Here is a 72,089-nt window from a genome sequence, read left to right on the forward strand (position 1 = left end):
CGCAAAGCAGTCCACAACTTTGGTAATAAACCTCACCTTTCAATAACACGAGGTGGAGGATCGAGGGAATAATGGACTACTCGCAGCCCTTATCAGTTTACACGCGTTTACACCAGCTGTGAACTAAAATATTGTGCGCAGATTGTACTACAAGGGAAAAGTTGCTAGCTTGAATGTTTCTACATCAGAGATCGTTTATCGCAATTATATTTTTTTCTGTTAGCTTTGTGCGCAAAATTGACATTTGAACGTAAGCGAATATACTCAGGATATAGTATGACAACGATCACGTATTTTTGTGCGTCGAGTTCACCAAAATTACACATAACTAAATCATTGACACAAAATATGTGCCCCTCATATATTCCACTTTACACGCCCTTTAGAGTTTCCTTGAGACTAGTCATCACATAAATAATTCCATTAGAACATGACTTTTCTGTACTACCACTTTTTCAGATTAAAAAGCAATTTCAAGGGGAAAGATACTGGATTTTCAGAAATTATACTTCTTTCAATTGCCCAGGTATAACGATTTATTTTGGAGGCTGATCAAATATACACCGAACTCATTAGGTACCTGATGTCATGTAATGCGCTAGTGGTCGGCAGATTGATTGTACTAGTTGACCTGTATGCAGTGGTGGCCTGTCTAATATTTCTCTGTGAATCCAGCTCTTTTTAGGTGCACTTTGGTAAGAATGAAAGGGGACATCTCGAGGGATTCACTCTTTTCTGTAATCTTGCGTGGCCGTAGGAATGTACACATCCGGGGACACTCGATCGTGTTTGGTTGGTCGGATGTTTAGAAACAATGCGTCTGTCGTAACTGAAGCTTACTTAAGTGCAGTATCGCTAAGGAACATTGCTGTTGACGAGCGTTTACACTTGCAGAGTAACTGAACAGATGGGGAAGTGTTAAATTGCTGGCTTATGGGGTTCATTGCATCTTGGAGAAAAAATCCCTTCAATTCGTTTCACAGTAAAATCGAGCACATCTTAATCCCTGAATCAAATCATGAAGTAACATGGTGGATAAGGGTTTTCAGATTGCCATGTTAAAAGTGAAATTACTTTCCAAAACTTGCTGCGATACCCTTTGTCCTAAACATATGAAACCATAGTCATTGAATGAGGAAATAGGTCTCAGTTCCTCGGGGACCTTTGTCTTCGGAAACCATAATATTCCTGCATTTAAAAATTGCAAGTACACGTTTATTATCATGCATTGGTATATCAGTAATGCGAACCGAGTTCAGATGAACGGTTTCGAAATCCGTTAGCAACAAAAACAACGCAACGAAAACAAACAGATTGACTGCACTGCGAAACATAATTACCTCAAGAGCTAATGCAAAATTAACGAATAGTAGTTTTCTAGAAAACATCTGGTTCTACAGGATGTCCACTCTCTTCTATTTTAATGCAGTCAGACCGGTTTCTTTTAGTTCTTCGTGATGGTAAATTGTTTCCATTTGCATGAACATAGGTTTCCCGATGTCGGACAATAAAATGGGGGTCTACGAGTACCCATTGGCAATAACCTTATCAGCATTTGGTTATTACATTCTGGTAGGATGTGGTGGTCTATTACAGATGCACGTGCACTGTCCAGTGTTCGGTACAGTTATAGCACCTCCCCAGCAAATAACGAAGGTGAATAAGTAAAAATGTAGAGTACTAAAGAGTTGTAGGTGAGTAGTTCCTGGATTATTTGGATGGCCAACATGGCATTCGCCACACTTCAAAAATGTAGGTGAGTAGTTCCTGGATTATTTGGATGGGCAACTTGGCATTCGCCACACTTCAAAAAAGGGTTCAACTCCCCTGGATCAGAATGCATGTACGTTAAATCGTTGCTACTTTGCAGTGGATCGCAACTTCAAGGGTTATATGTATGTAGGCGTCATGCAGCTCACAGTAGTCGTTGATGGGGTTGATTTGATAGTAAGGAGTAGTCAACAACTTTGTCCAAGAAAACAGACATGGATTTCTCAGTTTCTCACAGTCTTGAATTTAAAATGGAAAAACGCGGTGTAAAACAGACACCTACTGGATTAAGTTAAGCCAAGGGGAGTTCTCCTGAATAAGTGCTTTTGGTTCATTCAAAGTGAAGTAAAATTACAAAATGTCAGTGGCTTCGTCAGTGGCCAAATCCTACTTAATATTACCCAGCAGAGAACGATTTAGCTTAACACCGTGCGCATGAATCGCATTACGCTTATATTTAATTAACACTGCTTTTCCATTCTGAGATAGGCAGGAATGACATTCACGGAGGAAGTTTTAATTCATACTGAGGAGCACATTAAGCCGCAAAAGCGAGCGATGCTAATATGTGAACCCTGAGCTTTAAGAGATGCCTCTGTATTTGCCTCATAGTGAAGTCAACAAAAACCCACTGAACAAGTCGAGCAACTGAGCAAGTCCATATACGAGTCTTTATAGTTACGGGAGGATTTTCCACTCGCCGACTGAAATAACTTCAATGTAATTTCCTAAACGTAATCTGTCATGCAAAAAATGAGAACGAAGATCTGAAGCCATGCGGCTCATGTATAAAACATTGTCGTGAAAAGTGCATTTAGTTACAACTTTGGTAAGAAAATGTTAAGCCTTAAATGGATGTAGAAGGCATTTTTCACGAACTTCCCTAATCCTTGAGGTTCAAAGATGCAAACTATTATCTTGACAGTAGATTGTCATCAACGGGTCAACTCACACAGCTCAGCCGCCTCTGATATCCAGAACTATTTTAAAATATTATGGTCTTAGTCAGAGTATGTGAAGCGTATCGAACAGGTCTATATAGATACAACACTGATGATGACAGAGGTTTGGAAACCACCAGAGTCGAATCTAATAGTTGTATGAGGCTAACCACATTTTTACACGGCAGGTGAATGGTATGAGAGAATTATAGATTTCTTGAGCTTCAGTGGCAACGTATTTACGCTTATTATTGTTCTTCCTTAAAAACGCGTGACTCAGGAGCCTTCAGTGAAGGCCAAATTTGTAGGCGTGTATCTTTCTACCAATACTTACTCAAACAACTGAAGGACACTGGAAAGCACCGTGAAACGGACTACAGTGCGAATGATGGGAGTAGCGACCTACACTATAACAACAACCAGTCTTCTACGTGCGTCACAATCACGGAGTTAGATTACTTCAACTAACGGAGAGGACAGTCTTAAACCTGTATGCGTTCGTCTGTTAAAAACCGCTTGCAGGGCTCCTAACCAGGACCTTCTGTAAAATCCTCGCGTACTGATGAGCGTGAGGACGACGTAAAGACAGATCATCAAATTTCTCCCAAAACTCCACTTCCATGATTGATTTAAGGGATTGCGACATAGCCCAGTCGAATTGCGTTTAGCAAATATATCGCTTGTGTGAATGCCGCGTTACATTTGTGCCATGAATTATCAACATTTGCTGGTCAAACGCAGCAACCACGACAGTCACAAATGCGGATAATTTCTTGTACAATAATTCACCACCGGGAAACGCAAGACGATATTTCTCCACCGGTCGGTAATCACTTTCACGATTTACAGTTGAAAAACGATGTTACTGCTGTTCTCTTAGAAACAAACTCAAAATCAGTGGCTACAGATTTTGAGTATGCCTTTGGTTGTTGTATCCAGTTCGCTTACGTGTTATATATTCGAGGAAGTATTTGAGGCTCATTCACTTAAATTTTTCCACCGTGTTTTAAAAATGTTGAACAGCTCGTTGAATGCTATCGAAGCGTGCCTACCATTATTGCTGAAACGGTGAAGGACTTCCAAGAATTATGCGGTTGTGTAGACGTAAACAAGTTTGTTTCACATATGTTGAACAGCTCGTTGAATGCTATCGAAACGTGCCTACCATTAGTGCTGAAACGGTGAAGGACTTCCTAGAATTATGCGATTGTGTGGACGTAAACAAGTTTGTTTCACAGGGGACACAAATCTCGATCTCGAGTCTTTATCACGACTTGCTCACACGGCTGACCGTGGAAGCACTCAGCGCACGCTAAGGTATTGTTGTACCCGTTTCAGGTAAAACGCTATAAGTGCTTTATTTCTCTATCTCTCGGGACGCGGGTGAAGCTCACCAAACATCAACGGCTTCCAATCTCATGGAGCGTTTTTGCAACCTGTTTAAACCGGCGTCCTCCATCTTCTATATTTATAGGACAAAAGAAAAATGATACTATTCATCATGGTTATCCTGAACTGCTTGCTTTGAAATTAACATCGGTAGTTAGTATTGTCCTTATGCAAACTTGATTTGTGAGAGATTTTGGCGTTTGATTTCGCCGTGTGGATGCAGGCTGCTTGGCATGAACACCAGCGTCAATCGAGTCAACTCAGCGTTCAAATAGTAAGGAATGGCGTATGTCGAATCCGTGAGATAACCGAGGCTATTCTTTGCTTAGTAATTCACCAAATCCAAGCTGCAAAATATCTTATAGTGTACTCATGCAGCTCGGTTAGCCACTCTTCTTTGTTCTACTTTATTGATTGTGCGTCCGCTTCCGCTATCGTTCAATATTATACCTAGTGAGAACCTGTAATGGAACGCGGAAACAACTCACATGCTATCTTTTAAGGTTGACTACTCCCTTTTTCAACAGTAGGGAGAAACTATATATTACGCCCCGCTGACTGCAAGTGGCATTTCTCAGTTGTAAATAAGCTAAGAGTACCGGCCAACATTTCCCAAGTTTGCGCATCACTGGTGCGCATACAGTTCACTCGCGATCTTCACATGAGCCATCACAATGTTATATAGTTTATCCGCCAGAGTTCTGCATGAGGCATGTTCTTTCTTGCGTGGTATAGGAGTAGAGTACAGTTACTTTCATTTCGTGTGTTACCTGGAGTTTCATGGACAGTAGAAAAGATCGACCGTCGACTGCGGTTCCATAATAATATTAAAGACGCCTGATAGATAAAACTGAATACCTATTCAGAATCTTTTGCGTATTTTGTTGACCAGTCGACTGCTTGGATGCTCTCTCAATCGAACTCGTCGGTGATGGTCAAAACAAGGGTTAGTGCAGATATCCTCTAACCTCCACGACAGTGCCTTCATCACAAAGCGGTTGAACTTGGTCCTAATAACGAACACTTAGTGGTTGTCGTTACTGAATCCCAATTAAGGTATCGAGAGTAAGTACGCAAATCCCCGCATGCGTCTGTGAGTAAGTATTTCAAAAAGAGCAAACTCCTTACTTTTTGTTGGCCGGTTCTGAACAGGTTATGAACTCGTCTAAAAATTTGTAGCCAATCATTTCGTTTCAGTGCACTGTTGATCCTCTGACACCTCAATCCCATGTTACTACTGTAGTAAAGTGTCTGCATATCGCACTTATGCTCCAACACGAAGGTTTTCAAATTCTCTCGTGCAATTTGCAACATTTGTGGTGATTTCCCCGCAAACGTTGATAAAACGGGGGAAGAGACATCATTAATTTTTACTTTACGCAATGCATTTTACTTAAATGTTTGCCCTTATTTTCGTTGCAACGTAGTTTAAGCTTGCGAAATGTATTTTATGACGATTATCTTGAAAATATTTTATGACGTATGTGGCTAGAGATATTGCACACCTGCAACCTATTCGTTTTTCGCTGGATGTTTTTTGGTTGCAAAGGATACTGCTTAGTTTCGGACCCGCAGACTCAAAATATCCGATGCAACTACGCTGGAGATTTCTCGGTCACTTTAAACTGCTAATAAACATCAAACAGGAAGTGTCAGGCACTTAGCCAGTTCTAGCGGATGCCAAAAAAACTGCAAGCAAAATGCAGTCCGCTTGAGACATTATGCTCTAAAAATATATTTGTAAGATAACGTCTTGCACTCTTTTTTAGAATAAATCAACACTTATGAACATGCTTCAACATCAGAATTGAAACATTCTCACTCTGACTTCAAAGAAGAACGATGAACTCCGGCCGGGTCACATGGTCCTTCTACAAATGGCGCACCCTGGCTTACTTGCTTGACGCGAGTTAGATTATACGTGGCTTCCACTGCAACGCTGAAAAATACTTTTGATATATTATTACGGTCAAACCACACGATTCAAATCGGACTGTGGGTTGTATGAGTGGCAATATATCAATCGCAACACGGATTGATGATGAGGACGAGTTTGTTAATTTAAATGGATATCGGCGCATGGGTGCGACTGACAAAACTCCCATTGCGAACAAATTCTGCTCAAATATCACGTGAGAACAAAACTCTCGTCTTTCATTTGTCTTTCATCTCACAGACCAGTGCGCCACATTGTTCGGCACGCAATGCTTATGTTGTTCCAATGCGATAACGCATCGTGATAAACATGTTTCCGCAAGTCCGCTAATTTCTCTCTCATTTAAGATTATCTTGGGTATCACACTGATCATAAAAGTTGTTTGATGTTCCTTACCTCAGGTGAGGTTTCATGTTTTCTCAGACAAATGCACGAAGAACTATAACCCTCAAAGTCTCCAACTACACGCGTGGAATTGTGACAAAGTCGCCCTGCATCTGCTTCTGCTGAGCGCTCCCACCAAGTAGAAAACACCCTGCCTTGTGGACCAAACTTTCTCTGCAAAAAAACAAGCTTGTGAGAAGAGAACTGAAAAGGGGCATGCTTTCTAGAACCCAAGAATGAATAAACAAAGTTTAGTTCAGAACTTACATGTGCGCCGATCAAGTTAGCGGCTATGCATAGTCGCATAGCATCTTGCGTTTTCAGTCATTGTTCAGTTTCTGTATTTTGCGCTGTATCCTTTTGTTTATTGTTTTCATCGTCCCATTACTTGTGTGAGCGCAAATCTTGATATGTCGTGATCAATTATTGACTAGGCAGCTCGTTTACATACATTTCAGCAGAAAATACCCGGAATCTCTACCGTATTATACCAAATGATGGAGGCAAAGCAACGAGAATATCGTCGCAAAGGATATGCGTCCCCCTACTAGCTGCGGCTTTGCGTGGTAAATGACTATTCCAACATTTCAGAGAATGCTGTGGAATCCAGTTGCATTTTGGGGTGTTCTCTTCAATAAAACTAAATAGCCAATGGGTCTACTGGGCCGAAAATCCAAACTTAATTGCCCGACATCATTGCGAAATTCATTGATGGACGTTTCAGTGCCAGCCGCAAGATTGGCTCATAGGCATGTTTGACCTGATTAAAATACAACTAAATCGCATGTAAAAGCATAATCAGAGCGGAAATTAAGTAATGACATCTACCTAGACACCACACCTCCAAAGCGGTTATTAATCCTGTTTAGTCCCTTTTTATGAGCATTTGAGGCTGATATTTATTTCAACATTGACTCAAGAGCAAACAAGCATGACACAGCTGTTGGACTATCGGAGCATTTGTGCACAGCATTTGCTCTTTGAGCACCGCCATACCGTTTAGTTTCCAAAGTTTTTTGACCGCTTGTTGATTATACCTGGCAACTCTTCAACCCATCCTTCGTTAGACCAAAACAGCACTATCTCTGCGGACACGCTTGGTGCCTGAAATAGGGACCTTATTGTCTTCATATGTCTGTCGACAAGAACAGTAAAATCATAAGTCGGGACCAGCTGATTGCGATATTTTAAAAAGTATATTTCACTAAATGGAGTATCCTTCAAACTTAAAAATTGTTCCATTAATTTGGCCGGCAGGAATTCTGTTTCTATTCGCCATCGGCATAATTTATAGCACCATCGTGGTCAAATGGTCGTCTGCTCCAATATGGCTCAGCATTTTCTGGCTTTAATGTATAACATTTGTTGAAGATTCGCCTGACAGCAACCAAAACTCCTCATTCAAAAAACGCTTGATGCTTTGCGCCAAGTGTACAAAAATGGTCTCTTCCGATGCTCTCAGAAATAAAGGAAATATATGCTTGAGCAACGATTTTTACGACTTGGCCTTTGGTCAATTTCTCACTCCGAGCAATAGCTTTTCAGCGAAAGCTGAAGGGATTCAAAGACAAACCGTAATCCGTTAGCACGATGTTGGAAAAGGTTAAGTTGAAAACGGCGAATGAAAATAAACCTGAGTGTAATGAAACTTTAGTCAGTGCTGGGTGTGTTGTTTAATGATTCGCATCTAGATGCTTGTCAAGATTGATTTTCAATGTGTTTCGAGGTCGGCTTGCCTGTACCATCTCGCAGATCAAAGTGCTTATTTTCAACATAGTTTGCAATCACGTCCATCAGTAAGCTGCTTGTGTAATCTTCCAGTTGAACGTCATCCGAATTGCATACGACCTATATAACTATCGAACCTGAAATCACGAGACTTCCTTAGGAATCTGCTACTTTGTCCTACATTTGCGCGGCACCTGGACGTTACAAAAGGAATAACCTGTAAGGACCAGTTTAATTCGTATTTACAGGTGTCACAACACAGATACAGAATATCGCAAACCAAGATTTCCCAAATTATTTGTCAAATTCAGGTCTTAATAACGGCAGTTTTGCTTTCCTTCAAATTCTATCTGATACAGCTATCATAATATTTCTTAAAGACAACCAGCAGCTGTTAAGTTACCTTTTCTACTGGCTAATCAGTGTCTTCCGGCTTAAGAATAAAGGTGATAGCAGTTAAGCAATCGGTTTCAGAGAAAGCACGTGTGGTAGTTTCGGGCCGACATTAGCTCCAACAATGTTGAAACGATTAGGCGCCATTTAGGCGACACTTCTGCAGATCACCCACGGCAAAGAAGACGTCGGATTAGAACAGTTTATTTCGCTACGCTGTGTTTCGACTTTATAATAAAAATTCCATATAAAACAGGTATTTTGTGTAACCCAGCGCAGGAAACTGATCCGATACTGACCAGCACATGGGCCTTCCTACGGAATGAAAAATAATCGGATTCACCTACGCTAAAAACGCATCAACATCCGGGGCGAGATGTTACATACAGCTCAGTGAAGCTGCTACGAACACTTAGCTCACGACTAACAACCTCCTTTATTTCTTTTAATGGTTTATTTAGATGCCAGCTCAGGCCTACCGTGCTCTTAACCAATGAAGTTAATCGGCGCAAGACAAAAATCAATAACCTCATTGTCTGCGACTACACGTCCTGCAGCTCAACAAACGTCAGAATAAACACATTCTCAACAAATTAAGCCTTGATATTTTTTGAGGGAATCAGCATTACAATGAGGGACGATCTTCAACGAGAAACTTTGGTCCTAAAACGGCTTTATTTGGTCCCATTATAGCAGTTCTGAGCGCCATTTGATCTGCCGAAATTTCCGAGATTGACAAAGTACGAAGATCCAAGAAGCGTACACATACTATCTATGTCATGCACCAGCAAACTTCGCGAAAGTTACTGTGGCTTGCTGAATGTCACCAGGATTTGTGACCTATTCGTCGTATTTCATTTGCTACCTACATATATTCCAGTCATGTGTTCCGGAAGAGGCGAGCAAATTAGGGAAAACTGACGAGCGAAAAACAATGGAAAAGAACTCGGAACATACTCTGAGATGATTACGCTGAAATGTGAAATGTGTTCTTGAACAAACCCTGACTTTTGGTAGCCCACATTAAAATGCACTGTATATTCACTTGGCGTAAGTGGCTTCGTGCAAAGTTCTATCACCCGATCACTGTATCAAACTTTTACTACACTTAGCTGGTACCAATTCATTAGTTCCTGATTTTGCTAACAATTGTTTGCCAGAAACTTTTTGGATAGCAATCAATCCTCTGGAAGCGTTCCGTACCGCACCAACTTTTTTGGCACATTTCTGTGGAAAAAACGTGTTTGTCCTACCGTGACAACACGTTTAGCGGCGTGAACATTTGATGCATGATTAGCAGATGTCTAAATACTTGGTGCAATACTTCACTATGGGTTCCAATAGTTTCTACCTCAAAGCATGAACATTTATCGTACACCGACGAAAAATTTTGGAGTGCACTGTAGTTTATACATCCGAACCAGTCCGATTATAGTGCACACATGATGTGGAAAGAACACTAAAATACTTTGGAATATTAGCTGAACAGAAAAATTCACAAAACGCGCAAAAGCTTTTCGTTTTTGCCATTACGGTCCATATCGATATTTCCTCAGTGAAATCTCTATCCTAAGGAAACACTGCGCGAACTGAAGATCTTCGTACGGTTGACTACAAGTTAACATCATAAAAAATCCTATATAATGTGTATACTAATAATAAGATTAGAGTAAGAGAAAACGCGTGAAATTAAATGCCGGAGGCTTCGTGACGAATTCAGTTTAAGACCAAGATTACACTCAAAAACACTCGACGTGAATTCTGTCTTTTTCTTGCAAGTACATGTTAATTGTAGGGCCTCGCAGCACAATATTCACTTGATTTGCGTTTGCTTAATTCAACTTTCTGCATCAGAGTTATTAAACGTCGTCAAAAGGCAGTGAAAGTGGCGTGAACTCTGTTTATTCTAGCATGCATATCTGACAGATTCGGTTGACGCAGAGTTCACTTTGGCACAGTTTTACCCAGGCATTATTTCTCTCGATTTGCAACCGTTGCAACAGCGAGTTGTCCCACTTTTAGTGGAACGCTGACCTACGTGCCACATTCAATATTTCCCGTTGCATGTGCAAGGAAGCAATCAAGTGATCCGAATTGTTTAGTCGCTCCCATCGGGAAAATCTCTAGGAGCTTTACCAACCACGCTTACCCTATTCAGGAAAATAATATCAATATAAAGCGTAAAATCCTTTCTCCTCATCACCTCTTGGATAAAGGCAGGCTCTTTTAACCAACCTCGCATGATGTCAGTATTCCAGCGCTACCTAAACGACGTCTTTACTTGACACATCTCCAACGCTTTGAGTTTAACTATTAATGAAGAAACTATTATATAGTTAAATACCATCTGGTTTGAAAAACCGAAGGTTCAACGTTGTCATTTTGAGCATACATTTATTGTGGAAAAGTTTGTGGAATTTCGCAGAAAATCGCAGTCCAACGTTCGAATCCAAATAATTTAGCATTTAACAGTAGAAAAGCCTATCTGACCCAGTCGATCATCAAATATTGTGTGAAAACTTCGAAGTATTGACAAGCCGATTGTCCATTCCAAACCTTGATAGTTGGCAATATAACTCAGCCCATAGATGCTGTAGGTGGGCTTCTGAAATTGACAAGATATATGCTCAGAACTCAGTCTCATTTCAAGCAGGATTAGGTAGTGTAAAAAATGTTGACTCACTGAAGCCAAAAGATCTTTTGCTGGAATAATAAAAACACGTCTACCGAGTGTTATTTTGAGATCTTTTACCAGTGGTAAATCTTCCGGCCGTACGTGGAGTAGGCCTTGGCCTCCGTCTTTGATTTCGGGATTTTGAAGAAGCAGTTGTAATTCGCCCGACGGTATTGTAGTGATAGGTGCCCCGGTGTCGACGACGGCAAAACACATTTCACAGAGTGTTTGCCCACCGTATTCCATCCTTGTACAAATCAAGAAAAAACACCGGTGTTATTTTAACCAGCAACTACCGCAGCATATAATAACGGCCAGCTAAGTTGTGATGAATTTTTGGCGCGAAAGCATAGAAACGAATTATCTTTTCGGCTGATCAATGAATTGTGTGTTTTGCTGATAGCGCATCCCTTATTGTGTCTAACCACCTATTCATTTTTCAACTCTTTGACACATACTACAGACCGTATTTTAAGCCCGTCCAAACTGATTTAAAGGCTTACATTCTGTTGATTGTTTTGACAGAGCAAAACACGTCAGCGAAAATCTTGACTAGTCAACTGAGTTAAGCAAAACGTCTGACGACCAATATCATACTGTCATTAGACTAGCATTTTTTTACTCACTGAATAAATGCGGTTTTAAAGCATACACACGATGCCTGACCCCCGACTCTATTTAAATGGAATTTGCAAATTACAGTTTTAGATTCTCAAGGCTTATTGGGTTACAAAATATAGTGTTCATGATCCATCCAAACCATCCTACCAACAAACAGTTAAATATTTATGAAAAACACTCATTTCGTCTATTGCAAGTAATCACATCATTTACTTGCGATCTGTAGTCCTCGGTGATGGTAATTTAAGTGAGGTCTAACTGAATAATTTTGTTAGGTATTCCTACTGTAGCTGTATATTGTAGCACACCGGCGCAAATCATTTTACCGCCAAAAGTGCATTGTTTTCATGAAACATGACCAGAAAAAACTCCAAACGAACCGATCTTTTTTCATAACATTGGATTTGACTATGTTTGATAGCATTTAAATCAGGCCACAACTGATGTTCATGACTTTCCTGAATTTGGGTAGATAAGCCTCGAATCGGTTGAAAAGATTTACAATAAAATTCCCGTACACGAAATGGAAGAGTTTAACAAATAATTACTTATTAATAAGAATGTTCCATTGCCTTCCTTCTAATAATGCCACATAAGTAATTGCTCCTTCGTGGTATTCTGCCGGTATTCTTCCAAGCGTTAGTTCACCTTGCCCGAACCAAGATAATCCGCGTGTGCCAGCTTGACTGTCAAATTATAAACGGAATGTCATAAAGCATAATGGCATGTTTCTTGATAAACGTCTCAAAACGATCAGACACTGTCGTCGCGCACCGAAGTCTTAGGCAAATCCAATTGAAATATCTCAGAACACGAGTTATCTTGACGCTACATGTGGTACACCACTTTGTTCCCCGAGTTGTAATGTGAGCATAAAAATACCTGACTTTTCATTTCATGTGGAAGTTGACGAGACATTTCAGACAGTTTAATTGTCCGTTGACGATCTTATTGTAGCATTCCATCTGGAATGACGTTAGATTACTGACTGACTTGTTGGGCATATGATGAAATGAAGTCCATATCGATATTTCCTCAGTGAAATCTCTATCCTAAGGAAACACTGCGCGAACTGAAGATCTTCGTACGGTTGACTACAAGTTAACATCATAAAAAATCCTATATAATGTGTATACTAATAATAAGATTAGAGTAAGAGAAAACGCGTGAAATTAAATGCCGGAGGCTTCGTGACGAAAAATCTTGCCGATATATGTTGGTTAAGAATTCAGTTTAAGACCAAGATTACACTCAAAAACACTCGACGTGAATTCTGTCTTTTTCTTGCAAGTACATGTTAATTGTAGGGCCTCGCAGCACAATATTCACTTGATTTGCGTTTGCTTAATTCAACTTTCTGCATCAGAGTTATTAAACGTCGTCAAAAGGCAGTGAAAGTGGCGTGAACTCTGTCTATTCTAGCATGCATATCTGACAGATTCGGTTGACGCAGAGTTCACTTTGGCACAGTTTTACCCAGGCATTATTTCTCTCGATTTGCAACCGTTGCAACAGCGAGTTGTCCCACTTTTAGTGGAACGCTGACCTACGTGCCACATTCAATATTTCCCGTTGCATGTGCAAGGAAGCAATCAAGTGATCCGAATTGTTTAGTCGCTCCCATCGGGAAAATCTCTAGGAGCTTTACCAACCACGCTTACCCCATTCAGGAAAATAATATCAGTATAAAGCGTAAAATCCTTTCTCCTCATCACCTCTTGGATAAAGGCAGGCTCTTTTAACCAACCTCGCATGATGTCAGTATTCCAGCGCTACCTAAACGACGTCTTTACTTGACACATCTCCAACGCTTTGAGTTTAACTATTAATGAAGAAACTATTATATAGTTAAATACCATCTGGTTTGAAAAACCGAAGGTTCAACGTTGTCATTTTGAGCATACATTTATTGTGGAAAAGTTTGTGGAATTTCGCAGAAAATCGCAGTCCAACGTTCGAATCCAAATAATTTAGCATTTAACAGTAGAAAAGCCTATCTGACCCAGTCGATCATCAAATATTGTGTGAAAACTTCGAAGTATTGACAAGCCGATTGTCCATTCCAAACCTTGATAGTTGGCAATATAACTCAGCCCATAGATGCTGTAGGTGGGCTTCTGAAATTGACAAGATATATGCTCAGAACTCAGTCTCATTTCAAGCAGGATTAGGTAGTGTAAAAAATGTTGACTCACTGAAGCCAAAAGATCTTTTGCTGGAATAATAAAAACACGTCTACCGAGTGTTATTTTGAGATCTTTTACCAGTGGTAAATCTTCCGGCCGTACGTGGAGTAGGCCTTGGCCTCCGTCTTTGATTTCGGGATTTTGAAGAAGCAGTTGTAATTCGCCCGACGGTATTGTAGTGATAGGTGCCCCGGTGTCGACGACGGCAAAACACATTTCACAGAGTGTTTGCCCACCGTATTCCATCCTTGTACAAATCAAGAAAAAACACCGGTGTTATTTTAACCAGCAACTACCGCAGCATATAATAACGGCCAGCTAAGTTGTGATGAATTTTTGGCGCGAAAGCATAGAAACGAATTATCTTTTCGGCTGATCAATGAATTGTGTGTTTTGCTGATAGCGCATCCCTTATTGTGTCTAACCACCTATTCATTTTTCAACTCTTTGACACATACTACAGACCGTATTTTAAGCCCGTCCAAACTGATTTAAAGGCTTACATTCTGTTGATTGTTTTGACAGAGCAAAACACGTCAGCGAAAATCTTGACTAGTCAAATGAGTTAAGCAAAACGTCTGACGACCAATATCATACTGTCATTAGACTAGCATTTTTTTACTCACTGAATAAATGCGGTTTTAAAGCATACACACGATGCCTGACCCCCGACTCTATTTAAATGGAATTTGCAAATTACAGTTTTAGATTCTCAAGGCTTATTGGGTTACAAAATATAGTGTTCATGATCCATCCAAACCATCCTACCAACAAACAGTTAAATATTTATGAAAAACACTCATTTCGTCTATTGCAAGTAATCACATCATTTACTTGCGATCTGTAGTCCTCGGTGATGGTAATTTAAGTGAGGTCTAACTGAATAATTTTGTTAGGTATTCCTACTGTAGCTGTATATTGTAGCACACCGGCGCAAATCATTTTACCGCCAAAAGTGCATTGTTTTCATGAAACATGACCAGAAAAAACTCCAAACGAACCGATCTTTTTTCATAACATTGGATTTGACTATGTTTGATAGCATTTAAATCAGGCCACAACTGATGTTCATGACTTTCCTGAATTTGGGTAGATAAGCCTCGAATCGGTTGAAAAGATTTACAATAAAATTCCCGTACACGAAATGGAAGAGTTTAACAAATAATTACTTATTAATAAGAATGTTCCATTGCCTTCCTTCTAATAATGCCACATAAGTAATTGCTCCTTCGTGGTATTCTGCCGGTATTCTTCCAAGCGTTAGTTCACCTTGCCCGAACCAAGATAATCCGCGTGTGCCAGCTTGACTGTCAAATTATAAACGGAATGTCGCATAGCATAATGGCATGTTTCTTGATAAACGTCTCAAAACGATCAGACACTGTCGTCGCGCACCGAAGTCTTAGGCAAATCCAAATATCTCAGAACAGAACACGAGTTATCTTGACGCTACATGTGGTACACCACTTTGTTCCCCGAGTTGTAATGTGAGCATAAAAATACCTGACTTTTCATTTCATGTGGAAGTTGACGAGACATTTCAGACAGTTTAATTGTCCGTTGACGATCTTATTGTAGCATTCCATCTGGAATGACGTTAGATTACTGACTGACTTGTTGGGCATATGATGAAATGAAAGCAACCGTATGAGTAGTGCATTACGTATATGCGTGTAGCGCGATATCTCGAGTATCGTAGCCACTGAAACATAAGGCGGCTTGGTGCAGCACATTCAGTTGCCTGAGGAAATCACAAACGAGAGATTCAGCTGGGTTCGAGATGAGCCTCCTGCAAAAGCCAAATTTGTATGTAAGTGAGTATTCCGCAATATATATGTTTATTGCATTGTGGAATTCCATACGGCCACCGAGAAACGTTTTCACGAATATATAAAGGCTAAAAAGCGAACCCATCACCTGAAAAAATCTAATAACACTTTTCAGAAGAAATCACCTTAAGATAGCTGCGAATTTTGACTCCAGGTTAACTTTGGATTCTTATCGGAAGAAATAAGTTTATATAATGTGGATTTAATTAAAGTAACAGATGGAGAAACGTTAGGGACTGCATGAATAGCAGGTGGGCATACACAACAAACCCCAACTTAAATGTTTCTCTTTCCTAAAAATCCCAGTGGTAAGTTCGGATGATCTCAAGAACATGTCAAAATGACTAGCCGAAAATGCGCCAATAAGCCTTATGGTTCCGAGAAGAGCGAACCTTACGATTTCTGAGCATTACAGGGGGTCTTTTCTGAACACCGAGGTCCAGCCCGATCAAATTCACTCCCATATCTCCAACCAATATATGTTTGGCATGGGCCCGAATTCTGATATTACTTGAAGAGTCCTGAGATTCAGACCACGTTCACCCAACCAAAGATTTTATACCCCATTTATAAACACAGCCCTTTGAATAATTTGCAGAACGTTCTCACATTGAGGAGGAAATGACTTTTTCTAACAACTACTGCATCAAAATTTATCGAGATGGCATAAGATGGGTTAGATGAGATTTGAAAACAAACGCTCCCTGACCATATGAGTACATTTACTCATGTTTCCAAGTTTGAAAAAATCNCGAATCGGAAAACTGGCACAGATGGCAGAGCATGTCTTTGTGTACGACTTTTGTGCATTCTACTTGGTGTACACGGAACAAAACCAGATTATATCCACAATCAAATTTCTTTTAGGGAGTTATACTAAAATTGCGAGAAGGCTGCAAGACGCGGAACACATACTGTCATCAATTCGAGAATTCCTTAAAAACGATCACTATAACAGACGAGAGACTAGAATCAAAACTATACAGAAATCCATTGCATGATTATCAGTAACCTGGTCTTTTTCAGTGCGTTATATAACAGCTCTAGGAACGATTGTATAGACATATGGCTGTTGATATCTATCAAACGTGTTTAGTATACCTACCCGCAAAATCGGAATGTAAACAATTTTTCTTGGGCTACCCCATATCGTGTGGCATAGTCAAGAAAGGTTTCTGGAAAAGCATCATGTTCAGCGCCTGGAAGCGATTTTCTCATTCCAAATATTCCATCAAAATATTCTCCAGGCATTACTTGACACGAGGTCTCTACTATTTCGGCAAACGGAAATCCTGGAATGAGGCAGTCTCCAAGCTTCAGAATAAAAGCTCTGTTTAGGGTAAGCACTTACGACAAGGTTATCCGTTACAATGTTTCCTCGTTGTATGCCATCAAAATAACCAGAAACATGGGTTCTTCCGAGTGGAATACGGGTTAATGAGTTTACGTCATATTTTAGCTTTCGTTTGTAACATCCCATCGGTAATACGGTAGACGCAAGCCATCTGGAAAAGCCCCCCGTATCAAACATGATCATAAATTGCTGCGTTCCAATCTGCAATGTTCCAACTGCGTAACCCTTATGAAGAATATATTTTCTGACTTCATAACTTACCGCTTCGTCACTAAGTAGAACCAGCGTGTATGCTCTGCAGTATAAACTTGGTGACGTGAAATGGTGAAATGGCCTGAAGACAATCAACCAGAGACTTACGCTGCATCGCTTAGCGACAGCAAAAGCAGTAGGGGTTTTAGCATTGTTCTTCGTGGTAATCGGAGAAAATCAACTAATCGTACTGGATTCAGTGGAAGTGGCTTGTACGCTCATTGACACTGGTATGAATACACGCTTGGTTCTCTGAGATGATTGGGTGCACGATTTCTTTTTAGAGAAGTTTAATTTTTTTGGTGATTTATCCAATCACGAGCTAGAACGTGTTTTGGTCTTTGTTTCCAAAATTGATGGAATAACTTTTTAACCCATCCATTTCTGGCGATTCCAAAAATTCCATACAGAGCAAGCACAAGTAGAATGAAGTAGCGATTCCCAGAATCCTATTTTGTTGAACAGTTTTGGTGCATTGTACGTTGAATTAAAGTCACGAATGAATAAAAATCAATAATATAATTGGTACAAATAAAAGAAAGACGACCCATGGTTGAGCAGCATTTTGTAGTAGAATAACTTGAACTGGCTCATGGTTGGATTATATACACAACATTTGATAATATAATGTATATTATGTATAGTACAATAAGAATATATATATAATAATACACAATATTATTTGGTAACTCGTTTTTCCAGCCCGCCGTAAGTTCTGCCACACCACAGTTAGTTACCAGCATGTCGCATGACGTTTGATGCTTGATGCTACTGGCACCCAGCATCTGGATATACGACCTATTTGCACGCCCAATACGCAGCGTTATCATAGTATTTCCCGACATCTTGACATTTTTCAACATAAGGCCGTCTAGGGCGCATAAAACCGCCGGATGGATGAAGCATAACTTGAATTTTTCCCGCTTGCACATTTCTGGATATTTTTTCGTTACTGGTTTCTTAGAGACTGGCTGAGTGATCGTTGGTCTCTTTGGTACATTGACACTTGGTGGGTACCATGGTGCCATGCAAATATGTGTTATTCGCAGAAATTATAGACGAAATATTTTCGTTCTCTTTTTCATCCGGGATCTTCACTCGAATCAGTTAGTTTAGATCCCACTTGGAGCCACTCCATGTATGATGAACCTAAGCTCAGCAATTTTAGGGGGCCTTTGTAAACAGATGGTTCGATTCGTCATAGAGGGGTATAGGTCCGCACAAAAGCTGACAAATTAAGGCACGACACATTTTGTGAGCCCGTTTGACTTGATACATCAAGACAGACGGAATGAGCTTTTTTCCAAAACTAATCAGTCTGCGACTGTGGCTAAGTTGCGCGCTTTCCGCACGACCACCGTCCAGCGTGGCATACAAGTCTTTTTTAAAGAATCGTGGAACTCCCATCTAAGGAATATACCTGCAATATATCCGACGCACGCTACGAGACATCTTTGACTAGGCGTCACGCTACAACGCAAAAACCAACATCGTCTTCTCAGCTTAGGCTGTTATCATCAGGTTGTATTAAACCTCGCGCATGCGAACTGTCTGTCAGATTATTCGGTTTCCTTTAACATGGGGCACGCGCCACACTCGTTTCAACAAGCCCACGTACAATCATATAGGTGTTTTACAGAGATAATCGCCTGTTCCACTTAGCGTGTCCAATTAGCTCATCGGTAATTGTGCTGCCTGCCAGGATCACTGTGAGCTTATCGGACGAGAGCCAGCTTGATTACTGAACGTTACGAAGAAGAAAGCCTTCGTAGACCATAGAGCATTCACGATTTCGGTAGTGAATAATACGGTGTACTATAGCGATTATCTGAGGATCTCCATTAAGTGAATCAGCAGAAATAGTATAATAACTGAGGGCTCCTCACCGCGCTTTGCCCCCCTCGCGGAATCAGCGCTTGGATTTGCATGGTTATTCGGTGGAGTACAAACAACAAAGATGCATTCGAACAGTTGGTTACCGTACTGGTTGTCTTCTAAGGAAACCCTCCATCTCGTCAATATATGAATGTAAAGAGGGGAATGGAACAGTGGAATGGAGCCAGTTACATTGTGAGCTTACCGTTCCCTTTATTCAAGCTTAAAGCACACCGTTTTTCGCACAGAATAGACATGCGCCTACTAGTCATCCAGGCCTAACAAAAGGCCGAATATTTTAAAATCCTAAGGAAAATTCCGAACACTATGTAGACCCGGGCCTTCAGAGCAGTGGGACAAGTATCTTGTGCAAGATTCGATGCAAAAAAACGTGAATCAGGAATGGCAACCAAATCCTCGAGTGATAACCTTTTGAGTGTTTCTTAGAAGGACACTTTTTGGCACTTACCACAAATCCTTGGAAATCAAGATCGTACTGGAAGTATTCCGTGCTCTTCAACCAGATGCTTCTTCTTTTGCAAGTAAGCAATATTTTCACAATTCTTATAGTACTTATATTGTACTCCAGTTCAAGTCTTTATATCAATAAAAATCTAACAACGAAGCATACCTGCACTGACAGATATGCTCTTCCTAACAGGAAGAGCATCTACCTGACAGAAACGAATCATTGGATCAAACATTCGAAAACTTTAAGCGTCATTCACATGAGTGAACTAGCATTTTGGCACACCATTACAAAAATTCTAGTAGTTTGGTCAACCTTGTATTTTTCAGTGTTTTCAAAATTATGCAGCGATCCTCCAACATGGAGTACATTTTGAAATTTTAATATATTGGAAAACTCCACTTCATAAGACTCGAACCTTTCATGTTTCTGAAATAAATATGTTCTCGTCGGAAATTCAAAATATTAATCCGAAATCCTTTACCATGCACAGCCTTAACTACCAGAGATCGCTTATTTTACGACGAGCAAACCCTTGCGTGCCAGTCAAGGTTAAAGCTCGTAGGTTTAGTCATCGTGACAAACACGTGATCTGTGTTGGCGTACATGATTGTTTTTGTATTCCTGTAGTAGATGGTCGTTTGTTTTTGCTTCACAGAGTGACTCAATATTATAATCTTAGAATATGGTCCGAGAATGGCATCAACCAATAAGTTTTAGCAGAATTTCACTGAAGTTGAAGCGTTTATCTAAAAACATTTAGGCTGGTAAGAGAATAAATTGCACGATTTTTATGTTGTACCGTGACGGATTGAAAGCAACAGAAAACTGACTGGAAAGCCGAAAATTTCCGGCTGCCCAATTGACCTCAGCAAATATAACGATGTGACCAGTTGGTATTTAACCAGGAAGCTTTTGATCTGTTCTCCGAGCTTGTTAATTGACTTGCAAACGCTTCGTCACTATTCAGTTCGCTGTTGGGTGGGTATGACATCATTATCGGAGTGAAGCAAACATATTCAGTCTGTCAGACCGATAATGGTCCATCGTTCAGATGTGTCTCATCATTTTTATCCCTGGAACGCATTCAAGTGTTTTATTAAACTCATGTGATGCAGAATCTCTTGCAAACCTAAAAATAAACCTGAACGTCTTCATTGTATGTATAACTGAAGTGATTTTCCAATTAAATCTAATGGGTTTATGCAGTTTGCGAGATTTCAAGTTGACTGAAATCCAGATAAATAACCCGGCAGTTAATTAGGCGGGATGGAAAATTTTTGTAAAATTTCGAAGCTTACTTTTTTGGAGATGCACATTCGTTCTCGTTTCGATGAGTACCAAGATGACAAGCAGCTATCGCGTTGCCGAAATCTTCATAAAACCGCTCTAATGCACATTGCTGTCGTCGAAACAAATGGAAAAACCATACCTCAACCATCACAACCCTCACTTATTCCGGGCATTCTAACAAAAGATTCCCTAAGATTTTCATTATCATCTACATTTTTCTCCTATCCCTCGGCGCGAATGTTGACATCCTCATCAGGGTGACCGGCATTTTTTCAAGCGTCGATGATGAACGTTTTTTTCTTATGATCGCTAAAACCGCATCACCGTTGCTTCCCCTGTTTTACCATTGACTATTTCCCTCCACCTTACCCTTGGCATAATGATCATCATGAAAAACCTATCACACTAATCTACGTTACGACACGCATCCCAATACAATAAACCAAGTACCACGCCGAGCACCTGTGTAACGGTGATACTACCGATGGGGGTGGCATACAAGTAGTATGTTTCCTTCGTGTAAACTCGCGTTGCGTTTCTTGAAAAGGGATATCTATTGCGGAATTTGTGGAGTCGCTTTGTAACATTTGCTTGTATTTGAGCAATATTCAGTGAATATCCAGGAAAGTTAAGGAAGACGCGTTCAAGGAGAAGATGGATATTCAATTTTTGTAAACAAGATGCTTCTCTGCCCAATAGTCTGTAACTGTTCAGTTGGCATTTTCTAATTAATAACTCCGCAGCGAAGACCTTCTTCCTTTCACCAGTAGTTAAAAAAAGCAGAAAACGTTCTCATCATTTCTACATTTGCTAAAAATGCCACTTTCCGACAGGATTCATGGGAGGGTATGTTTTGATAAATCTAGTCCATTTTGAAAAACCTGATGTGCACGCGAATAGCTGAAAATTCAAACAGTTGCTGCTCACTATTCACTAGAAACGATACGTTTTCGGACTAAAACGAGGTTTAGCTTCAGTGAAACTCGTGAGGGACTTTGTTAGAAAGAATGTGTCAAAAGAATCTAACAGGCTACCAGTTTATTGACCACAAGAACCAGATTTACTCAGTATTATTCGAAAAGCAACAGGTACATGCAGGCTGCGTCCTCAATGCTAAGTTTGATCTTTTCGCAAATAGATTAAATTTTATTAACAACACTCGCTAATATTGCTGAAAACTCTTCAGTATCCCATTAGTGACCTGGTATTCTGCTGAGCTTAGTCGCTGAGTCTCAGTTAACCCGATGTTCTACTTCAAAATCATATTTTGGTCTATTGTCTAATCCTCTTCAAATGATTACGACGGAGACTAAAAGCAATACTTGCCGAGAGGCTGGAAACTATTCAGAAGACGACCACCTACTTTGACACTTGCCATGGTTTTCGATTTACCCTAATCATTATTGTAATAACCCCAGAATGACAAACCGATCAAACCTATCCTGCCCCAGAGGACTCAGCGACAATCAACTTCGCATTCCAGGACCGGAAATTGTCATACTGTCGTCAGCCTAATAAGAACGCAAGCGAATCCACCTCCGTAAATCACTGTAGTTCCACCAAATTAGCTCATTTCCATGTCTCCTTAGATTTTATTTTAGCAGACTTTGGTTACAAAACCAGCTGCAAACTGGTACCTCAGTCACAGGCGTGAGCATATCACGGTGAGAATTCAGCAAATAGTTTGTTTGAACGGAGATTCCACTGGAAATCTACCTTCCAGTTTCATTCAAAGTAGTGAATGAAGACAACGTTCATCTTGTGAATTTTCAAGATAAAGCTTGACAGTTTTCAAACTGTCTTCTAGGACCAATGTGATACTCAACAACAGGTCAGGAATAGAGATACCATCTTATGCGTCTATATTAACAGTGGTCACATTTCACTAGCGTGTAAGGCGGTTGGTAACCTGCCAACTTGAATGTTGAGCTGGCAGTAACGTGGCATGACCTCCATCCATGACCTCATCAAACAAATATCCTAATAGACAAGTTTATTCCAAAAATGATAAAGCAGGACTTGACTGATCGCCACAAATACTCGCGACAATGCGCACCATTATTGAGGCTAGAAAAGAGGCTAAAGTTCTCCCGGACCGTTGATTCAACAGGACCGTAGAAACTGCCGAGCATGCGGGAATCTGATTTAAAGACCCACATTATTGCAGGTGGACACAAAATTCTAAAAAAAATTTGCAGCCCCCTAACCTTCATTCCACTGACATCCTTGAGTCCGCCTGCTCGTAGCTCGGCCTAAATTCCGCTCTGACACACAGGCATCCTTTTATTAAAAGGATACCAAGAGGGTTTAAAATTAATGCTGATCAGACAAACTAGTTCTGTATTCTCCTTCCGTTAAACCTTAGTCATGGTTCATTCATTTAATTGCTTCTCTGATCTGTTTAGACTCTTGAATATGAACCAAGGATCATCTACCTAATGAGTTGTTTAAGGTGTCTTTGGTGGTTTTTCTTACTTCATCATTCACCTGCTGACTTTGGTCTTTGAATAGACGTTGAAGTAAAATTTCAATGAAAGGATCAACGCCTATCACTGCGTTGGGCATTCGCGAATGAGAACTAAGCGGTTACAGGCCACTGGACACGAAAATCAGTAGCTCTCATCCTCATATCGAACCGCAAACATTCACTACTGTTCTCTTGAATTTTCTCAGATGTTTTCGGTTATCAAACAATAGTGGCTCCACATTTTCCGCAACAACAACCAAATTCCAGCAGATGTGGTGGGGCGGATTTTGGACACTAGTCTAGACGTTACTGGCATGTTTCAGCAGTGGTGTACGCCGTCACAACTTATAAAGCAAAACCGTTAAAGGTATGTGCACCAGGCGCATAACGCATTACACGATGTGAAATGCGACTCCCAAAATAGTGTCAGTCACGAAAATGAAATCCCGGTGTTTCACCAGGATCCGGCATTTCTTGGTCGCGATGACTGTGGAAGTTTTCAACCTGGAAAATAAAAAAGCCAGACAAACTTCACAGAATGTCATGCCACTTATAGAACCACGGAGCAGGATTGTGCAATTGGGCTTCAAATTACTATTCTTGTCCCTTTTTTATTCATTTTTACATTGTGATCTCCCGGGAAACTCATAAAGTCGTTTTTAGCATTATACAAAATAGCCGTACCTCGCTTGTGCACTGGATCATCTGTCAATCCCCGATAACTGCTCTCAAAAACCTGAAATCGTCACAGTTGTGCCGTAACATCTAAGGCTGGTATTCCAGCCTCGCATACATGCAGCTTCAAACTCAAAGTTATTCCCCTTTCCTATCCAGTTATCCACTGACCTCGTCCATCACGGTGAAGTCCTGCTCTGCAATTTCCAAAGTTTGTGGCACACTCCGCAACCACAAGTACATTCCTTTGGATTGCAGCTGGTGTGTTTACTAACTGCATGTTCACGACTGAGATCTTCTACTCTATGGTTATGAAGAACGCAGCGACGCTGGCTGGTCTATCTAAGAAGATCCTCGCCATATGTTCCAATTCGAAGACTAGGCGGGTGCCATCTGCTTACCCGGATCGAAAAGATTTTGTCAGAGCTCACGTTAACAGCAGGATTTTGGAAGGCCTACATTATGCTCAGTGTAAAGCCCTGTTACGCACATTTTTTTCACGGAAACTCCCGGACAGCCAATTGTATAATATCACAGTTACAATCCTGAGAACACAAATACCTTACGGTAATCAAAAACGTTACGACGTGTCCCATATTGGTCGTACTTGGTATTGAGAACAAACCGCGAACCGAAAATAATCTATTTTGGCTCGTGATTAGCACTTTGTTTGTGGGCACAACATGGCAAGCTAACCTTGGTTATTCTGAAACTGATTCCTCGAGAAAAACACTCTATAATTAGAACGTAGGTAAAATACCGTTTACCCTTGCTTCTACATACCGATTCAAATCCAAGTCGACAGCTAAATTGAGTCACAGATGCTCTGAGTCTCTTCGGGTGTACACTCAAGTTTCCTGCGAGCACAACGTTACCGCAGCTCGTAGCTTACGATAACAGAACACTCACGGATTTGACGAGGTGTTGACGTAAGCAAACGATGAAAGACGAAGATCGAACTCCTGCTAGTCAGACCACTTAACAGCACCGCACAAGGGAGATTACCAACTTTTTCCAGCAGCGACCTTTCTGACTGATGACTGATACCGATGCAGACCACAGTACGACTTGCCAAAACCTCTAAAACCTACCCGGTTATAAGTTGGTAGTGGAAATTTTATTAGGATTCTGGAAAATTCCTCCCAACATGCCTCACGATAGCTTCTCAGACGTCTGGAAAAGGTAGCGTTTCATCATCTTTTTTGGGGTTTTCTGTCAGATTAATCGATTAAAAATTATATGGCAGTTGCAGTGGCCCGATTATCCTCAGAGCCGCTTTTACAGGGGGCAAGATAGTATCCGTTTTCCCCCAACGTTTCTCGGAAATTTGCTGACACCTTGGCTTACGTTGATGTCTCTCTTGACTGTCTGGGAAACTTGTGATATTTCATCTAAAACATGTACATCACCTAGCTCTATGCGAAGTTAAACCTCAGATTAACACAAAAATTAGTCAGCTAAACACCAAACAGCCGAGCACAGGCTGACCTTCCAAGCACCCCGTTTGTTATTGCAACTTAAGCCATACCCAAGGTCTGGATGAATCTGGTCGAATTGTGAGTACTTCAATATTTATTGAAAGTCACGTCAACAAGCGACTACAGCAAAACCCATTTGACTGTCTTTCTCATCAAATATTGAAACAAAACTGCGAAGGACAGATACTCCAATTATACATTTGTCTTCCTGGTAATGAGGCACATGAGCCAGTCCATAAATATTGTACCTTGGTTTCTGAAGTTGGGGAAAGCGTATCGTTAGCGCCGAAAAAAGAGCCAGTACTACCCAAATTGTAAAACAAAAATTGCAAAAAAACATGCAGTTAGGGTGAAACAAAACCGCCTGCTCACTCGAATCAGCAATGCTTTTGGTGGTAGTACGAACACGTATACTCCGATTGTTATCTTCAAGTCTTTGACTCGTGGTAAGTCTTCGTGAAGAACATGGAATAGGCCTTGGCCGTTGTCTTTTATTTCAGAATTCCGAAGAATACGGTTGGCTGCTTCATGTGGCATTATTGTAGTTGGGGTTCCAGTGTCGATCAGGCAATTGCACAGTTCACAGATTATTTGGTCATCATACTCAATCCTGAGAAAAAACGGCATAGCACGCATAATGACCCCCCGAAATTCAGTGTGATCCCGGTTGCGAGTGAGGTGAAGTAAAACGTGTGACTTCATAGAATTTGATGAATTTGAATTCAACGGATATTAACTACACGAATGATTTTGGAGGGCTGTATCGAAACGCTTGTTTGTAGCTCTTCAAAAAACCAGAACTACCTAACTGCCTGTTTGACTAACGCTATATTCAAACCTGTCCCCAGCTTGCATCATTTTTGCCCGAAGATTAGTGTTCACTTATCAGGGGCCAAATTATAGTACAATGAACCGTAGTTGAACATAACACTTGGACAACAGAAGGAACATATATTTGCCAACGGCCTACGGAACCATTGATATTGGCTGAGGCAAAAGTCTGTTCTGTGAGAAAGCTAACCTACTACAGTGAAAACTTCCCTGTTTCAGACACATTCATGTCAGCGAATCTGTCTTCGGAGATGACGATGCCCGCACAAGCCTAAGCTAAACCGTGATACCTGGCCAGAACTGAACAACCCGTTGTCACCCTTTTTTCATCGCGACCGTTCATAACCCCCGTCGATGTGGAAGCTTTATTTTTATTTGTACTGATGGTTCGTAAGACGAGTTCATGTCCCACTATATGTATTTAACTGCTAAAACTCATAAAAACTGATGCTTCGTACACTCCGAATAGCGGATGGCGATGGAGAGGATTCTCCATCTTTCCTCCAGTCAGCTTTGACAATGTTGAGCTTCTAGAAGAGGATATAAATATATCATGAATGAAGATATTGGAGTGGCGGGACGTGAGATCACCAAAGACATAAAACAAGTATCTTAGGCAGTTCATAACTATTACAAACATACATCTGCCCATAAGGTTTTGAGCATTCTGGGAGCAGTTGCATCTCTTGCTTATTTAACATCCAGTTTTCCAAACCACAGTTAGGCGATTATATAAACGCTTTGCAAGCAGCGGAAGACAGAGTCCTCAAAGGATGCTGGTACTTTGTTGGCAATATAGGCGATGAGGTGACAAAACAAGTAACAAAATAACACGTCACGTTTTTTTTCATTTTTTGCAGTTCGTCATAGCGTAGTGAACACAGTATTTGCTTGAAAGAAGGCAGAAATGAGTCCACCATGTGTTTCGCACATTATACGATAGAAAACTTGGAACCAATTCGTTGAATACAACAAGGAGATTATTCACGTATGACAGGCGATAACTCACGTAACACCGCATTTCTGAGGCACATCCTAATGACTCCTAAGCTCAGTCGTCTATAGGCTGAATGCTTGTGCTTCACAAGGCAAAAGGGTAGTTGAAGAAGCCCACTTGGAGTCCGGAAAAAAGCGCGAATCTTCCTTGAGATAACTGATCAACTTTGTCGACAAACTGTATTCCAGTTCATGATCACAGTGAATGCTGCATAAGCCAAAAACTTTGCACTTGGTATTCCAAAAAGTATGTATGTTGCTTTTGTTTAAGAATTTTCTGCTGAAACGAGCATCCTTCTAGTATGGAAAGCACTTACAGGAAAAAGAGTAAGGCTCAGAGGACACTATAGTTTTAACTTTTCAGTGGAATAACTTTAGCCAAGGGTACAATGTACTCACAAAGAGTGGTCAACGAATTTTTAATTTACAAACGCCTTGTGGCATTAAGTTGGCACGTTGATTTTGCTGTTAAAAAGTGATGAAGATGGCGGCACTAAAACTAATAAAGTGAAACACGTCTGGAAGGAAAATACTTCGTAGGACTTGGGTGTAGTTTATTAGAAAAACCAACAAAAAGCAGGCAAAAGTGTCTCAACGATTTTTTTCCGTCTGTATTTATTGATACAATTTGTTTTAGCCTAATCAAGTGTATGTCTATATCGAGTGAATTCACATCAAAAATATTTGTGAAAGTGTGCACTTCCATGGAGAATGAGAAGAAGCATATTTGGTACGTTGAAATTCAATCGAGCGCAAACTAACAGGAAATAATATTATTTCTTACTTGGTAATCACGATGTCCCATTGCTTCGCATCCTGTAATTGGACGTAGACGATCGGTTCATTGAAACACTCCGCTGGGAGACTTCCCAATAACATTACACCTTGCTCAAACCATGAGTATCCATTTGTTCCTGTCGCCCTAACAAATTTCAGGTGAGAAAACACACTATTAGACCCAGATTTCAAGCCAAGCTGGATGGCGGTACACCAACATCCGTGGACCGATCCGACTCGAAGCAACCCTGACCGGCGATGAAAAACAATTAGGGATATTTTTAGAATGGGTTCATTTTGCGTACACATGTCAACATTGTCTTATCATTGCGTCTTGCGGTGAAACGTAATTTTGCAGAATATCGGGTTCACTTCTTTTTGATAAAAAAGGGCATTATAATTTGGCTTTCATTTATGGAATCGCCTGCATGACTGAACGGTTCAAAAGTAATCGTTCGTATCTGGGTTCCAAGTACGTCTCTCGCAATGAGCGGTGCTCGGAGCAGTAAGCTCGAGTTTGGCGAAATTCCAAAATAGTCTGGCTTTACACAGGCCAGTGATAATGATGTTTTTAATTGGCCAACATTTCTTAATGAAAATACATTTTAATGCCAGCGCTAATGTCAGTTGTATGTAAATGTCACGTCATTCATGTTATCCCGTTGTGTAGCAGTGGAGCAAGCCTTGAAAAAGAAAGAAACCAATTCACTTTCTAAAAAATGTCCAACTGTATATTACTGGTTTCATGCTTTTCGGAATGTGCACTTTGTGGTGAATAATTACAGGTTTAAAACCCATTATTATAAATCTGGACGGTCACCTGAAAACTGATGAATTTTCAAAGGATATTTTCTGAAAATTCTCCGTCGCCCTCAAGGAAACTGATAACTATCGGGCCCTGGAAACTGGTTCCATTATAATCACTGCTTTTGCTGGCATTGTCCTATCCCAAATAAACCTAAATGAGCCAAATGGAAGTAGGTAAAAAGACTTCGAATCCCGCTGGCAAGAAGATGTTAAATGGTACTCTTGACGCCGATGAGCAGTGAGAACAATTGCGACTTTTACGCTTACTGTACCCCTTAAAGTGACCACATTTAAGTAGTATGCCTATGTAGAATTCTGATGTCATATTCGAGTCGTTGTCTGGATGTTTATATGCCCATTTCAGCAATAATCGTCCCAAGCACAAAAACTGATCAGGTAACGTTCGAGCGGTGGAAGGCAATTTTACATAAATCGAAGAGTCTGACTATCATTTACCCAAATTTGTACGATTCATTAGTGCATCGCATCGAGTATACTGTTACTTCATTCACTAGGAAATCAGTTGCAAAGACGCGACTATTGTTCGGAAGACAACATGCAGGCAAAGATTTTGCAAAACCAATACATGCCCTAAAAATCAACCGTCCTTTGGTCAAATCTATGTAACTGTCTGTACCACACTCATTTGCACATTAATTTGACTTTATCGAGAAATTCAAACGAATCTCTTGAGTTCCCTTAGAACATGCGCTTGACGGGAACTGTGCCCAACTTATGAGCCCCTAGAAGGGCAAAACCGGCTGCCGGTAATCAAAGAATTTTAGGTGGTGTTGTGAGTATTTTTCTGTTTTAAGAAGGCTTCAAGTTTTGCGGCTCTAAAGATTTGATGAAAAAATCAGCGCAAGCAGTCACAGGGAGTTAACTGTAGAAGTTTACCCGGCAAGTTCTTTAGAAAAATAATAAACCCTGAGTGTATAATGTCAACATTTCTAGGGGGCATGATTTCAGAACTTACCCACAGAACTGAAACGTAAACACTTCTTTGTCAGCCAGTCCAGCAAGTACAGCAAGCTTTACCAACGTTGGGTCGAAAATTCTTGTTCGACTATCACCAGGCGGTTTGCGCATCCCAAATAATCCGTCATATTCTTCTCCAGGCGACGACTGACAAGTCGAATGCAGTACTTCAACAAACAGAAATTCCGGAATGAGATGTCCTCCGAGCTGCGAAGTAACATCATTGTCATGGGCACACTTACCACAAGGTTATCTGTCACGACGTTGCCAGTTTGCACACCATCAAGATAAGAAAAAGTATAGGTTAGTCCACTTGAGTGGCAAGTTTTTGATGTTACATCATATCTTTGCTTGGTTGGGTGACAAGATGTTGGCAGCATACTGGATAGAAGCCACCTTGTAAAGCCCCCCGTATCGAATAAAATCCGAAATTGCTGCTCTCCAACGTGAACCAGACCAAATGGATAGCCCTTGTAAAAAAATACATTGTAAATTCGGTGGCAGTATATTTGCAACTTACGCCTTTGTCACTAAATAGGTCCACTGTGAGTGCATTGCAACGTAAGCAGTTGGAAGACAGACTTGATAATGAAGAGTAATTAGTATTCCGAAATAAATTCTTCCAAACTTACAAAGAATTATCCAGCAATAGCACGAGCATCATGGAAGCCAACATGCTTCCTCTTACGAGCTCCCGTCTGAGGATTATAAGAGAACACCCAGTTTTCTTCACCCAAGAAGCAAACCAGCCACCCCACTGGTTAGCTGGTTAGAGAACGAAGATGTCTGGGCAGATTAATTGGGTTGGGAAGCTTTTTAATTCGCTTACTCTCAGAGCCCATCAGAAACGGAACAATTCAATCCTCGAGAAACTGGTGCACCAACCGAATTGGAAAGTGACCAGTGGTGATTTTTTCGTTCAAAACTAGTCCGACCTCCGATTGTACGGTAGTTGTGGAGACTTGTGAAAAAGCTAACTGGTTGTGAGTGGGTGATGACGAATGCCAGGATCTTCGTACTTTGGACAAGATTAGAGATTTCTCCCTACATTCTCCAAATTTCTATTTGTTTCCTACGACTGACCTTACCATACAACCAAATATAAAGCCTTAGTTTAATGGACTGCTTACTCGTCGTTGAGGTTATTTTCTGCACTTCCGTGAAATTTACCTTACGACAGATTTACACATGAAGTGATTCTTGGTGGTGTCTGATCATCATTATTAGGTGGCAAATATCTGGTGTATTCCACGAGAAATATTTACCACATACTGAAGAGCTGAAGGAGAGAATTTCCGATTACCTCTTACTCTACTAGATCTCTCTTTGCTGAAGGAAAGAATATGTGATTGGTTCTCTTCATAAGCTGCATAAACCAGAATTAGAGGACACAGAGCCGATGCTTCTGGGGTCAGGTAGGTTACGATTACGCAGATAGCTATGATTGAAATGATTTTCTTTCCTCGACGGATCTATTTTCTGTTAGTGGGATTCCATAGCAAATATATGGTCCTGCACAAATTACTGCTGATTATGAGGTAAATGCCCGACTCATCGAACGACGACCCAGTAACTGTCCTGGTTGTGACAATCGATTGACTCGCCAGTCAGGTAGCGTGGCACACGCTTAAAACCGACTGGGCAGCTTTTTGGTTGCAATTTTGGGGTTTTGCGGGATAGGTATTTTGCTCATAGTCACACAACTCTCGTTTGAACGGTTGTGTTCCTGTTCTGGCGTAATTATTCCGGTGAGTCCACACCAAAGGGAAGCACTGGACTCGAGTTTCGCTCTTATTAGAGCTCACCAGCAGTGCATATCCATTGGCCGTGTCGGGATTTGAACCCCGGACACCTGACATGCGAGGCGAGCGTGTAACCACTAATCCACCAACGCACGTTGGACGCATCTGAATGATCACGTCTGAACAGGCGAATGCGTTCACACTTGAGCGATGTGATTGGTGTGCCCGACTCATCGAACGAGAAAGGCTGCTGTATTTCTGGATTTAGACGTTCGACACGAGTAGTTTGTTTGGGCTAACGGTGCCAGCTCACCGAAACTATCCAGACTGGAAGCACTCAAAGTTACACTACAGATATTCCTTCTTTGCCATGAACATTCACTGATGGGAAAACTTTCTAAATCAGCCCATACCATTTCACCAGAGATATATCGTGCGCACACGTATGGAACCCCTACATAGTTAGATCATCCGGTTTCGACAACGAATTCATTAGAATTCCAGGTGCGACATGCATGGAACGCATCCTAGGTCGATGACACAGGAATTCGTTTGGACGAGATATTAAATTTTGGAAAACTGGTGCCCCCTGGCAAATTTATCCCAAGGACTCATGTTAATCCAACTGGGTCGAAATCGCTGTGAACACAAAAATGTCGTAAAAACTCATTTCTCTGAGTAGTAAATTTGCATGTGCAACACGTCCTCAAAAACACTTGAATTGTCATGCGGAAATGTGTACACTTTTGCAGTTGCTCATGCAAGTATTTGGGCCACATATCCCTTTCGCATGTATCAACTGGATCTGTTGCATTCGATTGTTCCTTTGGCTCTATTTATAGCTGATACAGGCTTTGGCCGCCAAGGTATCGAACTTAGATTCGGTCGATGAATCCGCTGATATGATCTGACATGCGTTGACTTCACCTGGCAACCGAGAGTCGGCAAAGCAGGCCATCGTAATTCCAAACTTTTGAGGTCGAAGTCACAACTTTTCTCATGAAATAGACATCTGTTGTGTAAGCTTACAATGCAGGGACAATCGCGATTTTGTGGCGCACCCACCAACAGTTGAATCAAGTCCACATGTGAAAATTTAAGCACTGGAGGCGAAAAATGATTTTCTCTGATTCCTTGCACAAATAGTTTGAAGGCGGCCTGTTCAGGTGAGCTGGCTGTAACTGAAGAAAGGTGAAATAAAACCGAACGAACGAAAGAGCGATGATCAGCATAAACTTTGACATTTTCCGTTTTTAACAAAATAGAACACAGAGACCATGAAAAGTAATGTTTTCCGTGCAATCCTTCACTTGATCCGGTCAAGGTAGTAAAAAGTTTAGATCCACCTACCTCTCTCACTGTATATCGTTGCAGGCGCTTGTGTACATAACCCCCCAACAACGCAATGGCGCTAAACATGAGAATGATAGCTCAAGAGGCTTGAGTTATGCAGATTTTGCGACGCAGCGCATCCACTTGGAAAATACTAATCTATGACGCTATCCACGCTGATCACACAGAAAAACATTGCAACCCTTGGCAAGCTTATTAATTCACATAATGGCGCCGGTTTTCTTTGTAATTATCGGAGCTCCGCCCGCTAAAACCCCCCGACAGATCGGCTCCGTGCAATCCACATATTTTTCTGGAACTAAAAACGGTACAAAAATATTTTGGTAACTTCGTGCAACGTATTTCTACATGTGTAAGTCGATGACGGCCGCACCTTGTCAGCAAGAAAATATGAAAAAATATCTGTGCGATACCTTACAATTCACCTTTGTGGTATTCAAATAAACTTATAAGATAACCAACTGGTTTTTAACTTCTCAGTTTATCACCTTCAGTTTATCCACGTGATCTCTGTTTCAAAAGCAGCATTCAGAGTTAACAAAAATTTGTTTTGGCAATTTGCTACGTGCAGTTTATTGGTTAGTTGGTTATTAATTTGGTCATTTTGACTTGGTAATTAAGTAAAATTTCATTTGTTTTTAACTTAGTCAGCCCTATCACCTCTCACGCCAGATAAAACTATCGATCACCTATTTACCTGTGACAATAAAGTGTTTCTGATTTCCGGAACCATTCGAAAGAACTATGACATCTCAATCATCAAATCCCCATTACTTTTGTTCTTCAAAGTACACTTTACTTCCAAATTTTGTCATGAGATATCCTATTTGAGATGATTCATATCATGCAACATTTAGTAGATACGAAGTTGTGCGTGGGCTATGAGAGTTCTCCATGAAAACGCCGACCAATGCTTACGTAGGACGTTAAGTATTCTAAAGGTTTATGACTGGGGTTATGTTTAAAACGCTACCTCCCAAAAAACATCCTTTGCACGGAAAATGGTGCAGCACGACCCGAAATCGGCAAAAAATAGAGTGACAGTCATCGAAAGCATAGCAATGTATCGTTTATGTGCTTAGGATAGTGAAAATGTTAGCTTGTTTTGTGGGAAAGGTTGAGGTTAGGTGAGACTAAAATTTTATGACTTCACAGGGGACTTTCTTTCTCCTAAGGAGCATTAGAATGTAAGTATGCTTTACGTCTCAAGATTATTGAAGAACTATGATTTTATGGACAGAACGCCCTACTCAAATAGTTGCTGGAGCTCTTCAATATCCCACTACCGGGTTTTCTATTCTCTGGGTTCATAAGTTGGAATAACTAATTTGCGTTCAACCTGAGCAATAAATCCCACATAATTTTCAAAGTCGATTCATTCTGCAAGCCAACTTCATCTTAACTAGAGGATATAATAAACCCACCGTTACTGCTACTGTTCATCTGAGTGCAGTTTCGCCTCCTATATCAGTTGGCATGGTGTTTGATATATCCAATGTTTTCCGGTTCACTTGCAACAGTTTTGCGCGGCCACCAGAAGGAAACGAGGGGACTGAGCTACTCTCAAGTTGCTCAAGTCTAAACAGAAATAGCCAACATTTTGGAAGCGGGTTCGGGCCACAGACCTTCCAGCATTAAGTCCTCATCTGAATCACGGAGTTCACCGAAGCTCCCCTACAAAGCACAAATTAGCTATTAACTAAGGTTCATCCGAAGATTACTGGAAGATTCTGTCGGAATTCTGTCTGCCATTTTGAGCAAATTTAGATTGTTCACCATTACGGTGACAAGTGAATTGAATAAGTTTAGCTACCAGATGATTTTGGTCGTACCGTTTTCGAGACCTCAGTTGCCGTGCTTCCGATTCGTGTTCAGGGCTTTAAGTGAAATCTCTGTTTACTCAAGCGCTTGATGAACTACCAGACGTAATGGCTGATGGTGTTCCCGTATAAAACAACTCAGGAGTGGCTGACTGATTGTATAAAAGCGTTATGGGACAAGACACATGCCTGAAAGAGAAGGCAGAACATTTCGCGACCACCGTTACTTATCATGAGCACTCATTCGCGGTTGATGGTGTAAAAACAGAACCCGATGAAATCGAGCCTATACCTGCTAGGGAAGATCCAAAGACCGGGATGGGATTAAGGGTGAGTCTTTCTTTAAAAAACATGGCCGACCTGATAAAGGTGATCGGGGAAGTCACACACAAAGTTCTACGGAGATGGAGAGAGACCACGAAGAGCGCCGATTTCCGAATATTGAGGCCCCTGAAACGGATTTTTTTTAGCTGAGTACTAGAATGTGAAATTAATTCCTGTCCAGAGAAAACCGATGGAATACGCAGGTCGTCATCATCATCATCATCATCATCGTCGACAGCATGATATCAGTGTTCAACACCAATGCTTCACTGCCGTACAGTTGTACGTGGGTTGGGATACTGCCAGGGCGCCCACACCTAGACAGGAGGACGATCAGGGTCCTCAACCAAAGCCTTTGGCTCAAAAGCCTAACCGCAAGGCAGCGGTTTTGGCGGGAAATGCAAATGTATTACCATTTCTACGGAACAAGTCGCCACATGTTCCAACCCCCAACCTGGAGGGCCAGGAGACTGTGTTCGTCAGACCTCTAACCATTGACCAACCCGGTATGAGAGACTCTGTGTGTCGCGGGACACTCTCCAGTATAGCTCAATGGATCGCTGAGATGCGCAAACCGTCACACCACGGTAAGGTCCAGTCTCTTCGTGACGGTACAGGTCGCAGGACGGTACGCAGGTCGTAGCCCTGAGCCAGGCCGAAATGAGCTTTCAATTAATGCTACTTGTGCTCTCCAAGTGTCAGATGGAGGGGAATTGTGGCGACCTGTCATACTTCAGAAAGAATTAACATGTAACCGATATTCAGAAAAATAGCATTCTTCCAGAAATCGCGTATTTGAACTAAAAGACCGGCATCCACGTTAAAGCGATACATTCAGTTCAAATATGGTGCTTATTGGAATACATTACCAGATTTGGTGAGAATAACGCTAGATGAGGATCATTGTAGGGTACTCAAATTTCCGACATTCCCTGCAGAGATAATCTTCTGCGCTTGATGAACATGAGTTACTTTTCAAATAATGATCATAGTTCAGCTGTAGCACTCCTTCGGTGCCTTGCTGTGATTTCACCCGAAACAAGTACGAGGGCCGATATAATGCCAGGTTTCCCGAACCTAGACACGAGCAGTGTAGATGCACATGTCAGGTTTGGAACACGGACATCCTGGTCAGTCAGTTCGCGCCTTAACCACTGAACCAAAGTCATGAACAGCATGCCATGAAACGCACCTTCTAAAACCTGTTAAAATCCTACATAAATAAAAGAAAAACCAGTAGATCCCGTTCACAGCGACTGCTCTTGGATTTCAGAAGTAATAAATGTCCCTTTAGATGACTAATTTTATTATTTCCTCCGAGAACATGTGGCGTAGGGCAAATCTCTTCACACCAATCGTCTTGTAGGCCAACACAGAGAAGAGAAACACTTGCTGACCGTCCCATAACCCATCATGATCCACATACTTTTATATAATAATATGTCTATGAATGCAACGTCCACATACAGTCCCCTGCATTGATTTCAAGATCCCAACCGTACGTCAGCAGTGATGCGCTTACTGAGAAATGCTCTTTAGCTAGGAATTCAAACAACTCACGCCACCGAATTGTCCCAAGACCCTAAAGTCTACTTGCTTGAGGTAATCAATTGGTTTATTAGAGCCATTTTTTCGCGAGACTTTCCACGGTGAGCATCTTAATGACCCGTGAACCAACTGACACCGGAATAACCCACACATTTGGATTAGGGTCGCAATTCCATTCCAATGTGGCATATTTATTCTGGGTTGCCGCCACCGGACTACCTGGAATGAGACGCCATCATAGAGTAAACAATGAGTGCGAACAACTGATAATTGTCTCACGGGCCCGCAGGCAATTTCACTTTCAGCCGAGATACATCAGGCCATCTGAGGGAAGGGAGACCAGTGATCTAGCATGTTAAAACTGACCTTTCATCCTCAGGTCTTCGAGTGCAAGACCGCCTAGCCGTTGCGGACTGAAACTGCTGACCACACGTTCCGTTGCTCACTAGCAGCCCTGGCGTTTCCACTGCTTTCGTCTAGGTCAGCGAATCCCAACAAATATCGTTCAGCTGCAGCACCCTTTCGGTGCCTGGCTGCCATGCTACACGAAGGAGGCACGAGAGCTGGGATGCTGCCAGGTCGCCCAAACCTAAAGAAAGAGGAGAGGCAGAGGTCGGGTTCGAACCACGGACCTTCCGGTCAGTAAATTCGCGCTCTAACCACTTGGTCCATCTCGCCCCGGCGAATCCCAACAGACGCTACCTGTTTCCTTCGAGCTACAAAGTGAACTTTCGTCGACAGTGTACCCCAGCTGAACGATTCCCATTTTTTTGAACACGACAGGTAGGTTGGTAAGTCCGCACGAAGCCCCCGGTCTTCCGTCGGGAATTTCTGCCGATTGTTCCGAAGGCTAGTTCTGCCAACGTGAACGCTATGTGGGCAGTCGCTAATTGTGGCTAACGTTGAAGCTCAAGCTATATACAATTCACACACTTCTGCTTGTATCCGCACACATCCCGATGCCATGAATTAATGAGGACAGCCGTACGATACCGAAATCTCTCCGCACTGTTTAGTTGACTTTTATACTGAGCCACAATTTGAGAAACCTGACCACGCCACTTTCAAGCCGTTTCAGATTTTTGTTGGCTGCCATTGCCAGTGCAGGGTGGATACGGAAGCCAACGAGTTAAGAGTTGGAGTTTCCCTGTAGACCGCATTAAGCGCGGCAGATGACAGAAGGAATACAAGGCGAGTGGAGATATCGTCTCCTGTCTTTGGGTTTTTGAAAAGATGACTCTAAATGAGGCGTGCGATGGAAAATTCGTATTTGGCAGAGGAAGTATGGATACTTTGCTGGTGTTTTTTCGTATACCCACGCTAACCTAAAACGGTCCGGTCTATGCTACCACCTGCAGACGATTTAGATTGGTGGAAGTAGACAGGGATAACAACATAACCAGGATTGGAAGGCGGTTATGCCGCCGCAGCCGAAAATACGTCATCAACAAAAGTCATGTAATTTGCACCAAACGCATGGAGACGGCCGTGTACTTATCCTGTGTACTATGTGGCCTCTAGTTCCGCCCATCCACTCTCTCCCGATGTCTGGTAGTAAGCAAAACTGCATAAGTCCAAACAGTAGGTATAGAAAAAATTTTTAAAAAGATTGTGGTAGGAAATGAAATCACAGTTTGGTCATCAGTCAGCTGACTGGATTGATTGAGCATACTGAAGGTGACCGACCGCAGTCTTATCAAGTTCGCCTTTTTGTCAAGATAAGTTCACGCAACGTGCTCATTAGAAGGCGAATGTCCGAGCTGAGAGTGAAAACGAAACCAGAAAAGTAGTAGGCATCGTCTAAACCAAGACCCGCTAATCCGATGACTGTGGGTGCAAGCGTTCGGCGAACCTGCTGGAATGGATCAGTCTTGCAACACAACTGTGGGCAGAGAAAATTGGCTAGAAAGCGCGAAGATTGTGTCTGACCGATTGGCTGGCAACCATTCAAGGCATCCTTGATTTCTTCGAATAGTTTTGGCGTGGGAGTAACAACGACAGCATCCTGTATGAAACGGAAAAAAAGTAAAACATAAGTTGTGTGCGTTCATATATGGATCAAACGAAGCATACGCGCACAGCGACACACGGCAGGTCAACTCCAGTGTCGATCGCAGCGACCTTACACGTTGAAGCTGTCTCAGGATCATTCTATGAAGTTCCAACAACAAAAACCTAAAGCCCTCAACTTGTCGTAGTGGTTGGCCTTCAGTGCTGAAGTTATCCCGCAGCTGGAAATAAGTTCGAGTTAAGAGTTGGAGTTTCCCTGTAGACCGCATTAAGCGCGGCAGATGACAGAAGGAATACAAGGCGAGTGGAGATATCGTCTCCTGTCTTTGGGTTTTTGAAAAGATGACTCTAAATGAGGCGTGCGATGGAAAATTCGTATTTGGCAGAGGAAGTATGGATACTTTGCTGGTGTTTTTTCGTATACCCACGCTAACCTAAAACGGTCCGGTCTATGCTACCACCTGCAGACGATTTAGATTGGTGGAAGTAGACAGGGATAACAACATAACCAGGATTGGAAGGCGGTTATGCCGCCGCAGCCGAAAATACGTCATCAACAAAAGTCATGTAATTTGCACCAAACGCATGGAGACGGCCGTGTACTTATCCTGTGTACTATGTGGCCTCTAGTTCCGCCCATCCACTCTCTCCCGATGTCTGGTAGTAAGCAAAACTGCATAAGTCCAAACAGTAGGTATAGAAAAAATTTTTAAAAAGATTGTGGTAGGAAATGAAATCACAGTTTGGTCATCAGTCAGCTGACTGGATTGATTGAGCATACTGAAGGTGACCGACCGCAGTCTTATCAAGTTCGCCTTTTTGTCAAGATAAGTTCACGCAACGTGCTCATTAGAAGGCGAATGTCCGAGCTGAGAGTGAAAACGAAACCAGAAAAGTAGTAGGCATCGTCTAAACCAAGACCCGCTAATCCGATGACTGTGAGTGCAAGCGTTCGGCGAACCTGCTGGAATGGATCAGTCTTGCAACACAACTGTGGGCAGAGAAAATTGGCTAGAAAGCGCGAAGATTGTGTCTGACCGATTGGCTGGCAACCATTCAAGGCATCCTTGATTTCTTCGAATAGTTTTGGCGTGGGAGTAACAACGACAGCATCCTGTATGAAACGGAAAAAAAGTAAAACATAAGTTGTGTGCGTTCATATATGGATCAAACGAAGCATACGCGCACAGCGACACACGGCAGGTCAACTCCAGTGTCGATCGCAGCGACCTTACACGTTGAAGCTGTCTCAGGATCATTCTATGAAGTTCCAACAACAAAAACCTAAAGCCCTCAACTTGTCGTAGTGGTTGGCCTTCAGTGCTGAAGTTATCCCGCAGCTGGAAATAAGTTCCCTAAGGTTCAAGCATGCCAGGAGGGCCTACGAGAAGCACTCCGATGGAGAACGGTATTGTGCAGAATCAGGATACCAATTGGTCTTAAGGTTAGATCACAATGTCCCCTGCGACAAAAGTGCGAGCTGTATAATTATGAAAGCAGCGGTGCTGCCTTCAACCAATGACGGGCGGGTCAGAAAAGTTCGGCCCTAAAAACCACACACTGAGCGCCATACACTTTTGCCGTGACCATAGGTGAATTACCTAGCCCAGCAAACTTTGTCACGAATCCGATGCGTCTTCAAACACACAAAGTGTGCGTAACAGCAACAAGAGTGAAGAATCCGTGTCATACTCTCTGAGACCTCTGGCCAAGCCAGCCCGTTCCAGGCCGTCATCGACCCCGGTACGGGTCCCCCAAGAATACCCCCAACAGAGTTACCTCGCGGTTCAGGATTTGGAGTCAGAGCATGGGGGAAGCACCCACGAACAAAAACACTATGTCCCTCTATTCGTCTCACGGGTCCAATTTCTTAGTCAAATGTTTAGGGTGGACAAGCTGGAAAAAATCTTCTTAAGCTTGGATACCCGGAAGACATCAGTCAATCCTACACTCCTTTATTAATTAACCCATCACCGCGTGTCCCTCACCCAAGCCTTTCTTTCAGCTGTCAATCCTCTAACTTGTTCTCTGTATTTAATCTTCTGCTAAGCAATGCAAATACAAACAGAATTGTTGAATTCAGGACACTTGCTCCAAAGTCCGCACTCTATGTCAAAATGGGCGACAGGTAGCGCTATTACAGAACTGTTGCCCTCGTTCAATCAATGAACGTTGTGTCTCCCAAACATGCGTACAAGACCCAAGTTTGGACACATACATCAAACCATTCGTGATGAACCCAGACTTCCCCAAAATGTACTTTTCGGGTGACCCTGGTCCAATGGTATCCACTATGTGAGAGCTGTGTGTAACCTCAAGCTAGAGTGCACTTTACTCGACTGAATCCTTTGCGCTGTTCGGTCGACTGGATCGATCAATATCAATGCATCTCGATACAGTAAAGGGTATTTATTTATTTATTTGTTTATTCATACGCCCTGATGGATGGCAGTTATGAGGCCAAGAAAGATCATTTCTATCGAGACTCGAACGCGCGACAGCCGCTTACGTGTTGCATACAGCCCAATGAGCAATCAAAAAGACCGCTGCTGTTGTTTCTCACTTTCATTCCTTTTTCACGTGTTCACCCCCTTGCTATCGTGAGCCTTTTCTTGGCAGGTCATCCCTTCGCCCGTTGGTTCATCTGCAATACTTCGTAATCAATTCGCAGATCCAAACACCCAGATCATCTGACGAGGCTCAATGGTCACATTCTGAAACAAGTGTTATGCCGGATTCGATTACTATTAATGTGTCTGATGCGGGTTCAAGACCAAACTCTGCTTGTTGAACTGACATCCACATCGGTTTCCTCTCGCATCGTGTTGAGCAACTCTTGTGATCCAGGAACCGTCGAGGTGCGCTCTGTTCACACTGGCATTATTTTAAGACATCCCACTGGGTGGTTACCCATTAAAAGTGGTTCGTTCGGCAACGTTTGATAGTATTCCGTACACACACCCATAATTGCCACCTGCTTCTTAAATTTGTTGAACCCCCCCACAGCCTGTAGGTGCGCTACTCTCAAAGACAGTCTTAACTAAGCGTGAAAGCTTCAAAGTGTGCTAGGAGTTCACACATGGCTGTGGTTTCTGAAAGGCACGAATGACGAATCGTGGGCTGAATTCCTCCGATGTCGCAATCCTGTTGATGATGCACAACGACTGACTTCACGCAGAGCGCGTGAAGTAAGGGAGTAGATTCCCATCTTTTTTGCATTTTCAGGCTTTGTAGCAAAAGACTCACAATCATCAACCGGAAGGTTTACGCGGATGGAATCGTAGGTAACAAACCAATAGGAGATACACTCAAGTAAGTCTCGTATTCATTGGAGCATAATATCAAAATATCAAACATATCACGTCTTGCTAGGAACTAACACCGTAATCGCAGAGCCCTAGGAGAATATGGCCTCTCAAATGCGTGAGTTATAAAGCAATGCAATCAGGATGTTGTCAGCCACATCGACGTGACAGTGGTTTTTGGATGCTCAGTTTCTGTAATTCATGTCAAAGCGCCAATACCACTGTGAACAAAAGGCAGTCCAGAAACCAACAAACCAACAAACCAATTTCCTGTCAGAACATACGTAATCAACAAAAAGCTTGATAAAATGCAACATTTCATCTCGCTCCAGTTGCACCGGTGGTTGCTTAACAGAATGGGTCGTACGCATCTCGCAAGTTGACTGGGCATTATGGACCCCACGTCACATGTTAGTCGCGCCATTTAGCTACGTTACCTTAAATACATAGTGTGAGTGACGTAAACCTTATCATGAAAGTTGGCTTATCATCATGGACCTCGTGCCACATGTTAATTATGAACAGGTAGGTTCGTTCAGCTGCTTGGTACGAGCGACGTAAGTTGACTGAACATCACGCATCCCGCGTCGCACGTTGGTCATGCACTTGAGCCAGGTTCGTTTGGCAGGCTAGCACCAGCGACCTCGAAAACACGCTAGTTTCCGAGGGATCATGATCGCCGTATCCCGCCACGCTATTGTTCTCTCCCTAAAAGTTATTGTGAGGTGCACCAATGCGGTGTAAAGGAAAACCGGACAGGTTAGCCCATACATACAGCAACACTGATCCTATCTGGTACTGGAAGAACCAATCAATCTGAAACCGGTAACATTGTGGAAGGCGACTAACAAAGACCTAGCAGAAGTAGCGTTATGCATGACCATTACTTAGTAAGTACACACACCGTCGATGAATTCAGCTCAACAGATAGCTGGCCTAGGCTTCCGCAAACCCTACCTCTGTTTGCGCTCCCTCTTGGACAATCAAGAATACAGTCACGTCCCTCGATAATGTTGGCAGTCTACCCAAGGAGTTTATATCGTTATGCAGTCCGAAACAGTACAACAATGTGTAAGCGAAAGAACTAATTGAAATATATGTTAAACTCGCTGGTAATTACACGCGAAGTACAAGCCCCTTAAGAGGCGATCAAGTAAGACGCTCAAGATATTGCCGCATAGTCACGAATGGAACATCAACCACGGTCCGCCTGAATACAATACAAAACAGCTGCAGATTTTTCCGAATAGCAAACACGTTATCTTCATGCAGAAAACGCCTGCAGCAGATCTTCGGTTAAAATTGGATAAGATACAAGGTGGTGATCGTAGTTCCCACGAAAAGAGACCGACCACGGAGAAGGTCCAAGGACAGGACAGTTATTTCAGAGAGAAAACCTTTGCCGACAAATGAACAAACACAGGAACGAATAAACCAGTTTGTTGGACGGCAATGAAGCACTGGAAAAGTAGGAAACTTGGCGACCCTACCCAGCGCCCCCCCTCCTTTTAGCGCTTGGAACTCCAACGATTACCTCCTGATAAAATATACACACAGTCCACGAAATTCATTACCATAGTGTTCGGTGCGCTTAAAAATCGCCGTAAACCGGGACTTTAGTCGAGGTCAGTGCTACATTCGCTCACAAATCATTTTACTCCCACAGTTTAGCAAACATCTACACGCCTTTTTCAAGTACAGAGCTTGTCATACAGCCTTAATGCAGCCAACTTCGAGCACACTGCCCAACAGAATCTATGCACGAAGCACACATTACCCGTCTGTGATTATGAGCATACTTGTAACGTTTCGAAACCGGTGTCACCGCTCCTGGATAAAAGACCCATAGGCTCATCCATATTGTCATCCTCAACGAAGGCAACATGTGGAACAAACGAACGACCATAACTTTTGTGTGTGTGTGCCTCAGTTTGTCCTAGGACTAGTGTATTCCGTAATGTGAAGACCGAAAACTGTAACATGGTTTAAACAGCCAGATATCTATTTCAAACCGGGTCTCAAAAAACAGCACAATAAGATTATCCATCTTACAGGGGGGCTTATGAGGACGACTGATGCATTTCAAACTCCACAAGAAATTTCATCAAACCACGACGTTTGTTGTTGGGTGACGTGTGTTGGTTTACTTGACCGAATCCAGATAACATAAGAAAAAGCTACTCATTCTTCGTACTTTGGGTTTCCAATAGGAAAAAGATAGATAGTGTTGAAACACTCACCACTTGTTCCAGCTGGAGAAGGACGAAATCGCACCAATAGGAAAAATGCGAGTCGGTTGGTGGCATGACAAGCTCAAAGTTGTGCGCCAAATTTTCCATCAAAATGTACCACAGAGGCATAAGTTCACCAGCATCGTCAGACTGCATGGAGTCAGGCCACAGAAATACGCGGCGGCCTGGGGAAAGGAGAAATGTATGCACACTGGAACCGCGTTTACAATAAAGCCATTTCGTTGTTTTTCGACCTTAGAACGAGCAATTAGAACGGACGATACCACAAACCCCAACCCTGCAAACAAGTCAGTGTACAGATTCACTGACACGACAGAACACACGGCTCTGAGAATGGTAAGACACAGCAATGGTTTGCTTCCACACGCGCACAAGCATAGTAAGTGGACGCACGGCAGTTAAACACGAGTGAAACAGAAAGCAATCCCCGAAAAGAACTCAAATTATACGTTTCCTTCATCCAATTCATCAAAACAGAACGCGAGATGTTGACATTTCAATTATCTTCATCAGTCCTAAATGTCAAACACTCTGCATTCGTAGGCAAAAGGAATAGTAAAACCAATTGGCGTCCGCTTCAAAATAAGCGGGTGGCCTCACTCAATCGTTTTTTCACGCAGTGTTGGGTGGAGTGCTACGATTGAAATCGAGCAGAACTTTCATGGCTTCAGAGCTATGAACAGCAACAGCTGAACCACGGTATTGTCATCGATGTTGTGTTAGTATCAGTCAGTTACATGTTTCGTAAAAACCTCCTTGGACCGATCACAAGGATTCAGCGATCCACAGTGTCCGTGAAATAATGCTTTTAATAGACCTCGCACATACGCAACAAGAGGGGATCTTTGAAAATGCGGTTACCGCCCAATCCATGTCGTCTAAAGACAGACCGTTTCTGCGTTTGATCCCATTCGGACTTGAAGTCTTGGAAACATTTAGGAAGGCCTTCATGGGACATTGGAAAAAAACGGAGTTAATAGTACTACTCACGGTACCAAAAAAAACAAAACTGGAATGATGGTCATAAGTAATCATGAAAAGAATCAACCACACATCGTTGGTAAAGGCAAGGAATTAAGATGCTATCACAGGGTTGCAACACGACTTTGGCCGGTGAAATATCAACTTAGTTTGGGTGTAATGGGCTTGTCAGATCGTTTGCAGGCGGTCCCTTCAGAATCAAAGGAAGTGTTCTGCTTGTAGAAAGGCATGATGTCACTCAGGAATTCGGGGGCGAGATGGCTCAAGGGTTAGAGCGGCTAATTTACTGACCGGAAGGTCCGTGGTTCGAACCCGACCTCTGTCTCTCGACTTCCACTGTCTAGGCTTGGACAACCTGGCAGTATCCCAGCCCTCGTCCTCACTTTGGGTAACATGGCAGCTAGGCACTGAAAGGCTAGACGATTACCTTATTACCTGGGAATTCAAATAAGTACAGATTTAAGCAAAAGGCCGAACCAGGATAGGTGTAAGACTGCTCCTTCTGATCTGAAGCTATTACCGCGGCAACAAAATATCACTGCCACCGAACACTGACCTAGTAAAACTCGATCAACCAATTAACCAATGCAGTCATTTCGTTCTGAACTGATTAGAACACCAAACAAATTCGAAAACGCCATTGAGCTCAAAACAGATCAAGAGTGAAAAATTCGATTAGATGGACACTCCTTTCAGGTTTGTAGACCAAGAGTTGTGCCGGGAAGGAGCTATCCCCTAAAAAATGAATTCACGAGCTGAACTGTCCACTGACACTTCGATCAGTAAATCTTGATTACCGAGCTATCCCTAGCTCCATTTTTTTCTATTTTCAGCTGCTGTTTCCAAAGTTTACACATGGAAAAATAGCAGAAACTACACCTCAAAACACCCGTCCTTTAAAGGAAAAATAAGATATGGATGTAGGAAAAGATAACTAGAAGTTACCGAGGAGAACAAGACCTTCGATAACATTCAGTTACTCCATAAATCTATCTATTTGGTTGACGAGATAAAAATATAAGAATTTGTTGCGGTTGCGATAACGCAGCGAGCACACAATAATATGAGCGGACTGCGACGATATTCTATCCCCAGTTATGTTGCCTGATCCCGACCCCTAGTACAGCAGGATAGTGAGAAGACGAAACGTTGGACACAACTGTAATGCACCCAACAACAAGCGATGCATATATATATATATATATATATACTTTGACCTTGAAAATGCCGGAAGTTCGTTAGCACACACAAAGATATTACCTGCCCAAACCAACATGTTATACCAGATAATGGAGTAAAATCCGAAAGATGGTTTGGGTTACTTAAACTTAGTGAGTAGCATATGGTTAAGTCAGCAAACGTCTCAAATCAAGCGGCGAAACCATGTCATTGTTTGGACCGGTAGTCCCCGGTATTTTGGCACTTTTTTCTTTTATTCCCACAACCTCTAATCACTGGCTGGCTGTATTTACAAATTATACCTTGTGTATTCGTAAGACACAAAAACGCGCCGTCTTGATAACATCACAATAAGCCGATTTGTAAAGTGTGATTTTCCCGTAGGAGAACCGGTTCGTCTCAGAGTCCCTGCATTGTTTAAGAAGGGAACGGCGAACAATGCCAAGCAAAAAAAGTTATCTGGTCCCACACGATCGAGAAAATCAAGACCAGGTCAATCAACCGACTGAATATCAACCAAACTGTCATACGACAAAAGAGAGTAAACTCACTTTCTTCGAGAGGAAAGCGCATATCCCACAAGTGCGTATCTACTTCAATGGGTGTCTCCGTTGCGTGCGCACTTTGGACCAATACTTGTTTCAGTTGTTCCTCGATGTCATGAACCACATTCCTAAGTTGCTGGAGCACCATTCCAATCGGTGCACATCTGATGGATGGTCAGATGATTTCGGTAAGACAGCTGTTAATACCGTATAGTATGGTGCTGACATTACAGCTCTTATTGCCTTACTGGTTACGGATCTAGATGACCCAGATTGGCACTAAATGGAGTTCACCTGACGCAGGATAATCGATTATGGGGATAAGCCCAATTTTGCCGCCGAAATATTCTTTTCTCCAGTTCAAGGGTCCTAAATCACAGTTACAGCAGTTGTCATCACAATTGCAGTTATTCATTAACGAGCAGCTATGGAGCCTAATTCTAATTGGACTTGAAAGAGTTCTATCCAACACATGGTTTGAAGATCTCCATTCAGAAATAAGTATACTGATATTCTAAAACGTGATTGATCGTGGGATGTAACCGGACAGACTACGCCGTGTTAGTGAATTCTTTTCAAATTTGTTTTTTACACTTGAGCGTTATCGACCTCATCCAACCATCAAATTCAGGCAGTGTCTGGAATATATTCGCAAGAAGGCAGAAGCGATCAGGTATCCGACCCAATTTATGACAGTACGGGAAACGGTATCTTTCAACGCAATCAATTTAGCCATCACGCAGAATACGACACACAGAGAAAAGGAGCAAAGGGAAACTCGACAATCACGTTAACAAGCTACGGTTAGGGAAGAGTTACTGTGGAGTTAACTTAAAACAACTAATTCACGTGGAAAACCAAAGTGATTTGGGTGAATAGCTCTCACGAAGCTGAAGGGGGAATGGAGAAACTTATGCGCAATATTTAAAGTGTGTAAGTTGTTTTTCAACTCGCCACTCCCACTGGAACCAGTAGGTAGTCGAAACAGTTGAGAAGGAACCCAGTGGCACACTCGAACATCGAACAGCTAGGTCAAAGCTGCCTATATGATGACCAACTGTCGACATGAGCATCACTGCATTAATTCTGCATTGGTAGTGCTAATTTGTTCTAACTCGCTTACTGGGCTTTAAGGTGTGTGGTTCCCCTGATATTCATTTACACAGAATGTGGTTAAACAGAATATCCTTGAGGATTTACTCGCACAGCGATTCCACTGCATCCTCAGTACACCTTGTTCACGTACCAAACGGTACCACAACTCATCAGCTCGACAGAAACAAGTATAAATCCAAAGACAAGCCAGGGGGACCAAGAAAGTCCTACGGGGAGTTCAGCCTCGTAGTTGGATCAAACACTTGATCCCACCAGCGGTTAAAATGGCTTGCCACGGAAACTGCCGAGGGTAAACACATCATCCCACCTCAGCAGTTGACCTATGGAAGAAAGTAATTTCCTTGAGTACCCAAAACTGCTGCAGTGACAGTCACAAGTACGGACCCTTAATCAGATGTATGAGCTGTCACAGAAATAACCAACAATTCAGTGAACCTCTGGAACAGATTAACATAGTTCGTTCGCAACAACCAGTCAGAAAAATGTTCACTGACCTATAGGACGGATTAGGCGAACTCATCCACAACGGCACGGAGAAGGCTTTGCTTCATTGATTTGTTCTCAGGATTGTCACCCTGTGAGAGAACGACAACCATCGCACTGCATCACTGCACATCATCTTCTGCTATAGCTTACGGCACTCACGTCGACTTAGTCCCCCATCTAAACTAAGGGATTTCTGAAGCACCAGTTACTTTTCGAACAACACTCTAGGCTATACAGATTCAGTTGTTTTGGACGTTTCTCTTACGGGACACAAGGTGGTTATACGCATCTGGTGAACATCCCTGGACCTTTTTCAAGAGTGGTCGTGCCACTTTCTAACTATACGGCAGAAAATTAAAATCTGATGAAGGCGTTTATATCGGTCATCAGGATGGTAGCCCTTTCTTTTCTACAAAAAAGTGCATGTCTTACTGCGCAAGCCACTGAACCACGCTCGAGTGAATAAGAAATATTGGTTAGTCACCATCCTCCAGTCATATAACTGCTGTGTGCCTGCAGGTCTTCGTCACCAACCTTATCTTGTACATGCAATTAGGAGTGAAGTGTGGAAATAAGTTTGCGGGTGGCACAGCCTTCTATGATAGCGGAATTTTACATCACGACACTCTTGAGATAACATCAACCAGGCACCTTTGTCTAGTCAGATATAGGAAGAACTTTCGCAGTTGCTCCTCTATTTTGCTGTCAGTTTGCACTGTTCCATCCTCAAGGTTCAGATAATTGCAACTGCAAGCACTCGTATTTTTTGCTTGACACAGCACGAGATTCTCCCAGGAATTTGTATGACTGACCTGCTAATCCGGATGGCTGTTTCGAACGTTTTTTCACTCTCTTGCAGTGAGACCCGAAGTAGCTATGTTCGCCATCCAGGCCTTGGTATTTGTGTGAGAGTTTAGTATGTGTGCCATTTACTTCGGTTAGTTGAGTTGTTCAGCCCACCGTGCACCAAAACGTAAAGGTTCCAGCTTTTCTAGCAGTCTACAGTTTCGCTCTTGCTTTATTCTCCGTGATACGTGATCATATTAGAGCCCTGTAGTACTTTCTCTATCTACACTCAATAGATTGTCTACCCATTCCACCTCCACGACAGTTTCGCTGATAGCTGACGAACCGTCACCATCATTGACAGCAATATCACTCTGCTACATACAAGTATTCGATTGGGGGGGTTGCAGAGATTAGGACACACGGTTACATGACCACTCTTTCATATCCGTTGCCGTAGTTCCGCACTGGATACACCCATCTCGAGACATACATTCAGCACATCCAACAAAGGTCTATGATTTCATCTGAACTGAGAAAGCCTCCAACAAACTGATGGGCGAGAAAATCATGTGACGTTTAGCGGTTCCCGACCGAAGGTCATTTCATGTACCACCCAGAAAGCTCACACGCTGCGCACTCACACGACAAACTATACCTTGATCATGTACTCACCCGCTCCAAACAGCGTAGGGTGCGTGGTGCGGTAGAGCACTAATGACATCTTGCCTACCGGAGGGCCCATGCGATACACAAGATAGTCCAATTGGTAGTCCTCGTTCACCCGCTTAATCCTGTGTAGACCAACCGCGCTTTCTGATTGCACTTTACGCCGTATTTTCGAATCACCCCAGAAACAATCCGTTGCACGTCCGTGGTGAATTCAACAGGAAGAGCTAAGCTAATGTGATAACAATGGGAGATACGTAGCATACTGTCTGCCTTGGACGAAAAACACACCATCCAAATGAATGATCGAGAAAATGTGGAGTTAAATTGTCGTCCGGCCCTAAGGAATTTCATACCATGAACTGTCTCAGATTTAGCGGATGGTGCGAATCTATCGCCCACTTTCAAAACGCATAAACCATGTTGTCGGCAATAGTTCCGCGTGGTAGGCGAAAGCAACCTGCTTGTCGATGATCATCAACATGACCCCTAAGGCAGTAAAAGATACCGCTGACTGCCGACACGAGAAGGTGGACCTTTTCCGATTCCGTTAGGTGCATGTGCCCGAAACTGGGTGCTCTGGAGACCTATCCCAACAGCCAGAACAAATAGATAAAATCCTTGGTTATTGATCGGACGGCTCTTTGTCTGTTCGCAGAGCTTGCCCATTAACCTATATATTTTAGCTACCACTAGGTTTAGGAAAACCAAGAGTAACAACCAATCAAAGATGGGGCCATATGGCAGGTGGTAAAATACTCCTCAATGTAGTCAGAACACACCTTTTCTTGAGAAAATGGTACTCCGGATCTGTACAGAATTTTACACAGGGACCACTTGAAGATCTTCCACGTAGAGCTTGGAAGCAAGCCCGAAGGGGTCTATCGTCGGACCATATTCCTTCTAGATCGGCCTCCTGTGGAGTTGGAACTTGGAAAATTTCCAAAACCGCCCGTCTGTGATCACGCTGGGGAACCGCCCTCTCAATGTACTCGGTGACGTGCTCCGGCAAAGAACTGAACTGGGCATGCCGAATATACTGCGGATCCATAGAAGGCACTATCGTACGCGTGCAGGCTGTCGAAAAAGAAAAAGCAATCACAAACTTGTGAGGAAGTAATACAACCCACATATAGCCGTTCGAACTCAGTTTACGGCCATGGGGTAGAAATGCTGTTCGCTCCCCGCCAATGCTCCTCTTCCGCCCAAGGCACCCGAATTTCCGAAGTCGATCCCTGTATGACATTTTTCCTCCAGCAGTTGCTGAGGCGAATTCTAGCATAAAGTGTGATATTCTTGTCCACAAACAAGTGAACATGATTCGCATAACTTTATATTTCGTCGATTACAGGTTGGTCCAATAAGAAAACAGTAATGTTTTGAAGACGAGGTGACCGAATGATCCAGTTTCTCATCCTGATGGGAATGTGGTTCACACAGAAACATTGCACGCAGAATCCTTCAGCAATAAACCGATATCTCGCCGGTATGAGGGGAAAATTCTACAAAACGGCGCTCTGACTTTGGCAACAAGGTCGGTTATTTCATCCTTGGGACAAACAGCGTTGAGGCAACGTCCCATATACATATTTCTGTATAACTTCATTTCTAACTTCTTTCATTTAAAGTGGTTTCCTTGGAAGTAATCCCACACCACTACGTTGGAGACTGTGAGAGATCCTTGATAATGCGATGGGTAACAAAAGTGAATCGAAGGTAGGACAGTGGACCTAATTGACATGAAGCATGTCTGAACGTGTGCGCAAAATAAACTTTCAAAGTGGAAACAAATGTTACCGGGGCACCGTTGTTTGTCAGACATCTACACGATATAGCACTACCAACGGCACCAGAAGCAGTTTCGATGTCAAGAAACACGGAGAGCATTGGTTCAGCTATCGATGTGAACTGAGAAGTTATTACCAAACAAGCTAGTTGAGTCGAACCCTGCTTTTTCTCTGCCCTCTTCTCTGACGAGGCAAACCAACTGGATTGATTATCGGTGAGAAACTATGGCTGCGCTAAGTGATCTGAGTCGAATACCATGATGCGGAGATGATTCCCGCGCGAAATAGAGAGTGAAATGGGTCAGTCTACGTGTGACCTGCATTTTTGTACACATCACTAACAAAAACTAACCTCAATGAGATTGGTTTGTGACCATGGTTGACTTGAGGGCGAGGGTGCCTACGGGCACTCCGATAAAAATTAGGGAAATCAGTGCTAGTCAGGAGCAATAAGTTACTCACATAGAGGGGAGATGAGGGTTCCCACCGACAGAATATCGATACCCTGGACCAAATTAGATGCTTCTATCTTCATGGATTATCATGTCAGTTTTACAGACTTTGTGAGGAACTTTACGGTTGGAAATATGAGCCACTATTCAAGGAGTCGAGGCCGAGTAAGGCTAGAGAGTAAACTAATACGGCTGATACACGCACTTGATGTGGTAAACAAGAGAAAACAACAACAACTAGCAGGCATAGGACATAAAAGGGGATAATAGAGAAAACAATCCAGAGGAAGTGGGATATCAGCGTATCAGCGAATCACTGCATGTCGTTTTCTCCAAACGAGAAAGTAGTTCGCATCGGAACAGCAGCGAATAAGACAATGTTCAAACCTATTTAGCTCAAGAGAGCGTCTGCACACTTGCGACACGTATATCAGATAAAGCCACCGTAAACCCTCACATCGGCGAGGTATCGGTTTATTGCTGAAGGAGTCTGCGTGCAATGTTTCTGTGTGAACCACATTCTATCAGGATAGAGAAACTGGATCCTTCGGTCACCTTGTCTTCAAAACATTACTGTTTTCTTATTGGACCAACCTGTAACCGACCGGAGGAACAACAACCATTAGTGCCAGGTGACTCGCCTAAATACCACACTATCATTCTAATACTCCGCCCCCCGTATGCGAACCTACACAATGCACTGTGCTAGTCAGTGATAGACTTGCGCAGTTGTTGACGCCACGAACGAGGACAAATGTGGTTTGTTGTACATTTTTTTTCACTTTTGTGTAAACAGTACCCAACAGAACCCAATTCTTCATTTTCATATACGGGATCTTCAAACCTCCGTGTTACTCAAGGTTCCGCATCGGAAACCTCAACAGTAATATGGCGAAAATTTGTGGATCATGACGTTACTATCACACACAACAATACGCACGACGATATGATGATGAGACAAGATTCTAGCTCATACATTCACAAGTACCTAAGAATGTTCTGACTTTTGATGCGAATGGTTGGAATTCCTGAACAGCATTGAGGCCAGCGTTGATGAAGCATTGCGAATAAGGTGCTAATAAATTCTTCGGGGTACCCGGGAATCTGGCTACGGTGAAGTGTGGATTATGCCTGACCCGGTAAAATTACAGGGCACGGACAAGCAAGAACAGTCCATTTTCACTCGGCTTAAATTCGTACACTGAGTGCACACCAAGAAGCCACAGGCGAAATTGATGCCACGAATGAGTGAACATGAAAAGAGTGCGAAAACAAATGTAATTTCGTCAAACTAACTAACATCTGGTGCTAAGAAACGGTGATCGAGAAACAGAAAGCATTCAGAGCTTTGTTTTACGTAAACTGAAAAACGTACGGGGCGTAGGTGAGGATTAGCAATATACGCACCAATCCGGTCTGTGTTGTCAGACGCACAAAGCCTCCACAAACCCTAAGAGATTCATACAACTCAGCAAGTTAGCCAAGATAGAACAACACATCCTTGCACAAACATCCCTGCCAGAGCAGCTGATGAATTTTCCAAAGCCGGAGGCCTGCTCCAGGCCGTCAGTATACGTCTTACAAGTTCATAAACGTGAGATAGTTCGACTGCGAGACTGCTGATTCACATGCTATGGGCAGCAAACTAGAACAAAAGCCTACCTTTTGCCATTGCCTTTCGTGTTAAACCAGCATTCTTACTCAATGACCCAAAGTACCTGAAAAAACTCTCTTTTCCGGTCTGAGTGGCTGGGAAGTAACATGCGTCCCCTAAAAGTTTGGGAGCAGTAGTTAGGCTTTACAATTAACTCCAACTCTAAATACTACCCACATGGATACTAACCCATCTGTTTGTGGCCCTAGAAATCCAGCGTCAGATCCTAGCTCCCTACTGCAGTGACACTATCGAAGACAATTGTACGGAGAGCTTCCGAGACTCCTACAGACAGCCAAGTGCAAGCACGTTACTAATCTATCGGGCGACCTGAGTGTCCATGTGAGAACAGATGAGCACGAAAGACACTTCGGCGAAAAATTCGGTGCAGATGTCCCTTGAGACGACAACGAAAATCATTTGTGCAACTGTGCACTGATTGTTATCTACTTCTCACACGCGAGCTTTCAGCACAAACCGCAGCGATACCCCGCACTGACATGGTAATTAAGCCATAGATGACAACCAGCACGATAAAGTCTGACCCCACGAGGATCTGTGTTTCTGAATGATGCGTGAAGTCCCATCTCACAAGGACGAAAACACGATCAAGTGAGACCTCCGGAACGCAGTTTCAAGGTGTAGTAACGGTATTTTTCTCGGCTTAGTTCTCGATCTGAGCCTCCCAAGCTAGCGTTCGCATCAGAAACAACCACCAAAGGTGCCCAAGGTATATTAACGCCCAAAACGAAGTCAGGAGCACTTTTACAGCGCTCCATATATAAAGCGTCAGTAGAAATGACTTTCTGGGAATCCTGACGTGCTCCGGATGCGGTATCGGCAACCGGTATTCGGCTAATACCGGGACATGATTGAGTGTTGGGTCCAGACTTTCGACCAATGAGATCTCGGTATGGTGCCGGAAAGGCAAACATCCGAATTTTTGGCCAATCTTGCGTGGAATGAGCTTTTCGGACGTAGCAGCACCTGATTGCGAGCAACAAAGCGGGATCCGTGTGGAATTCCGCCTAAAACAAGGCCTATCATAGAGGGAGTAACTAGGAAAGCCACAAAAACTGGAAAACCGGTGGCGACTGAAATTTCGTATTCATTTCCAGCATACCTTCAACACCACATCGAGGAAATCGCCGAGAAATGAAGTTGCTCAGAAATATATTCCAATTTCTGTTAACGCCGGTCTGAGGCGACCAGCATAGCGATCAGCTCTAACGGAACCCGAAAACTAGTTATACGAACGAGAAAACAGGGAGCACTAACAATGTCCGCTTGTTGAGTAAAATTATTACAATAGATATATATGCAAGAAGGGACTTATAGTTTTGCAGGTTCAGTTTGATAAATCCTGTTGTAAATCCGGATGCAGGTTTCGTGTCTTCTTCGCTGTTGTAACAGCCACACGTAGTCCTGGATATCCGTGGGTGAAACGCCGTAAAAATCCTGAGCGGCTCTGCTCCGAGCTGGGCGACGTGCGAAGCTCTCTTGAGTTGTGTCGTGTTGTTGTGCTGGCATCCCATTTGTAGGACGTTTGCGTGTGTGTGGGTGTCAGCACATGACTTTTGCTACCGTATCAGACGGTAGGCAGTCGATATCGGATGTGTTTCGTGGTTTGTTTTGGGATGAAGGACTTGACTGTGAGCTGTGTAGTCAAGTTAGTCACGATTGTAGCGTGATTTGTGAGTGCAAAAAAATAGATCTCGTGATCCAGCGACTGGCGGTGACCTGTCATGTATGTGGCGAAAGGGTAGCTACACACTGCAGGGCCTGGACGAAGAACCGGTTTTGGCTTGGTTTCTCTCTGGTTTGTTTAAGGACGTGAGAGTCGGCTCATTCATAGCCCTACAAAACATGTCCACAGCACTTGGAAGGCAAATGAAACTCCAAAGGAATTGCATCTATTCAGTTCCTGTCCCTAAGAAAGATGGGAGATCTAGGTGTGACCGTCATCGAGAAATCAGCCCATTCACATTAGGCTCTGAAATGTTCACAGGTGTCATTCTCCGCTAGTTTATCGGCAGTTCCCAGAAGCAGAGTCGTAGAAACCAGGTGGGGTTCCACACATGCCGTGGATACAATGACGAAATCTTTACTTATCTACTCGCAGAAGAGAAAAAAATTAATACCGTCATAGAAATGAAATCAGTGATTTAAAAGTGGTGAGAATCCTGACATCAGGTTAAGCCCTGAATATCTCGCTCCAGTGATGGTCAGTACCGAAAATAGAATCAACAGGCCGGCAATGAAGTAAGTTATTGCAAATTTCTCTGGCTTTAGGGACCATGAGCTTGCCAACGGCGAAGCAAGTCATCTACGTTTGGTGTATACCTGATAAACGCAATATAAAGCAGCAACATGAAGGCGCACGATCAGAATCCGCACGGAAATTCCGGCAGCAACAGAACGTGATCGACTCTTATCACCAGTAACTCATCATCACCCTCATTGTTAGGGTTAACAACCGCGTAACTGTCCCACAGTGGTTGTAACTGCCGGAGTTTTGTTCACCGATAGTTCTGGGAGATGGGGTAAGTAGCTGCGCACTGGAGGAGGAGCTGGTCCCACAGTGGTTGTAACTGCCGGAGTTTTGTTCACCGATAGTTCTGGGAGATGGGGTAAGTAGCTGCGCACTGGAGGCAGGAGCTGGTAACTTAGTGCCTAAATACAGCGATGTAGGTTGACTCTTAAGTGGCTTGTTTTAACAGGTTGAGCTTCTCGGTGGCCCGTCATAATTTTCAGCTCGGCATACCCATCTATGTACTAACCTGCTCACATCACCAGAAACAAGCGGCCTGAAAAGAATGGCGGGGGCGCGCCCAGTGCTTGCTCCCTGGACTTATGATTTTTCACAGATAGTATACATCGAATCAGAGGAACGCACTAAAGCATCAGTGTCTAGCGCTGATAGTATGATGTCGACGACGATGATGATTACGAGACAGGTGCGCCTTTTGTCCTGTTTGCTTCAGTGTGTGAATACTGAAGACAGCTATGTGGACCGGACTTTATAGCTTGAAAACTGGTTTAGAGATGCCTAGGTTCGTTACTAAAAACGGAGGTGCAGGAGCCGCGGTGAGCGCAATGCATGCCGAACACATCGGCCGACTCTATCACAGAGACCCGCGGAGGGGTCGTATCATGATTATTTAGAGGGAGGGCAGAATAGGCAAAAACGTAAGAGAGGCTTCTGTCGTAGCATGTTTCACCTGCTCATCCTGCTATATGGCATCACATGGCGGTCTATGTGAAAAAAGTAGTTTTCGTTGATATTTATTGTAGTATATGGGCTAGGACACTGTCCGAGTTCTTATTCCTATAAAGCAGGACGACTAGGTCCCTCAACCAATGCCGTTGTCTCAAAAGCCTGAAAATAAGGCCGTAAAAAAGTGCCGGTACGAGTTTTTTCAGGAGGTTTATTCCAACCCTCACCCGGAAGGCCAAAAATCTGCGTTCGTTAGAATCCCGACTGATCAACCCGATACAAGGAACTATTTCTCCCAGGTATATCATCATCAATGGCAGTAATAGACCAGCAATGCCAAGTGGCGTTTAATTGTCACGGCAGTTATTTGTGAATTTTTTCGCTTCCGTGTCACCATGCATAGTGAGTACACTCCCCAAATTACCGGTCCACTTCTTGACACCGGTTCTTTTTCTGTCAAGGTACACTTCAAGTTCGCGCGTGGACACTCAGCTGTGTCCGGCTGGTGGTCTCTATATTCGAAATCCCCGTCCGCATTCAACCGTCTTTTGACGCTTTGAGGCATTCAGTAGCTGAGCCGTCATTATGTAGTGGTACTAGCAATGTTACCATTAGACCATACAGCCATAAAGCAGAAAATTTTTTGTATACAGTTGGAGGAAAGTGAAATAGGAGAACCTCATAGAAAGCTACATATCCTTAGGGAAAATAAGCAAGGATAAGATACCCGCGTGTTTGGACACACTAAAATGAATTTAGCTGGGCATCATACCGAATTGGTGTATCGCAGGCGGAATCTCCCCATCTTCCTTTGCGCACCTCAGCCGACACAAGACCAGAGCACGGCAGGTGAAATTTAGTTAAATATTCCGGATAAAGAATGACACCACACGCAACAATGGGATCGGTTGCGTGCCATATCTTACAGGATTCCCAACTACCAGCTAGAGGAACCACTGAGCCCCCGCTAATAAGAGTCGAAGACCAAATGGGTTAAAATGTTGCACGATGTAATCTGGCTGGTATGCTTTCGAACTCTTGCACATCCGAGGCAATCCAAGATCCAATCAGCAAAACCTCATGGTGTCGGGAAGTCGACCGACGATAGCTAGGATTCTGCTCTTGGAAACATATTCATCCAATTGATCACAACCACTAATTGCATCACTTACTAGACCGCTGCGGACCCATTGGCTACCGACGACGATGACACTCACGTTGAGGTAAACGATGGGCACGGAGCAACCGACGTGAAATTGTCGTCACGTTTCTTCAACGGACAAGAAACACAAGTGTACTATGTACAGGAACATTCAGAGGAGTCTGCTGGCTATCAGCCGAAAATGTTTACCTCGACGTCAACGAACGCTGCAAGAGTCGCACAACCGCTGCCAGTGGAAACGAAACTGGCTTTGACACTTATGCTTTGGAAAATAAGCGTAGAATAGACAATTACATTTTTTCCGAAAGTCCGGAACTACAAGACACCTGCTCTGCTCGGACAGTAACAGTCGGACTGCCTGGGGATGTAGTTGTCATTCGTGGCCACGATGTCCCAGGCCGCAAATCCAACAGCAGTGTACCTGAAAATCCTACGTACATCGAGCTGTCCGCCCTAATCGCGAACGAGCTGGGACTCAGTGTGGGCGCGAAACATAGGCGGAAGCTGTCAAACTCAACAAGTCGGAGTGCTGGTCGCAGAATCTGGGATGCAGGGGCCACGGAAAACTACCTGTGACTGTCCTGAAGTTCCGATTCAAAAATCAATGGGTCCGCCACAGTGCCAGAGGTGCATTGGTGGCCACGTCGTGTTCGGAAGACTAAAGAAATATTTGAGCGATGACCAAACTAAGAGTACAGCGTATGGCGTTCCACTCGCTGCAAATAATATTGATCGGATTTTGTCCATGGTGGGGCGAAGTGCGTTCGATGGCAGGGAAAACCTTAAATCCGAGAAACATTTTAATGCTCCATAACCTCGAGGACTTTGGGATTCAAAAGTGAGATCTACTGCTAAGGCTGTTTTTTGAAGTAGAACGTTTCGCCTGGAAGATGCATCAATGGACTATGCTTACGCTCCGGGATCCTTTTTGGATGTTTACGATTATGTCTAAGGACATCTTCCGTTTTATGACATGCACCAACGGAGTTCCGATGCGTTCTCAAGCCCACTCTTTGTCGTCCACTATTTGTGGACGCACTTCTCCATTATCACATGGAATTTTAAATGCTCACATCGTTTCCTGAATGCGTCAACCAAGTCACCTATTTAGGAAGCAAGACAGAGGTTAACTCCATTGAGCCTGCCCAAGAAGATATTACAAGCACGCTGCAAAGTCACTGAGGGGCAAGAACGATCGACTGGGGAAATTCACCGAAGGCCTCAACACTGTGTATCGATCGGTGGATGTGTGAGTCCGCAAAATATGTTGACTGGGCGAATAACCGCGTCCTAGGCGCACACTCAAAATTCCTCTGAAACTGTGGTTCAAAAAGGGAAACTTTAACAGAAAGTTTTAGCATTTAATGGTGATTATTCGGGCCCGCAAGGTCTCCACACTCGCGCGGTATTCGTATTTTAATGGCTCCTGGTGACTCCGAGCACTGTCCTTATAAAAAAGGTGAGAAATTTTGTGTAACAGCTGATTTCCTGGCGTGTCTTCTACGTGTTGGGATCGGAAATAATCTCAAAACGACTTAGACAATGATCACGCCTGTTAGGTTCACGCAAACTGAAACTGGGCCGTGCGTACGCGACCCGGATATAAAAAGTTCTCCTGTGGTTGCGGCAAGCGTACCGACGAAGCCGAAGAATTTGGCAAACCTGGTTAGTTCTCTCACGATGGTCAGCGTACGCTATATCTGGCTTAAGACAAGGTTTGATGTCCAGTGATATAGCGAGCCGCCAGTAGTACCGTTGGATGAACTATTGAGTTTGCGGGCAGAACAAGCAGACGGCACAATAAGATGGCTACTGCCTTCAAGTCCTCACACAAATTGAAGGGACTAAATAGGTCTTGTAGGTAACACGGTCGTCATCGCGACGCCTTACTTTGGTCCGTAGACGCTCCCGTACATGAACAACTTGGATGAGTCGTTTGTGGTCGTCACTGGGGTTGGGATATTCTTTGGTCCATCGAGTGTTCATGGTGGTTCATTGCCGCCACTCAAACGAGGTAACAAGGCAGCCGTGTGTACATTGGGGACCCAAAATATGAAAGTGTCGAAAAGGTCAGCCAAAAAGCACTTAAATGCAAGCTAGAATTCCGCCCGAAAAAGCAGACAATCAAACGATGTAACAATTTCCAACTACTTCAGTGAGACGACACTCTCGATTACAAAAACAATAATCGATATTCGGGTGCATATATTAGGTATGCGGCCAATGCAAACTGAATTTGGCGTATGTGACTATGAAGGACGTGCATCGGTTAGATTATGCGCAACTAATGTAGCTCACAGCTTGTAGAGACATGAGATCAGAGATATCTTGTGTTGCTGTGCGTTTGTACGATGAGTTGGTCTCAGAATGGAGCCGTTACAGCCTAAAGAACAGCGGGGAGCTTTAAAAAACAGTAGCGTTTATTGCGCCATATCAAGTTTACCTGGTGAGTCTCTGTTAGCATCTTTTGCTCTTCCATCAGTGCACTTTTCGATTCATAGGCGGATTTCTCGGAGTACATGCCACGACCAGAGCAAGCTCAGGCCGGATGAATTTCGGATGAACTGACTAAAGTCATCCTGTCCTTTAGTGTGCACTTTGTACCCGCAAAGTCTCACGTTATCATAACGATGTTTATACCAACAGGTAAGTTGCGTACCGCCAGGCATTAACACAAGATTACAGTCAGAATAAATCGTGAGTTTGTACGTTTTTGCAGGTAATCGATCAACTGCGCGGTAGATTACAGTCAAAAGAACTACAAGCACAGTCCATGATATGCTATCAGACTAGGTATAGCAGTACCATGCCATCATTGCACTGGAATACATCGGGTGCTGAAGAGCACCGTAGCAGACGTCATTTTTTGAAATGATTGGGCCGGGATGTACAATTTTGTGTTGAGAGATATGTTTCTCGTTGGCCAAGTAAATCATCAGGGGTAGAGCTAAGCCTAGATGAGATCGCGTTGGATAGGATCCCGCTGGATGGGAAGTGTTGTGCAGCGTTTCATGTACATTCGAAGTTGTACTAGTTCTGATTGTAGTGTGACAGATGAGGTCAATGCGCGAACATGGAGTGCTCGGGTGGTGTTTGACAATTTGAAACATATATGGCATCAAGGCAAGATATCCGTGAATGTAAAGCAACGTGTGTATCAGGCTGTTGTACAAGCCTTTCTGCTGCATGGTTAAGAGACCTGGCGTGCTTGAGAAGCGGAACCAGGGCGTTCTCAGGTGTGACAATGGTTTTCTCAAAACCACAACTCGTGCGTGTCGGTGTAGGCGAATCCGCAAGGCAACATCCAGATAGCGGTTTTTGGTTATGAACCGGGAAATTACACTGAGGAATGTGTCCTTGCAGTCTATAGCTAGATGCTTATCATCACCTGAGGCAGCTTTCGCTATCCTATTAGTTTATTTATTTGAATATAGTCGACATGATTTCGGAAGTAAAGGTGGGCTGCAATACTTCGACACGAACGATGAGTTGGATGAAACTCAGGAGGATGCCCTTTGTTGGTTACATTGCTACTGTGGTTGTATGTGATATTTTCGAGTTTTGATGTGGAAGACCGAACTGTCGATTTTACGATGCTACATTGTATCGGAATCAGTGAGCAGCAACTGAGTGAAGCTAGGATTCAGTGCTCTAAAAGAGCGTGTTCGACATCAGGCCCCCGCCCACTCAGAAGATCTTCGTTACGGCTAAATCCATGGGTGCCAGTTTGAGAACGCGTGTGGACCCGGGATCCCAAAGCTCAAGTCTACACTGTTTGGTCTGACAATTATGCTGACAATTATGCTTTAACTTCGCTGTGTCGAATCAAGCTGTCGAATCATCAATGTGCACACGGCTCCCTCGTTATTGCCAATTGGACTAATCGAGCAAGTAGTGAATTTGCCTTTGTGACAGTAAGTCCCCAGGTACAGCGAAGACACCAACCGGGCATTGTGGACCACGGGGTTTGATGAGCACGTGGTGAGTAAAGACACTACAACTTTGTTCAATTATGTGTTTTAGATGGTAACGCGGAAGAGAAGCATGAATGATTTTACAGTTCATCGAAACCCTATCGTGCAAAAACTGGAAAGTGGATTAACCAAACATTATGTTTTCACCGATGCAACCGATAAAGTGAAACATGATTTTCTAAAGGTGTTTGTATTCGCAGGTGGACGACATATGAATATGAAGGACCCCCATTCATCGTTGGATCAGTCTGTTGTGTATAATTGGGTCGATATAGTCAGCTAGGAGCATGTGCATGGACCAGGCAGTTACTATGAATAGCCTCCGCAGGTGACATCCAGTATAGTTATGAGTAGGATGGGCCGTCGTTGGCCACTGGACTGGGCCACTGGACATGGTTGAGGCCCCATACTTTGCGTTGCACATAGACACAGGTCTTGCAATTGCGATAAGCAGCCAAGGTAGACGATATCGACCACAGTTACGGGTATGACGGACCGTCGTTGGCCGTCACATTAAGATATCACGCACTGCTGGAGCCTCGTATTTATCGGCCCACATGGGTACTGGCCTGGTGTTTATTATAGGTAGCAGACATAAGCGAGAGCGTGCAAAGTTATGGGCATGACGGGTCAGCGCTGCCCTTTTTATTAGGACATTGTGCATAGCTGATGCCTGATAATCAGCATCGAATGTAGACATCGGCCTCAAATATAGTCAAGGTAGGCTTACAGTTATGTGTATGAGGTCCATGGGTTGAATTTTTAAGGTCAGGTGTTGTAAAAATATTTTGGGACCCTAGTCCCAACTACCGTTTCACTTACTCTAGTATAGCATTTAGCTACCTATTTTAGATATCTCATTTTCAATCGCACCCAACCACTTTCAACTCTTTCTAGCTTGATTAGACCCACTGAGTATAAGCTTGCTAGCATAATCCCACCGAGGCTTATTATTACCTGGTTTGAATTAAACAATGTCACCAGTCCCATCTCCCACCAAACGCTTGCTAGACCCTGATTCCCCATCATCCTTCCCCTCATTATGTCCAAAGAAGCGCCTTGCAGGCAAAAGGCAAAACACTAAAACCCATCATACTTCAAGGCCGATCGATAGATTGTCCCAGTTAAATTCAACCTGCTCAGTTGTACTAACCGACATTTTCCTTCCTGCTGCACTTGTTAGCTGTCTTTTCTCTTCTTCACCAAAAAAATCTAAGCTTCACACCGACCCGGCGAATCTCAGTGCTCATGTGCATAAGATGTAGAAAGAACTGATATCCTATTGCATCATACAACCACTTGCCTGCCTTCTAAATCCTGATGCAAAGTGTGATTCATCGGATCTTGCAAAAGCGTCAGTATTTATTGACACGCTCGCCTCGAAAATTAGTCGGCGCATGGAATGCCATAAACAGGTCTTAATATATAATGTCCCCGACCGCATCCCGATAGAACGCAGAAGAGCCGCCATCTTGACAGTGTGTAACATGCATGACACAATCTGTGCAGCCCGACGGTTGCGAAAATCAAAACCCTCTTTGTGTTGTCCAATGCTACTGTAATTCAGAGATTAAGACAATACAACGCGCCTGTTAACATCTCAGGCCCTCCTGTCCTCGACCCAGACATTCCTGACCGTAAGGGTTAAGGCTGCTCGCCATAGACTACAAAGGCAGCTCACAAAAAACTCACTCTCCAGGCTTTTACAGCCGACTACTGATAAACATCAAACGAATCCATATTCCGTTCAACAATCCGTACCACTAAATGCTCCCGATGCGACTCAGTCGCAGACTACACATGGAACCAACCCCTCGGGAGGTTGTGCAAGTCATAGCGCCGATGATACATCTGCACATAGCCGTCGAAGAACACAAGATTTAACCGATTTACCGATCCTGTCAACTAATCCGGCCTCCTCTACAACTCCCACCAGTTCCGTTGGACACTCTCCACGTACCCGACATCAGCGTAGCCTGGTCTAAACCGATTGGAATCGCAGCCACCCTTCCAAATGCCGGAGCTGACGCCTTATCCTTCAAAGCTCGAAGATGCAGCACAGACCCTCTCGCTTACTCCCATTATCCTGAAATCGCTGCTCGCTTAAGCCCGCCATACTGTGATGTCAACTTGCGGCCAAATGGCACATAAAACCCCCACAACGGCCTCTAGCCCTGCATCTCTTTTTCATGACCCTGAGCCCTCCACTTCCACCCTTAGACACCCACCTGAGCCTTCTCTGACCTAAACTGCAGCAAAATATCCACCCCTGTGATGTCAGATGCAGTATCTTACCAGCCTTTACCCGGTGCTACAATCGAAGATGAGAAAGCAGTCTCTCGCTCCAGACCCCCGACCTAATGACACTTCGCCCCTTCCCACCAAAGCGCGTCCTCGGGCTCAAACACCTGCTATCAAAGCTTGGTATTTTAAGGCCCCTGCCTGTGCAAAATCCACGAATTCCCACTCTTCACCTGCCTGAAATTAGACAATGATCACGCCTGTTAGGTTCACGCAAACTGAAACTGGGCCGTGCGTACGCGACCCGGATATAAAAAGTTCTCCTGTGGTTGCGGCAAGCGTACCGACGAAGCCGAAGAATTCGGCAAACCTGGTTAGTTCTCTCACGATGGTCAGCGTACGCTATATCTGGCTTAAGACAAGGTTTGATGTCCAGTGATATAGCGAGCCGCCAGTAGTACCGTTGGATGAACTATTGAGTTTGCGGGCAGAACAAGCAGACGGCACAATAAGATGGCTACTGCCTTCAAGTCCTCACACAAATTGAAGGGACTAAATAGGTCTTGTAGGTAACACGGTCGTCATCGCGACGCCTTACTTTGGTCCGTAGACGCTCCCGTACATGAACAACTTGGATGAGTCGTTTGTGGTCGTCACTGGGGTTGGGATATTCTTTGGTCCATCGAGTGTTCATGGTGGTTCATTGCCGCCACTCAAACGAGGTAACAAGGCAGCCGTGTGTACATTGGGGACCCAAAATATGAAAGTGTCGAAAAGGTCAGCCAAAAAGCACTTAAATGCAAGCTAGAATTCCGCCCGAAAAAGCAGACAATCAAACGATGTAACAATTTCCAACTACTTCAGTGAGACGACACTCTCGATTACAAAAACAATAATCGATATTCGGGTGCATATATTAGGTATGCGGCCAATGCAAACTGAATTTGGCGTATGTGACTATGAAGGACGTGCATCGGTTAGATTATGCGCAACTAATGTAGCTCACAGCTTGTAGAGACATGAGATCAGAGATATCTTGTGTTGCTGTGCGTTTGTACGATGAGTTGGTCTCAGAATGGAGCCGTTACAGCCTAAAGAACAGCGGGGAGCTTTAAAAAACAGTAGCGTTTATTGCGCCATATCAAGTTTACCTGGTGAGTCTCTGTTAGCATCTTTTGCTCTTCCATCAGTGCACTTTTCGATTCATAGGCGGATTTCTCGGAGTACATGCCACGACCAGAGCAAGCTCAGGCCGGATGAATTTCGGATGAACTGACTAAAGTCATCCTGTCCTTTAGTGTGCACTTTGTACCCGCAAAGTCTCACGTTATCATAACGATGTTTATACCAACAGGTAAGTTGCGTACCGCCAGGCATTAACACAAGATTACAGTCAGAATAAATCGTGAGTTTGTACGTTTTTGCAGGTAATCGATCAACTGCGCGGTAGATTACAGTCAAAAGAACTACAAGCACAGTCCATGATATGCTATCAGACTAGGTATAGCAGTACCATGCCATCATTGCACTGGAATACATCGGGTGCTGAAGAGCACCGTAGCAGACGTCATTTTTTGAAATGATTGGGCCGGGATGTACAATTTTGTGTTGAGAGATATGTTTCTCGTTGGCCAAGTAAATCATCAGGGGTAGAGCTAAGCCTAGATGAGATCGCGTTGGATAGGATCCCGCTGGATGGGAAGTGTTGTGCAGCGTTTCATGTACATTCGAAGTTGTACTAGTTCTGATTGTAGTGTGACAGATGAGGTCAATGCGCGAACATGGAGTGCTCGGGTGGTGTTTGACAATTTGAAACATATATGGCATCAAGGCAAGATATCCGTGAATGTAAAGCAACGTGTTTATCAGGCTGTTGTACAAGCCTTTCTGCTGCATGGTTAAGAGACCTGGCGTGCTTGAGAAGCGGAACCAGGGCGTTCTCAGGTGTGACAATGGTTTTCTCAAAACCACAACTCGTACGTGTCGGTGTAGGCGAATCCGCAAGGCAACATCCAGATAGCGGTTTTTGGTTATGAACCGGGAAATTACACTGAGGAATGTGTCCTTGCAGTCTATAGCTAGATGCTTATCATCACCTGAGGCAGCTTTCGCTATCCTATTAGTTTATTTATTTGAATATAGTCGACATGATTTCGGAAGTAAAGGTGGGCTGCAATACTTCGACACGAACGATGAGTTGGATGAAACTCAGGAGGATGCCCTTTGTTGGTTACATTGCTACTGTGGTTGTATGTGATATTTTCGAGTTTTGATGTGGAAGACCGAACTGTCGATTTTACGATGCTACATTGTATCGGAATCAGTGAGCAGCAACTGAGTGAAGCTAGGATTCAGTGCTCTAAAAGAGCGTGTTCGACATCAGGCCCCCGCCCACTCAGAAGATCTTCGTTACGGCTAAATCCATGGGTGCCAGTTTGAGAACGCGTGTGGACCCGGGATCCCAAAGCTCAAGTCTACACTGTTTGGTCTGACAATTATGCTGACAATTATGCTTTAACTTCGCTGTGTCGAATCAAGCTGTCGAATCATCAATGTGCACACGGCTCCCTCGTTATTGCCAATTGGACTAATCGAGCAAGTAGTGAATTTGCCTTTGTGACAGTAAGTCCCCAGGTACAGCGAAGACACCAACCGGGCATTGTGGACCACGGGGTTTGATGAGCACGTGGTGAGTAAAGACACTACAACTTTGTTCAATTATGTGTTTTAGATGGTAACGCGGAAGAGAAGCATGAATGATTTTACAGTTCATCGAAACCCTATCGTGCAAAAACTGGAAAGTGGATTAACCAAACATTATGTTTTCACCGATGCAACCGATAAAGTGAAACATGATTTTCTAAAGGTGTTTGTATTCGCAGGTGGACGACATATGAATATGAAGGACCCCCATTCATCGTTGGATCAGTCTGTTGTGTATAATTGGGTCGATATAGTCAGCTAGGAGCATGTGCATGGACCAGGCAGTTACTATGAATAGCCTCCGCAGGTGACATCCAGTATAGTTATGAGTAGGATGGGCCGTCGTTGGCCACTGGACTGGGCCACTGGACATGGTTGAGGCCCCATACTTTGCGTTGCACATAGACACAGGTCTTGCAATTGCGATAAGCAGCCAAGGTAGACGATATCGACCACAGTTACGGGTATGACGGACCGTCGTTGGCCGTCACATTAAGATATCACGCACTGCTGGAGCCTCGTATTTATCGGCCCACATGGGTACTGGCCTGGTGTTTATTATAGGTAGCAGACATAAGCGAGAGCGTGCAAAGTTATGGGCATGACGGGTCAGCGCTGCCCTTTTTATTAGGACATTGTGCATAGCTGATGCCTGATAATCAGCATCGAATGTAGACATCGGCCTCAAATATAGTCAAGGTAGGCTTACAGTTATGTGTATGAGGTCCATGGGTTGAATTTTTAAGGTCAGGTGTTGTAAAAATATTTTGGGACCCTAGTCCCAACTACCGTTTCACTTACTCTAGTATAGCATTTAGCTACCTATTTTAGATATCTCATTTTCAATCGCACCCAACCACTTTCAACTCTTTCTAGCTTGATTAGACCCACTGAGTATAAGCTTGCTAGCATAATCCCACCGAGGCTTATTATTACCTGGTTTGAATTAAACAATGTCACCAGTCCCATCTCCCACCAAACGCTTGCTAGACCCTGATTCCCCATCATCCTTCCCCTCATTATGTCCAAAGAAGCGCCTTGCAGGCAAAAGGCAAAACACTAAAACCCATCATACTTCAAGGCCGATCGATAGATTGTCCCAGTTAAATTCAACCTGCTCAGTTGTACTAACCGACATTTTCCTTCCTGCTGCACTTGTTAGCTGTCTTTTCTCTTCTTCACCAAAAAAATCTAAGCTTCACACCGACCCGGCGAATCTCAGTGCTCATGTGCATAAGATGTAGAAAGAACTGATATCCTATTGCATCATACAACCACTTGCCTGCCTTCTAAATCCTGATGCAAAGTGTGATTCATCGGATCTTGCAAAAGCGTCAGTATTTATTGACACGCTCGCCTCGAAAATTAGTCGGCGCATGGAATGCCATAAACAGGTCTTAATATATAATGTCCCCGACCGCATCCCGATAGAACGCAGAAGAGCCGCCATCTTGACAGTGTGTAACATGCATGACACAATCTGTGCAGCCCGACGGTTGCGAAAATCAAAACCCTCTTTGTGTTGTCCAATGCTACTGTAATTCAGAGATTAAGACAATACAACGCGCCTGTTAACATCTCAGGCCCTCCTGTCCTCGACCCAGACATTCCTGACCGTAAGGGTTAAGGCTGCTCGCCATAGACTACAAAGACAGCTCACAAAAAACTCACTCTCCAGGCTTTTACAGCCGACTACTGATAAACATCAAACGAATCCATATTCCGTTCAACAATCCGTACCACTAAATGCTCCCGATGCGACTCAGTCGCAGACTACACATGGAACCAACCCCTCGGGAGGTTGTGCAAGTCATAGCGCCGATGATACATCTGCACATAGCCGTCGAAGAACACAAGATTTAACCGATTTACCGATCCTGTCAACTAATCCGGCCTCCTCTACAACTCCCACCAGTTCCGTTGGACACTCTCCACGTACCCGACATCAGCGTAGCCTGGTCTAAACCGATTGGAATCGCAGCCACCCTTCCAAATGCCGGAGCTGACGCCTTATCCTTCAAAGCTCGAAGATGCAGCACAGACCCTCTCGCTTACTCCCATTATCCTGAAATCGCTGCTCGCTTAAGCCCGCCATACTGTGATGTCAACTTGCGGCCAAATGGCACATAAAACCCCCACAACGGCCTCTAGCCCTGCATCTCTTTTTCATGACCCTGAGCCCTCCACTTCCACCCTTAGACACCCACCTGAGCCTTCTCTGACCTAAACTGCAGCAAAATATCCACCCCTGTGATGTCAGATGCAGTATCTTACCAGCCTTTACCCGGTGCTACAATCGAAGATGAGAAAGCAGTCTCTCGCTCCAGACCCCCGACCTAATGACACTTCGCCCCTTCCCACCAAAGCGCGTCCTCGGGCTCAAACACCTGCTATCAAAGCTTGGTATTTTAAGGCCCCTGCCTGTGCAAAATCCACGAATTCCCACTCTTCACCTGCCTGAAATTCCTATTCGGAAGCTACTTCCTCTGCCTCCTCCGAAGCCATGCGAGGCCCCACCTTTGCAACCTTTAAAAAGCACATCAAGCCATACACACCACGTGCCTGGAAGAAGCTCGTATCCACAACGACCATGACCAGCTTCCGTTTCCACTACCCAAGCCACCAGCCCTGAACACCGCCTGAACACCATTTCCGGCAACCACCCATCTCTCCACAGCTGCCACCCCTTTTCGCACCCTATACCCCTCCATACCTACCGATTCAGAAGATGACACGGCCGACAGCTCTACATTCAACTGCATGCCCTCCTCCAAAAATCATTCCGTACCCTATGCTGAGCCTGATACAGTACCTCCTGCCGTGGGTAAAAACCTATTTCAACGACGATTCACCCATCTACAACCAGTACTGAATGCTCCCTCCCGACTCCGGACCCTGTTTCATATAACCTCATCACCATGCACTCAGTCCCCCCAGTACAGAACCCCATCGTGAGTGAGGTTACAAAGTTTCTACTTGGTACCGTCTGCTCGCCAATGAGCTTGTCAATAATGTCGTTCAATGCCCGCTCATTACTGCCCAAAATCCATAATCTCCGAGCAATTGGAACCATTGCACGACCAGGTATTATCGGTGTGACTGAAACATGGCTCACAGATGAAACTTCTAGCACAGCTATCTCAATCCCTGGCTATGATACATACCGCTCCAATAGGAAAAACTCGAGGGGCGGTGGCTGTGCCATCTATTCCAAGTCTGAACTTCGTCCAACCCTGTTTGACGATTCTTCTCTGGAAATGATTCCAGAGAACATTTGGGTATCAGTAGAACAGACCAAACGACCTGTACTAGTGGGTTGTATCTATTTACCACCTGCCCCCACCTCCGCCTCTATTGCTGACCTTTCCCGTATCATTTCCACTGCGCATGCCTTCCTAATCCGTCAAAATTTCTGTTGGGTGACTTCAACCTGCCGGACATCTCCTGTTCCCCCGCCATGGGCCCCGCCCGTTACACCGCGCTGCTTGCACAACTTTGTGTGGAGGGCTGGTCCTAAATTGTACGTAGTCTTACTCCTGGCCTACAAACTCTGGACCTAATATTCTCCAATGCTGGCCATTTGGTTACAGCTGCAGTTGGCCCACGCTTCCGGGGAAGTGACCACTGCGTCGTCTCTTGCAACGTGGGCAGTTATGGCCAAACTGCTCCTCTGAGTCCATCCATGTTTCATCTCCTCTCACCGGTTATTTTACAAGCATTTTCGTCCACGCTGGGTTTCCAGGATTGGGACGCCTTCTTCCTGTCGAGAAATACACACCGCGTCAGTGACATCTTTTACTAAAATCAACTGACTGCTCTTCACCTTGTTTCTCCTGTAAGGCGCTTTTACGCCAATAAACCCGGTCACGATAGGTTATTAAAAACCTTGGATGCCAAATTATACCGGACTGGTAGAGAATATCGGAAATCTCAGGATTTCTCACCACTAATTCTCATCAACAAACTCTTTGCTGACCGAGAACCGTTGCGGGCATCTCTCGAGCGCCGAGAAGAGAACCTCGTCCTTAGTTCCCCTTCCCAATCCAAATTACTCAGCCGACTGTTCCGTAGGCGTTGTGCCCTAAACAACCATTCAATTGCATCTTTGCGTTCCACAGACAGTGGCCCCATCACTGATCCTGTCAACATTGCAGACCATCTGAACGCTTACTTCGCCAGCTGCTACTCACCCTTTACTTCCAACTCCAAACCTATGCCCACTGCTGTCTACCTCCAAAGTGTGAATGGTCAGGGTAACCACCCGACTCTCAGTAACATAACCATCTCCTAGCTGACGTTTCTTCCCTTCTTCTAAAGATTAATGACTCTGTTGTGCCAGGAGTCGACGGCCTTCTAGCCCGTAATCTGAAACAAGGCGGCCGAGATATCGGAATCCCTGTATTAAATATTTTCACCCACTCTATAAACTATGGAATTGTCCCCTCCCAGTGGAAGAAATCTATAATCCACCCGCATTATGAATCCGGTAGTAGACAAACTCCCTCAAACTACGGGGAATCCACCATACCTCCCTCCTAATGCGGACCCTTGAACGTCTGGTCAAAGGCCCGTTAATCGGATTTCTCCTAGTTGCAAACGCCATAGATGACCAACAGTACGGATTCCTGTCTCAAAGACCTATAAATGGCTGCCAGATTCACTTCTTTGAGACCGTCACAG

At 43.5% G+C, this 72,089-nt stretch overlaps 5 protein-coding genes across 5 annotated transcripts; 1 reads left to right on the forward strand and 4 right to left on the reverse strand.

The window, feature by feature from the left end:
- Nucleotides 1-3,375: 3,375 nt before the first annotated feature.
- T265_01628 (hypothetical protein) lies at nt 3,376-11,461 on the reverse strand (the record flags this gene model as incomplete). Its single annotated transcript, XM_009165694.1, has 3 exons — nt 3,376-3,544; nt 6,051-6,217; nt 11,012-11,461. The coding sequence occupies 3 exons, from the start codon at nt 11,459-11,461 to the stop codon at nt 3,376-3,378; spliced, it is 786 nt and encodes a 261-aa protein (XP_009163958.1).
- A 4,220-nt stretch (nt 11,462-15,681) lies between these two features.
- On the reverse strand, nt 15,682-25,627 carry T265_01629 (hypothetical protein; the record flags this gene model as incomplete). Its single annotated transcript, XM_009165695.1, has 6 exons — nt 15,682-15,763; nt 16,957-17,165; nt 17,203-17,500; nt 21,103-21,203; nt 21,545-21,851; nt 25,584-25,627. 6 exons carry the CDS (start codon nt 25,625-25,627, stop codon nt 15,682-15,684), a joined length of 1,041 nt encoding a protein of 346 aa, XP_009163959.1.
- A 196-nt stretch (nt 25,628-25,823) lies between these two features.
- Nucleotides 25,824-30,573, reverse strand: T265_01630 (hypothetical protein; the record flags this gene model as incomplete). Its single annotated transcript, XM_009165696.1, has 4 exons — nt 25,824-25,970; nt 26,087-26,324; nt 30,102-30,310; nt 30,346-30,573. 4 exons carry the CDS (start codon nt 30,481-30,483, stop codon nt 25,824-25,826), a joined length of 732 nt encoding a protein of 243 aa, XP_009163960.1.
- A 1,463-nt stretch (nt 30,574-32,036) lies between these two features.
- T265_01631 (hypothetical protein) lies at nt 32,037-37,664 on the forward strand (the record flags this gene model as incomplete). The annotated part of the gene is made up of 4 exons (XM_009165697.1): nt 32,037-32,129; nt 35,524-35,970; nt 36,335-36,472; nt 37,371-37,664. 4 exons carry the CDS (start codon nt 32,037-32,039, stop codon nt 37,662-37,664), a joined length of 972 nt encoding a protein of 323 aa, XP_009163961.1.
- Nucleotides 37,665-38,470: 806 nt separating this feature from the next.
- Nucleotides 38,471-51,406, reverse strand: T265_01632 (hypothetical protein; the record flags this gene model as incomplete). Its single annotated transcript, XM_009165698.1, has 4 exons — nt 38,471-38,895; nt 44,446-44,621; nt 47,169-47,326; nt 51,002-51,406. 4 exons carry the CDS (start codon nt 51,349-51,351, stop codon nt 38,587-38,589), a joined length of 993 nt encoding a protein of 330 aa, XP_009163962.1.
- Nucleotides 51,407-72,089: the final 20,683 nt, after the last annotated feature.

The sequence above is a fragment of the Opisthorchis viverrini genome (genome assembly GCF_000715545.1).
Source record: "Opisthorchis viverrini unplaced genomic scaffold opera_v5_18, whole genome shotgun sequence".
Classification (NCBI taxonomy): Eukaryota; Metazoa; Platyhelminthes; class Trematoda; order Opisthorchiida; family Opisthorchiidae; genus Opisthorchis; species Opisthorchis viverrini.